General features: G+C 29.6%; 5 protein-coding genes across 5 annotated transcripts in view; 2 read left to right on the top strand and 3 right to left on the bottom strand.

The window, feature by feature from the left end:
- The window catches only part of LOC132924836 (Y-box-binding protein 1-like), a 3,087-nt gene extending 2,707 nt beyond the window's left edge, over positions 1–380 (bottom strand). Inside the window, exon 1 of the mRNA XM_060989279.1 lies at positions 30–380. Coding sequence (XP_060845262.1) covers positions 30–345 — 316 coding nt within the window. The 5' untranslated portion in view covers positions 346–380. The remainder of the gene's footprint in view (positions 1–29) is intronic.
- Positions 381–12,781: 12,401 nt separating this feature from the next.
- Positions 12,782–15,454, top strand: LOC132924835 (zinc finger MYM-type protein 1-like). The gene is made up of 3 exons (XM_060989278.1): positions 12,782–13,850; positions 13,980–15,130; positions 15,197–15,454. The coding sequence occupies exons 1-3, from the start codon at positions 12,782–12,784 to the stop codon at positions 15,452–15,454; spliced, it is 2,478 nt and encodes an 825-aa protein (XP_060845261.1).
- A 34,217-nt stretch (positions 15,455–49,671) lies between these two features.
- On the bottom strand, positions 49,672–52,856 carry LOC132923744 (uncharacterized). The gene is given in 10 exon segments (XM_060987699.1): positions 49,672–49,979; positions 50,063–50,125; positions 50,270–50,350; positions 50,710–50,747; positions 50,749–50,926; positions 51,730–51,869; positions 51,936–52,132; positions 52,209–52,406; positions 52,478–52,685; positions 52,756–52,856. Coding segments are annotated over 10 exon segments (1,497 nt in total). The 5' UTR covers positions 52,842–52,856.
- An 11,126-nt stretch (positions 52,857–63,982) lies between these two features.
- Positions 63,983–66,112, top strand: LOC132924834 (uncharacterized). The gene is made up of 2 exons (XM_060989277.1): positions 63,983–64,972; positions 65,963–66,112. The coding sequence occupies exons 1-2, from the start codon at positions 63,983–63,985 to the stop codon at positions 66,110–66,112; spliced, it is 1,140 nt and encodes a 379-aa protein (XP_060845260.1).
- A 48-nt stretch (positions 66,113–66,160) lies between these two features.
- LOC132924833 (E3 SUMO-protein ligase ZBED1-like) lies at positions 66,161–67,054 on the bottom strand. Its single transcript, XM_060989276.1, has 2 exons — positions 66,622–67,054; positions 66,161–66,564 (listed from the first exon to the last, which is right to left on the bottom strand). Exons 1-2 carry the CDS (start codon positions 67,052–67,054, stop codon positions 66,161–66,163), a joined length of 837 nt encoding a protein of 278 aa, XP_060845259.1.
- Between the last annotated feature and the right edge of the window lie 5,035 nt (positions 67,055–72,089).

Genomic DNA, 72,089 nt, shown 5'->3' with positions numbered 1-72,089 from the left:
AGAGAGCGTGCGCGCGGCAGATTACTCACATATGACCGGCTTTTGGGCCACAGGCTTCTTCGGCGGCCGTCTATTCCTCTTTTCACTGACTTGTTCCGCCATTTTATTGTTAAAACGAAGAAGACCCGAACTAAGATGGAAAAAAATTACTCCAACACAATCTTCTGCCTGACGTTCACCTTCTCTGCGTTGTACTCCACTGATGGCTGGATGGCGGTCGGCGGTGGCTACTGGTCCGCCGCGCCGAGCCGACGGTGCCGACCGCCACCGACAGCGCACGACGCGCAACAGGCACAGGTACGATCGACGGTCAGCGGATGCGCGCGTCACCGTCCGTAACGTCATAATCGCTATCGCGCGGCGAGTTGCTGGCGCGTGTGTGCGACGGCGGGGCAGGCCGTGTCAACTCGTAGATAATATAGTTTACATTTTTTTTAAATGTGTACCTATACATAATAATGTATTAATTTGTATGACTTAGGTAATAATATCATGTTTATTTAGTGATTCCATACATAGGTATTCAAAATTACAGTGTTATAAAGAATACATTTAACAATCGAATATTTATTTATTTCAACTATTTATTTCTAGGAATTTCTTGGATTATAAGTTGATCCGAAATGAATTTTTGTGTGTGACTTGAATACAGTTATAGTAGTTCAATAATTATTATTCACTAAAATGTTGATAATATTTAATAAGCAGCAATAATTATAACGATTAATTCGTATATTTTTATAAACGTATTTGAACAAATTTTTATAGCACCAACAAATCATTAATCTACTAGTCAAGTCAACTGTGGCAACTTATCACTCAATGATTCAATTTAATATCTAGATTTTACCTTCCGCTTCACCTTTATATAGCTTAAATCAAAAATTCTTAGCCATACAGTTGCCTCAACAATGAAGTTATTGTCAGATAATGGTATGTGTACACAGTAATATTTAAATTATTAACTATATTATATAATAATTTACATATTTTTAGCGCCATAAGAAAGTGAATTGTCAAATGCTATTGGCACTGCTATGTTTTGTTTATTTATGAGCTTGACTCTGTCAATTCAAGGACAATTAATCCAGAATCAGGAAAACTTTTACGAAGTGCAGTTAAAGGAAACTCTCCTCATCTTCATGATACACCAAATGTCGAGTTAAATCAACTGCAGATAGTATAATATGTCGGAACACTTCGATTGGGCATTATAATAATATACATAATAATATAAATGTATTATCATTAATATGTTGCTCTACGCATAAATGTAGTCAAATTGTCTATACAATGCGCCGGAAAAACCTAGTAATGCGATACACATAATGTATTAATTCGAGTATTGTAGATTTTATATTAATTTTATCTATTTAGTTTTACGTAATATACAGACGTTATCAGCTATAACTAGTTACTATAGAACAGGGGTCCCCAATTAATATTTTTGAAGGGCCACATTAAGGATCTAAAATTTTTTCACGGGCCATCAACATTCTAAGTACATATTTACATTATTTAAAAACCTATAATATTTAACAAAAATAATAATTTACAATAATAACACATATAATGTTGTCGTAATAATGTGTTATTTATTATTTGTTTCTATAGTATAGAATATCAATGATGTTAATAACCATTCATAATTTACCAAGTATGTAATAACTATTTCTCTTTTATCTTGTACAATTATTTTTAAACCATATTGATTTATTGATATAGATTTGATTTTTTAAATGAACTCACTAATTCAAAATTAAAGATTGATTAAGTTTACAGTATAAAAATAGGACAGATAGGTTATACGGAAAATTCATACGTTCATGTATTCTTCATGATTTCAAATTTTAAAACTTATATTTTATTACTTTAGTACTTTATAGTTAACATCATACTACATAAATAGGGTTAAAATAACTTATAGTCAGATTTTGATTAAACTAAATTGTTGCAATATGTATAATTTAAAAAAATATAATAATTAAAATCATTAGTATTCATTCTATTAGAAGTTTATTTGTATTTTGATGTTTTCTGCCAATGCGCAGCTAATTGAAACTAAGTTTAATAAATAAGAAAAAATATTGAAATAATTGTTTAAAATTGTTAATAAGAAAGACATTATATAGTGTTTAATAAGTAAGTTCTGTTGACTGTTGTACAATTTTTTTGGTTAGTAATAAACGGCGTTGTAATAATTCAACCCGGGACGATACAGTAGTAATTTATTATTTTGACGTGCATCGTGTTTGTGTAGTGCATCTATGCTGACATCCTCTTAAGGCGGTTCCAGTCGGACATTTTCTGTTTTTGTCTACTACACGCGCAAAATAGGATTATAAACGTGTTCTAAAATACACATTTATGTTTTTATTATTTTCAATTAATTTTATTTAATATGTATAAATAAATCATCTAATCATTTTATATTCAATTATTCTTTACAGGACCGTAGGGCATATATTTTATGCATGGCCGATGATGAATGCACGGCAAAAATGATAGACACCAAACTAGGTATGAAAACACATAAGACATGTGTAGAGCCATTCAAATTGCTACATGAAAGTGAAAAATCTATTTACAAAGCTGTAAAAAAATTGTATGAAGACGCTTTATCACCGACATCATGTTTTAAAATAGTTAAAGACGACCGAATAGGTGGTGCAAAAGTGATAGCAACTAAATTCATCCCCAAACAGTGACGGCGTGAATAGCTAATTTATGAGGCGGCCGCCTCATGCAAAATGGGGGTGGGTATTCCAATGGGCAATGACTCCAGTCTCTAGGACTTAGACACCTAGACTAACTTATAATTTATACTCACAGAGTCACATATGACATACCAACTAAGGTTATACCCTACGTTACATTATGGAGAAATTGTTTAAATATAGAATGAATGGATTATACTTTATACTGTGTAAAATCCATAAGATTATTATAAACATTAAACAGTAAACACTAATATTATATATTTTATATTTATTTAGAAATATTTTTTATAACATACGTATTAAAATATTTAGTGGATAAATAGGTGAAAAGTATGAAGTTATGTATAATGTATTATATTTTCTAATCCAAGTATTGACGTCTCACGTCTAGTTATTATATTATAATGTAATATAATATTTTAACGTACAAAGTGTTGAAGCTAAAAGCTGAAATACCTACGTACCATAAATACCTATGTAAAATAGATAATAATTATTAAATTATAAAATTAAAAATTAAATAATATTATGTAGGATGTAGGTAATACACTAATAATACGTAATCAACAAAGAATAATACCTATTATATTTTTATAGCATAGGCCATAGTCTGACACTCCGTTTCATACTTTCATATTATGAAGTTTCATAATATCTTTTCTTGTTTATCTGAATATGTTGAAAATGGTATAAAAATATAATATTATGAAAACTATTGATTTCCCTCGTAGACCGTACTATATGGCTTGATGGGGCAGTGCGCTCGGATCAACACAATGATGTCGATAACAAAACGAAATTAAAATTCTATTTTTAGAAAAGTATTATTTTGAATTTATTAAATTATTGAAATAGTCGACATTTCCACATCGACACTCGATAAACTGCATCTGCAGTTTAGCACTATGGCCTACGCTTCTAACCTGCGCGTTTTTATTGTTCATTCCTGTGTTATATCTTTTTGATTTGTAAAGTTTTATTTATAATATTTCAATACATTTACAAGTTTATTTTAATAGTTTAAACACAATTGTGTTAAATCATTTTTATAAATTTACGAATGGTAAGTAAACATTATTACTTATATAGTTATACGTAAATAACCAAAAATGTAATAAATTAGTAATTAAATTCATAAATTATTAACTTTGATTGATTAAGCTTGATCCCGATTCCCGAACATGAAAAGTTGCGAAATTTGTGGACGACAAAAACGTGACATGAATTCAACAAATTGGACTAGACATGTCAATTGTTGCAAGTCTAAAATTCCAACACCAAAAAGAAATTCAACAAATATTTCAATTAAAAGTTTTTTCGTTAAAAAGCAAAAATTAGAAAATATTGGTAAGACCATGTTTTATTTTATTATAGGTAGTTTAGTTTTTATATATTATATTAATATTATAAAGAATTAATATAAATTAATATTTTTTTATTGATATTGAAGAATTAATACAGTCGAGTCACGATAAGTTGAAGTTGAACTGGGATAAAAATTCACTTTGAGGTATGAATTATTCGAGTTACCTAACTTTAAACCTATTTCTAGAGGAATAAAAAAAATTGAATTTTCAAGTTTTTTGAGTTATTGCGTCTCGACTGTAAGAATTAATATTATTTAATGGTCTAAGCGTTAAATGTACCTAAGATTTAGTAAGTTACATTATACAATTTTTTGGAATTGTTAAGACATTAACTGGACTATACTTTATATGAATATATTATGACGTTAGACTGTTCGAGAGTTATTAATAATGTAGCAAAAACTTTGTTTTCAATTAGTTACTGATAATCATACAACAACTGAACAACTAAATATTGTAACTAATAAGTCCACATGCTCTGCAGTTCATATTTCTGTTCCTGAAGTAAATTGTGATTCCGCTGAGCAGTGTAAATCAATAGGTAAGAAGAATATCTAATAAATTATGTTTGTAGATTTTTTTTAATTGTTGTGTTTGTAATTAGGTGTTGGTGGCTATAGCATGGATATTGATAACTGTACTTTAACAAACAAAGTACTAGATCCAAATATAATATCCACTACAGTCCATGTTGAAGTAAAAGATGATTTGATTGAACAGACTCCATTAACAGGTAGATATTTTATGAATACATTTACACTTGTTTCTTATGCTGTTATAATATGCTCTTTTTATAGACATTTGATATGTCTCACACAAAATTCTATGGTACAAATAAAATTGTTTATGGTGTTGAGTAGTTTTATATACTTAATGAATATTATGCTAATACATTTTATAAGCTTATAAACTCATATGTAATTTTTCATTAAAAAACCATAAAAATATTCAATTGATTTATGTATTCCCTTAAAACATTTTAGAAACTAGTAAAAATATTATCTTAATCAAAATTTAAGAATTTTGTAAATGTATATTTAAAAAAAAAATTTATCTATTCTTATTACTTTCCAAGTCTATTTTCTAAATTAAGTATTTATAAATTATATGTTGATGACTCTAGTGAATCCAAATGTATCAGATCCTATGGAAATTGAATGTTTGAAATCAAATGATATTATTAGAGAACAGGAGGGACATAATTTACTAACTGAACTTAGTCCTTCTTATGAAACAGGTAGGTATAAACATTTATTATTTAACAATATTAAGTTTATATAATTTATCATTTATATATATATACCTTATTAGTAATAAGGTATTACCATCATATTTGGTAATTAGTTATTACCAAATAATTTAGTTTATTTGTCATGCATAGTAAACTTAGGTTGTTTATTTATAAACAAATTTTATATATTAATTGCTATTTAAAATATTATAAAAGTTTTTTAGCACAATTTAATCATGATAGTATAATAGCTTTTCTAAAAAAAAGAATAATATGTACATATAAATATAATAAAATACTAAAAATAAATAAAATAATACTCAATGTACATAATATTTATATAATTTATATAATCTATAAGCTTATTAACAAATATTTTTAATTATTTTGTTGCAGATATTTTAAACACACCACCAGTTAATTCTTTTTTAAATGATCCAGGGACCTGGCCTCTTCATATTCCATGTACCATGAAGTGCTATTATCTTGAGCTAGGAACATGTCAACCGACTGCTATTGAATCACTTAATAACACATTTCCAAAAATAGGAGATAAAAATCGTGCAATCAGATCATTCCATGAAAGTTATTATACCAAAACTTTGCCAGATGGAACATGTACAAGACGCTCTTGGTTATCGTACTCACCGAGTTTAAATCGTATTTTCTGTATTTCTTGTAAAATTTTTGGATTGCCGAAAGTAAAAAAAATGATTTTAGCTTCTTTAGGTTCAAATGATTTTAGAAATTTAAAATGAAATATCGAAGCTCATGAAACATGCATGGATCACTTGCAAGCAGAAATCAGCCGTACTTTGTTTGCCAGTAATTATAGGATTGATGTTGAAATAGTCCATTCAGCCAACCAAAAAATAGCAGATAACCGAGAGATATTAAAAGTTATAATTGATGTGCTTGTTTATATTGCTCGACAAAATATATCTTTAAGAAGGCACGATGAATCTCTTTCTTCAATGAACAAAGGTAATTTTTTGGAACTTCTTCAATTATTGGCCAAGTATCATCTAATCCTTCAAAATCATTTGAATAAGATTGGAAATAAAAAAAAAAATAGGCTAACTTTTTTGTCACACGATTCACAAAATAGACTTTTAGAAATATTAGCAGATAATGTTAGATTGTTTATTTTAAAGCAAGTACAAAAATCTGGATTATTTTCTGTTATTATCGATACAACAACTGATATTGCTAAGCTTGAACAATTTTGTCTTGTGATCCGTTATGTCGATGAATATAATAAAGTCCAAGAGCGATTAGTATCTCTAGAAACTGCTCCAGACTCATCTGGACTTGGGATGTTTCAACTTTTTTCCAAAATAACAGAAACACATAATATTGATTGGAAAACACAGCTCTGTGCACAAGCATATGATGGCGCATCTTGCATGCAAGATATTTATTCAGGTTTAAGAACACACATACAGAAAGAAAATCCCAGAGCTGTTTATATTTGGTGTTTTGCCCATGTGATTAATTTAGTTGCTGTTGATACGTGTGACTGTTTTGTGGATACAAAAGTATTTTTAGGAGACATTCAAGCAATAAATGAATTTATGCGGGCTCGTAAAAGAACAGCTAAGTTTATATATTATCAAAAAGAATGTTTTCCAAAGGAACGAATTCGCCGTCTAAAGCATTTTTCTACCACCAGATGGACATCTCATGGGAGAGCAATTACTGTCATTTATGAAAAATATGAAGTATTACTAAAAACATTAAATTATTTATCTACTGCTGACGATTTAGATCGTGACACTGCATCAAAAGCAAAGAGTTTAGCTAACACTATTAGTTCATTTAAGTTTATAATATCTATGGAATTAATGAAAACTATTTTTTCTATAACCACACCTTTATCAAAATGCCTACAATCAAAAAATTTAGATTTTATCCAAGCTTTAGTACTTATAGACGAAGCACAGAAAAATTTACAAAATATGCGAAGTGATGAAGAATTTATGAGTTTAGTTAATGCAGCCAGAACTTTTTCATCAAATCAGAATCTAATAGAAGTTGACTTTAGAGAAATCAGATCTATACGTAAAAAACAGCTGGTAGGAGAAATAACAATAGATGAAACAATAATAGTAGCAAGTGAACGTTACAAATCAACTGTGTACTTTGTAGTTTTGGACACAATAATACACGCGATTTCCACTAGATTTTGTGAAGCCAAGGAAATATTAAAGGACCTAAGTTTATTATCACCTCAGCGAATTTTATTTTATTCAAATAATGGTCCTAAATTGCCAGAAGATGCATTTGAAGATATTGGGAAGTGGCTACCAAGTATAGACACTAGTAATTTAAGAACTGAATATTTTATGTTTACTAAATCATTATCAGATTTATTAGATGGACTTGAGCCCATTAAATTACACCAGGTTGAAAATAACTCGTTGGACAATGATAGTTGTAACAGTACTGATACAGAATTAAGCTCAAGTGAAAATGATTGTACAAATTCTGAACAAACATTAACGACTGATCAATTGTTTCAAGTAATTTCAAATTTTGGAATCAGACATGCATTCCCTAACTTATACTTAGCGTATAAGGCACTCCTTACCATTCCAGTAGCTTCTGCCTCTGCAGAACGAGCTTTTTCCAAAGTAATTATTTTTCTTAATTTTAACTCATATTTATTTTATAATTAATCCTAATTTTTATTTTTGTTTGAAGGTAAAACTAATCAAAACAAGATTACGTTCAACAACTAAACAACGCAGATTAGAGAGCCTCATGATACTAAGTTGTGAAAAAGATATACCTATTGACTATAATGCAGCAATTAATCAATTTGCTTTATTATCTGATTTTTTAAAAGATAATTTAATTTTCAAATAAATAAAGTGTGACATAGACACATAATTATAAAAACTCAAGTATTTTATCATTTATTATAAATTATAAAACTAATCATAGAACAATACTTATAAGTTATAACTGTTATAAATAAATGATAACTTAGTACCTACCTACTTATAATATATTTTCTGGTACCTGTTTGAAGGCAGAATGTGTGAAATGTTTCAGTGAAAATGAACAAAAACAAAATAAGGCATTTTCTGATACTAAGTTAAAATATAAAAAAAATATATAAATTGTAAAACTAAAACTGATTACCTAATTGAAAGTTGAAGCTTTTTAAATTAGAAAAATTATTTTCTGAATTTATTTTTACCAAGAAAAGTACACCTAATTGCAGAATTCACTTCTTATAATTAGTATTTATTCCGTATTGGTAGTTTTTAAGTTCGTAGAACGGTCGCGGTGTACTTGTATTTGTGTTTTGCTCATATCGTGTCAGTTTAAGTGAGAAAAATTGGTGGGTGGGTACTGGGTACTCATTTAAGGTAGTAGCTTCATAGGAAAAAAAAATTCACGCCGCCACTGTCCCCAAAAGGTATAAAATAACTGGGTTAACTGGTAGGCATTATCCTATATCAAAACATTTTATAAAGCATGGTGTAAACGATTTCTCCATACTCACAAGCCAACTCAGTAAAAAAGATAAAATATTTCTTGGGCCCTGTTCATTTGTCAATCATGACTGTAAACCAAATACGGTGTGGATCTCAAGAAATAAAACAGAAACTTGTGTAGAAACTGTAAGAGATATTAACAAAGATAAAGAAATAACGGTGTATTTTTCACCATATTATTTTGGAGTCGATAACAATGAGTGCAAATGTAGAACATGTGAAAAGTCACATTTCGGATTTTTCAAACAAAAAGGTAAGCAACTTTATAAGGTTTTTTATAGTGCATACATAAAATATGTTGAATATATATTTAATTAGATTATTTTTTTATAGCATGTTCTAATGATACTGGATCTGCCTCAATGACTGATAGCAAACAGCCTTCCATTGAACTTGCTGAAATTATGAACGGTAATTTTCTAATATTATTTTTTCTTGCGAACCTACAACATGTATGGTAAATTTAACAATTTGTTTATAGTGTTCTTAGGTGAAACAGATACAAAAAGCGATGAGTCTCATACCCAAGAAAATGAATGTCTAGCGTCTACTTCTAACAACCTGTCTTCGAATAAATCAAATGAAGTCAAACAAAATAATTGTCTATTTAATTTATTGTTAAGTACCTACATAAAATATGTATTTAATTAGATTATTTGTTTTTATTTAATAAATCCAAACTCATAGAAGATAGTGATGATGTATATTATATACACCTAGCGAAAATATTTTGTAAAGATTCATATAAAATGAAGGTGTTCACTCTATGTTCTCGTAGAACGAAAAAAATTTGGAATCCTGTCCACCAATATAAACAGAATGAAATGAGTAAAAATTCAGTTTCCAAAGTGAATTATTTACGATTCAAGGATTTTTGCCGTAAGTATAAAGTCTTTGAATGACGCATGTAAATTTTTTTAACACATTGCTGGCATAATACCCTGTATGTTTTAGTTTCAGATGGAAGTACTTGCTTCATTTACGATGACTTAGGCCCAATTTTATGTTATAAAATAATAAAAAAAGTAAAGGGAAAAACTTCAAAACCAAGATTCAATTTCAAACCTGTGAGTAAAACTTATGTTGTAATGGAAGCTTCTAGATGGCGCATTAGTTAGAAATGACATATAATAGACTAAAGTAATTTTAATTTTAATTACAGATAACATCTAAAATTATTGCTTCAAATATAATATTTTGTTCTTTAAATCCAATGTTGAAAAAAAGATTGACAACAGGTTTATTGAAATCATCTTTGGAAAGTTTTGGTACATTTAATGTAGACATTGACAAATATATTCAAAATAACGCTTGCCAAATACAATATTTCATCAATATGAATGATATAGATGAACTAAACCACGCTGATGATACTGTTAAACTATTGACATTCTATTTAAACAATTATGATGGACAAGAAAGCATATACAAATTATCAAAAAATTTTGTGGATAATGATCCAAAATTCAAAAATAAAAATAAAATGTATGGCAAAACGATAAAAAAAATAAATAGCCAGAAATTTCAGACATTTTTTCTGAATACTCCGAAAACGTAAGTTTATCAGGAATGTGTTAAACCTTTTATACAGGTAACAGTGTATTTTAAATATTTACAGACTTACAGAAGATAGTGATAATGTACATCATATACACCTAGCGAACATATTTTATAAGGATTCAAATACAATGAAGTTATTTAAAGGTCAATTAAAAAATAACAACATACCATATGCTATATGGTTCAAACTTTTGAATTGCTCAGTTTGGAACAGAAACACCATTTTGAGAACATTGCAAAATATGTTCCATTTACAGTGGGATTCATTAAATATATATACAAATGATGAACTGTGAGTATTGAGTCTGTCAATAAATTAAACAAAACATTATATACGTAATACGTATATACTTTTAATGACCAAATGCATTAGACATTGGTTTGACCGGCATCTTCGTTGTAGTACAGAATAATAATTTTATTCATTAAAATCATGAATAATATTAATTTAAGTAAGTAACTAAATAAGTAACTATCGAAAATTTTTTTATCATAGAAATTTACCATCTTTAGCATTTTTACCATAATCTTGGTAGATATTATACCGATAAATTATCAAACAAATTTTTACATAAATTTCACATAATTTAACTCTAATAAAAATTAATAATGATTTAATATAATAATTTTTTAAAGTTGTGCATTACTTATTTATGAACAATTATTTTTTAATTTTCATGCAACTTAGATACAAATTTTGACATGTAAAATGATTTTTTATTGTCATATAATTGAATAAAAAGCTTGCTTATAAAATTTCTTATTGGTCAAAAATGTCGTTGAATTTAAATTGTATCAAAGAAAGTTTATGTCAAACAGAATCATAAAGGATCTATCTTAAATAAATCATTAAAAATTTAAATAAATATGTAGTTAAAATGTTAAATAATAAAAAAAATACTGCTATTATTACTAGAGCCCGAAAGTTACTGCACTAAAAAGCTTTGAAAATTGATTTGTTGATAGGTAAAATAAAATTTTAAAAATTAATTATTATGGCATAGTTATTATTATTTAAATTTTATAGTTATATTCTATTATTTAGTTACACCATAAGATATAGCATAATCTTTCGTACATTTCTACACAAATAAAATTCGTGTTTTTTTTTACTATACACTTTTCACAAAAATTTTAAAACTTTAAAATACTTTAATTAATTAAAAATTAGGGGCTTAGTCCCCCCAACACTCTTAGTTACATTTATGGTTGTTGTTTACAGGGCCGTTCAGAGGGGGGGGGGGCAATGGGACCATTTTGCCCCAGGCCCCATTGTTGTAATATTTTTAGGGGGCCCCCAAAAAGTCTTGATGTATAATAATTAAAAACAAAGAACTATCACCGACCACCGTTATTGAGACAAAAATAATCTGCTTTGCGTCATCCACATAATATTAATACTTAAAATTAAATTAAAATATAATTTATTACTGTCTTATACAGTCATGCGAGTAAGAGCATGACGTCCAGTCACGTAGTCAAAACAATCTCCTCCACCGCACCGCTCGTCTATGCCGTCGTTTCTACTTAATAATATTTTAATATATTAGTATAATGTGTATAGTATATGTGTGTAGTATAATGTGGATAGATCGCGATAACGATACTTGATTTGCTACGATAGGCGATGGTGCACGCAGCACTCGATATTTTTAGACAAAAACCTATAACCGATACATTGTAGAATTGACTATTCTGTATAGTAAACCACAACCTACACGGCCGCACCATTCGGTTGCTAATTACTCGACAGTCGATGTGTACCACACTACCACAGTGTCCCTGTATTTTTATAAATTTATTACTAGCACAGTAAATAGCGATTAGCAGAAACACCAATATTAGTAAGTAATAATTGATTGAAATATGTACATATTATTCTTTATTTTTATTAAAATGATTAATTTTTAATATTTCTATTAGTCTTTAAAGTAGTCTATCTTCATATTGGGACATTAAGCTATAGTCTGTATCATTATATCTACCTGTACTTATAGAATAATACTAAATTATACCCTAATACGGTTATACCTATTTACATTCATAATTACATGTTAAATTTATTGAAGATAAATGTTTTTAAATTTTTTTTTACTTGTTATCTAAATATTTCATAGCATTTTCCAGTGGCGGACTGGGAGAAAAAAACATATTATAAAATATTATAATAATATTATTTAAAAAATATAAAAATGTATTCATTTATATATGTGGTTTATAATTGAATAAAATATATCCTATTATATTATTTAAACGGGAGACTTTTTTTCCGTTTACCGCATTCGATTACTTAATTTAATTTCTAATAATTTATTTAAAACAATTAATTAAATTAATATAATTTACTTACACTACTTATGTTGTGTGACTTTAGAGTTGTTAATAATAAAAAAAATAATGAAGCGTGTGTATTTATCGGGTGCTGCGAAGAAGAAGGCAAAAAATGAAAAAAAACTTAAAGAAGATAAAGGAAAACGTAATTTACATGATTTCGGTTGGTGTACGTCAAGTAGGAACTTGGCTCAAAATGATATAAACGAGCAACAATGTGATATTGATGACCCTAAAGTATTAGAAAATGAAAAAACCGTAAATATTCATGTAGGAGAGTCCAAAAAAAGTAAAATTGATGATACTGTTGTTCCATATCCAAAAGAAATTAATGAAAACGTTATTAACACACAAAATAATGAGGTAGTTAAATGTATACCAATGAACGAGAATGAAAGTGTAAAGGAATTAGATAAAAATGTTATTGACAGTAATATATTTTGTTCCAAAGGCATTATTGAAGCCAATTATAACAAACAATCTGACGAAATGTTTAAATTAAGTAACGATCCAGCAACTTGGAAAAAACTTAGTTTGTCAGATCGCGACTATTTAGCTGCAGTTGGTCCATCTACTATGCCATCAAAGTTTCCCCATGATGAACATGAGAATCGCTCTTTTCCGATTTCACTTTTACAAAAAACCTTACCTAATAAAGAAACAGTAAAACGCGACTGGCTTGTATGGAGTACACTAAAAAATGCTTTATTTTGCTTTCCGTGTTGTCTTTTTTTAAGAGATGATGAATTTGAGCCATCGGGTTTATGTAGAAATGGTATTGAAAATAATTGGAGAAAACTGTATGACAAGATCGATAACCACGAAGGGAATACGAAGCACATAGAAAGATATTTATTATGGAAGGACTTGGTAGAAGCAATAAATGGTAGGAAAGGGATCGACAAAGATTTGCAAGTTTCTATTAACACAGAGAAAGAAAAATGGAGAAAACTCCTTCGGATAGTAGTAGATATCACATTGTTTTTAGCAGAAAATAATTTGCCATTTAGAGGCATACACTCAACGATCGATCATGATGACTGTGGACTTTTTATTTCAACTGCAAAATTAGTTAGTCATTACAGCGAAACAATGAAAAATCATTTGGACACTATTAAGGAATATAAAGACAGTGGTAAAAAAATGTCTGCTCACTATCTATCTCCACGAAGTCAAAATGAGTTTTTGGAAATTTGTGCCAAAAAAGTTCAACAAAAAATTATTGAAGAAATAAAAATATGTCAATATTATTCAATTATTGTAGACGGTACTCCAGATGTGTCACACAAGGAACAATTGGTATTCGTTATAAGATATGTTTTTGAAAATGCTGGAACTTGGGATATACAAGAACGATTTCTAACAATGGTTGACTATGAAAAAAAAACAGGAGCTGATAATGCAAACAAAATAGAAGAAATTTTAGTTGAATGCAATTTAGATTTAGCACTATGCAGGGGCCAAGGTTATGATAATGCAGCAAATATGTCTGGCAAATACAACGGCGTGAAAAGTAAAATAATAGAGAAGTATCCTCAAGCTTTGTTTTCACCATGTAGTGCTCACTCTTTAAATCTATGTGGAGTACATGCAATGGAAACCAGCCTAGAAGTAAAAACATTTTTTGGAAACATTCAAAAGCTATACAACTTTTTTTCTTGTAGTCCATCAAGATGGAAGATACTTCAAGAAACTGCTGGTCTTTCACTACATTCAATATCAGCTACTAGATGGAGTGCCAGAATTGATGCTGTTCGTCCATTATCTAAAAATTATTCCGGTATTCTAAATTCACTTGTTCGTGTTAAAAATGAAATTAATCTACCTGCAGATAATCATGCTGAAGCAGTTGGTCTGATTTCATGGTTACATTCCTTTGAATTTATATTGTTAACAACTATCTGGTACAAGGTTCTTCAGTGTATTGATGATCGAAATAAAATTCTTCAGAGCAAAAAAACTTCCATAGATGAAAGTTCAATGCATTTTCAACAATTAGCTACAGAAATTCAACAGATAAAAGACTCTTGGAATGATTTATTACTGGAGTCGAAATCAGTAGCTTCCACTTTGAATTTAACGACAGAATTTAAGATAACTTCAAGAGTTCGAAGAAAAAAACATTTTCACGATGATATTTCAGATGAACAGCCTTTCCATGATATTGAAAACAAATTTAAAGTTGAAGTGTTTGTAACCGCATTAGATAGGCTTTTATCAGATATTTATGGTATTCTAGCAACTATGGAGAAAATAACAAACACATTTTCTTCAATAATCAATCCACCAGATACAGAAGAACCAAGTGCTGAATATTTCAAAGCTCAAGCTAATATAATTTCAAGTGTATATCCTAATGACGTGTGTGCTAATGTATTAAAAGAGGAACTACGAATTTATTTCAAAATACACAAAGTATCAACAATTATTTTTAACGATAGCGAAATTGCATCGATTTCTATTCTTAATCAAATATATAAGAAAGGACTTCAAAATATACTACCTCAAATATGTATTTGTCTTCGAATACTTTCTACCATTCCCACGTCTGTGTCAACGGGAGAAAGATCTTTCAGTAAACTGAAATTAATAAAAAGTTATTTACGTTCAACTACAGCAGAAAACCGCTTAAATCATTTAATACTTCTCTCCATCGAACACAAGTTGGCAAAGACCCTAGATTATGATGATATTATTGACAGCTTTGCTGAAAAAAAAGCTAGGAAAAAGGTGTTCTGATATACATTTTAATATTTTATTTAAAATAATAAAATAATATACGTACATTTTTTTTAATTTTCTTAATCTACCTTATCTGTTGTTCTGATATACATTTTAATATTTTATTTAAAATAATAAAATAATATATGAACATTTTTTTTAATTTTCTTAATCTACCTTATCTATTTATTTAATCCTATAAACATCCAAGTTAATTTTTTCTTTGAATATTTATATCTAGGAATAAATTTTAGTTTTTTGTATACATGGTAATACATTGCTAATAATGTATTGAATAATATTGATATAAATAATATGAATAATATTAAATTCTATTATGTAAGTATGTAATGCTATAGGTACACGAATTTAAATGAGCTTGATTGGTTAAGGTTTGGAAAAATAACGTTTATAAACATTTTGTTATTCTCATTGAGTATTTTGTTTATCATATTTTATTATTATGGTCAAAGGGCCCCCAAATTAATTTGCCCCTGGCCCCGAAAAACCTTGGGACGGCCCTGGTTGTTTAACGGGTACGAGTAAATCATAACCGTTATTTTGGATTTAAATGTATTAAATCAGTCACCGTCCGCACCGCGTACGACGCACACGTCTTTATGATAGCTCCGCGTAATCGTTGCTGTTTCTACTTTTTTGTAAACCGATAAGGTTAAAATTTAGCTCTATTAATAGCTAACGCCGAGTGCAATCAATTGTCAATAATTGAATCCGCTGTTTTCCTTATTGTTTCCGTCGTACTTAAAAATGTAGTTTTTTAATATTTTCGACAAGTGCGATTACCTAATTATCGTTGCGCCGCGCAGGCAGCACGTTATCGCGTTCTCCGGGCAGCGACTCGTGACCTTCGCTCACTAATTATGCCACCCAAAACAAATATAAACCATTTATCAAATGTGAAAAATAATACTAATAAAAACACCAACCCTATACAGCCTGCTTGCCTAACAGAAACACAAAACTCTGAAATAAACAGCCCTGAAAATGAAAACTGGACTACTCAAACAGGTAAAAGAAATTTGTCAAGCTCATCATCCGGTTCCACCACCTCCATCCACTTCTACAAAAACTGCTCAACCAAAAATCAAAAAATTATTTTTCTCAACACGTAATCGCTACGAACCACTTACGATCACCGAACCTGCCGACACGGTTTTTGACTCAGTCATGGTATCTGAAGATCCCGACATCGCGGTCCGAGCCAAACCACCTCCCCCGATATTTATGAAAGGAATAAACGACTTTCCAGGCTTCTGTACATCTTTAATTTAGTTAATAGGAGTTGATAACTTCATTTGCAAAGCCACCACAGACTGCTTAAAAATACAGACCGCCAATCCCGAATCGTATAGACTTCTAATACATTATCTAAAAGAACATAATGCTAAATACCACACATATCAACTCGCTGAGGATAAACCCACGAGGATAGTTATCCGCAATCTACATCCTACTACGCCAACTGAACTAATAAAATCTGAACTCGAGACGCGCCTCTTCGAAGTCAGAAAAGTCACGAATGTACTGCACAAGACTAGCAAGCATCCACTCCCGCTGTTCTTCGTCGATTTCGAACCCACCGATCACTCTAATCAAATCTACCAATTATCTTCCCTTCTGCACACAAAAATTAAGGTTGAAGAACCATACAAGCCTAAGTTAATTAGCCAATGTCAAAATTGCCAAGATTACGGCCACACCCGGGCGTATTGTGGTTATTCAGCACGCTGCGTCCGATGCAGCGCCCATCACCCATCTTCCGAATGCACTAAGTCACCCGACTCCCCTGCCAAATGTGTACTATGCTCCGGAGATCATCCAGCCAACTACCGAGGTTGCAGCGTCTACAAAGAACTTCAGCGCCGAAAAAACGCCTACCACTAAAAGTAATTTCTTACAAGATACTATTAAACCCAATGTTAAACCTTATAATGTAAAAGAAAGCCACCCACTCGCTACCTTTTCAGAAAAAAATGAATCTAACCCACCAAAAACTTATGCACAGGCCACAGCTAGTCAACCACCTCAACCTTCTCCTCCCTCCGATCTAACTCAACTCATGCCCTCCTTTGTAGGTGAACTAAAATCTATTATCAACCCATTAATTGTTCTCCTGACACAAGTTATCACTTCACTCCTAAACAAAAGCAATGAATAACTCCTACACTAATAACTCATTATTTATCTTACTGTTTAATGCTAACGGCCTAAAAAATCATGTTAATGAGCTCCAGACTGTACTCTTTGACAAACGCATAGATATCGCTTTAATCTCAGAAACTCATTTTACCAAATATTCTCACATTTCCATCCCGGATTATTACTTACTTAAATCTAACCACCCTGATGGTACAGCACATGGTGGGGCAGCTATACTTATTAAAACTAGCTTAAAATTCCATCCTCTCATCAACTTCTCTCAAAATCATATCCAATCCTATGCCATCTCAATCACACTTAATAATATTCCTATTGTTATTGCAGCAGTTTACAGTCCTCCCAAGCACCTTATAACTGACACTAATCTCACCGAATATTTTGACACATTTTCTAACAACTTTATTGCTGGTGGTGACTTTAATGCTAAGCATCAAAGCTGGGGCTGCCGAGTTACAAACCCACGCAGATATCTACTGCATAATTTTACCAATATTAAAAAATTAAAAATACTCGCACCACCTGATCCTACATACTGGCCAACGTCGTGCAAGAAAAAACCTGATATTTTGGACATATTTATCTCAAAAATTCCGAGTAATTTATACTGTGCTGTACACAACATTTTAGACTTAAACTCAGATCACTCATCTGTGATACTAAATGTTGATGCGACCCCCCAAACAAATTCAGTTAGTCACTCTTTTCTCACCATCGACCAATCGTTATATTTCCATAACATAATTACCCAAAAAATTAATCTTTCAATAAAGTTAAAAACCGAGCATGATATTGACGAAGCAATCAATAACTTATCCAAACTCATCCATTCAGCAGCTTCCTTATCCAATACCGTAACCCCCTCCATGCTCTCAATGCAGAATATGACTCCCCTTCCTGAACAGATACGCTCACTAATAGTGGAAAAACGTAGAGCCAGAGCAGTTTATCAACGCACGCGACTACCATCACACAAAAGTGTTTATAATAAATTAGCCAACTCTCTAAAAAAAAACCCCTAGCTAAAAGCAAAGCGAATATACTTGAACAAAAACTAACCAATCTTTCATATTCTGACGGTAGCTTATGGAAGAAAACCAAAAAGATACTTGGTCTTAAAACTCCTTCTACCCCTTTAAAGAAATCTGACCATACACTTGCTTCTTCTGATACCGATAAAGCCGAAGTTCTCAAAACACACCTTCAGGAAACCTTTCAACCACATCATAATATAGTCATACCTCAATGTATTGATGAGGTTAAGGCTGGTTTAGACCTTCCACCAACCTCCAATAATTTTGAAAAATATTTCACGCCCAACGAAGTCAAACAGGCTATCCAAAAATACTCCTTAATAAAATCGCCGGGCTATGACCTAATAACGGCAGAAGTAGCTAGATGCCTTCCCAAAAAAGCAATAGTATTGGTAACATATATATTTAATGCAAGTCTAAGACTCTCGTACTTTCCAATCCTTTGGAAATTCTCAAAAATTGTACTATTTCCTAAACCTGATAAACCCTTGGACGACCCATCCTCATACAGGCCAATAAGTCTTTTGCCCTTCTTATCTAAAATTTATGAAAGACTTATTCTCAAACGAATGACTCCATAAATTGTCAGAAACATTCATCAAGCCCATAGGATTGTCGATGCAATATCGCTCTCGTTGGAAAAAAAACTTTACTGTACCTGCGTTTTTCTTGATGTATCCCAAGCATTCGACAGAGTTTGGCATGACGGATTACTGTACAAACTCAAAAGTTTTCTTCCCCACCCGTTCTTTCTCCTAATTAAATCCTACTTAACTGAGCGACACTTCCAAGTACATTATCGCTCTGCATATTCAGAAATAACTAAAATCAATGCTGGCGTCCCACAAGGGGGCATTCTATCTCCAACTCTATTTAACATCTATGTCGCTGATCAGTCCACCACGCCTCAAACCATGGTAGCTGATTATGCTGACGATAAAGTAATTTGGTCAATTAGTGACAATTTAAATATTGTTAAATATGTCTTTATTTGTTATCAGAGTCAGATTATCGGCAGTAAAGGTAGTATAGCTGATACAAAACATATCAAAATGAATAACATTGTTTCAGCCAACCTATACTGGTTAAGTCTTCCCTAAACCAAATCAGGTAAATTCATAAGTATTGAAAATACATTTTTTATAATATGTATTATATTATATTAATTATTATATATATATAAATTATATTATAATTATGAATCTATTTCACCACAAACAAAAAATATGAAACATTTTAAAACTGAACTACAGCCTGGCTGGTCACCGTCATCAAAAAAAATTAAAAGTACTATTTTATAATTTAAATTATATTTTTTATACTAAATAAAATTTACATGATATAATTTTTCATGTTTAATAATTTATGAGGAAACTATCGTCATTTGAATAACTCAAATCTCACACAAATTATATCCTCAAGCTTTATGTTCAAAACAACAAAAAAATAATAATTTTATATTTATTTAATGATTTATTATGTTATAAAATAAATATTGTATTATTGTATGTGATAAATTGCGAGTTTCAACAACATATGAACCGAAACATAGTGTTTTTAAAAGTTAAAATTAGGAATATTCAAAACGACCAATTAATTATTTTAGATCAACTTGAAACAATCCAATATAATTTAGAAAATCAATCAATAATTGATAAAACAAATTCCTCAATAAATGAAATAGCTAATTATCAGTTTTCTACGGATAATGTAGTAGACCTAAATATATTTGAAGATAATATAAGTGGAGACCAACACTTCATAACTCATTTGTTCATATATCAATATTAGAAATATAACAATAATATAATCAACAAGATGTTTATTCCAAATTAAAATTATAGGTTAAAGAATTGTCATACATCGGAGGAAAGCACACAAAAGCCATGGTAAAAAAAATAATGTCAAAAATATTAATATAATCATATAGCGGTAAAAAGGCAAAACTCCATTCTCTTCATTCGCGATTTGTTCAGTAAAATTTTGTAAGCCTAAGACCAATACAATTATTGCAAACACAAATGACAGGTGTACCTATGCAATGTCCACTATGCCACCTTGTCAGATGTCACCACGAGCTGCTGGTACTCCGCAGCGAAGGGCCCTTAGACTCTTGAACCAACACCTGTAGTGATTCATTAAACATTGAGCCTTAAACACAGTATTGCTCCACAGCAGGGGTTTCCAAAGACTAAACTTAAGCTCGCGGGTCGCGGGTCGCATCCACTCTACTAACAACTCAAAACCGGCACTCCCAAGCACAAAGATAAATTTATTTAAAATTATGTTTATCACAAATCGTTATTGCATGCATTACTCATTATTTATGATGTATCGTATGTCAAATATAGCAGGAATCCATGGGACATACTGTCATGTGTGATTGCGTCTATGAATGGACATTTGGAGTGTTAAAAATATTGTGTTGAAAACGGATGTAGGTGGGACGAAATTACGTGTGCATGGTCAGCATATTATGGGACATTTTAACTTTTTGCAATATGCGCATGAAAATTTATGTGCTCGAGATATGGGTACAACTTACAGAGTAGCAAAGGAAGGAGATTTGAATTGTTTGAAGTATGCTCATAATAATGGATGTCCATGGGATGAGGATGTAACCTATATTGCACATATATCAAAGATATATTTATTATATGTTTATTGATCATTTAAAGTTAATCAAAAACATTTAACAAATATGAAAATTAGATTTGGAATATGCTATTTAATGTTTGTCAAACCCCACAGAAAAAAAATGATTATATTTAATTTAAAAGACAATTTCTTATGAATATTTACCCCAAATGTTGATTTATTATTAATAATTTAAGTCTGTAAATATATTTATTTAACTTGATAAATATTAACCAAACTTTGCTAATAGATTAATAATTGTCTTATAATATACCTATTTATTAAAACCTCCCATTGCAATATTTGTATAAAATTGTAAATTGTTTGGCTATATGTAATATAATATCTTAAATATATAATATAATATAATATTTAATCTGAAATTCTAATTTTACATGATGACTTTTTAAACAACAATTATAAATTAAAATATTTATAAAGAAAACATGTATAGTTTGATTTAATATCTATTTTATTATACTCGTATGTTTTCTTAATGTATTCATATATACATATTTGATTAAAACAAAAAATATAAACAATATTATCTATGTTTTTTAATTTATTTTCCCAACAAAAGATGACTTCAGATTGCCTATTAACTATTGACAATATAATAGATCTCAATAACTTCTGTAATAATTAGTTTATACTTGTTAACAAAATTGATGAAAACATTAAATTCAAATGCAAATGAATTTAAAATGAGAAATAAGAATTTCCCAGCATTACCTGGGTCTCCAATACAAATGCAAACTGTCAGTAGTACTCAGTCTTCTATGGCAAATTCAAATGAACAGAGTACAACAAATATTGGTTCTGGGGTGTTGAATGATAATAATATGGATCAATACATTCATTTTAATTCAAGGCATTTTAGCAGAAGTCAATTAGATACAGACTTCCATATGAATGGCACTACTGTACCACCTACACCATGAGTTAAAATTGATGTCTCTTACATATAATTTTTATTTTTTTATTAATTAATAAATTAATTTTAATTATTTAGGTAAGGTTACCAATATACCTAGCAGTATGCTACGTAACCAATTTGGAATTATTGTTTATCTGATTTCTTTAAAAGCTAGAGAGGATGATCCTGTTTTGGTGACATAAGTTTATGTAGAAGTTTTGACATCCCTTGGTATGAACTTGAATTCCTTAGAAATCATATATCCAACATTAGCAGGTCTATTTAAAAATTCTCCATTAGAACCACATAATATTGATTTTGATTTACCATATCAGAATATAGGGTTCATGACAAAATCAAGTAAGAAAATAAAACGTAAATGTATAAAATGTAAATGTTTATTAACATTTATATATAAATTAATTATTCACATTATATACATTTTAGGAATAACTTTGCTTCAATCAAATTGTCTAAATATCAGGAAGATTTATTGTTGTATTTTTTTTATACTTATTATGGAGTCATGGAGATGAAAAACAGATGTCTTCTGCTAATGAATTGTTAGTAATGAATAATCATTTTTTTTTAATATACATAACATATTATAATAGAATATACAGTATAACAAGTATGGATTACTCATGTGCCTGGAACTAGTATATTAGAAACAGATAGTAACATTAGATATGGCACAGTTTATATATTTCATCCGCAGTTGTGGCGCAGTGTTAAGAGAATTAATGCTTGATGAATGCATACTATGTTCAATGTTATATGGATGTGTTGCATATTATGCTATTTTCATACTGCCTGGTACATGTTAATAAAAAATTTTTATTTTATTCCTGTGACCTTGCACAAAATCCGTCCAAATTTTAATAACAATGTTATTTCATAATCTTTTTTTTTTTAAAAAAAAACCATGTACATTTTATAATAAGTTTTATGGACATTTTATGATAAACATCCATATAAATAAACTGCCATTTCATAGTAACTTAATTTATATTATAATAGTACTACTTTAATTTGATTAGCTGTGATTTTATGAAAAAAATATTGTTTCATAATGTTATGATTTTAATAAATGTTTTTATAAGTACATTATAATATAAGGTATTTTGGTTTTGTAGTTTGTTAACACTAATAATTTAAAAACTGTGTTCAAACATAACCGAGTGTTAAGCACATAAAATAACAAAGTAAAATAATAGAAATAATGATAACAATTCTCTGAGATGTACACAAACCACACGTACAGACAGTCTTTAATATTTTCATGCATTAACTGTTCTACAGTGTTGTGGCGGTGAATAATGGAAATGGAAAGGTATTAGTTTAATCGAAGATCCACATATTGCGTTGTCTCTGTCTTACAAACGTACAATATAGTAAAATCCATTTAACGAAGGCAAAGACCCTCAGCTGTAGTTAATCAATCATATTTTCACACTAGAAAGAGAAGATTTTGGACTGTGCAATATCGTTTTATTTTTTGATGTCAAAACTACAAATAATGTTTTCAAGTTTGAAAACCACAAAATATAATGGGTTTTGAAACTATCAAAATTTTTTTTCGTATTAAATGACATAAAGAAAATTAAAAACCATGTTGCAAAGCAAAGATTCATTTTTTATAGTGTAAAAATTGAGTTTTTTCTTGAACTACAACCCTAGTGGCTCTTTCCGCGTTAAACGGTTTTTACCATGTTGTACGTCTGTAAAACGGAGACAACACATACAGATGTAGCAGCGTCCTCTTAAATAGTTCATTTAATCTGATAAATTCATAACAGTCTAATCTGGATGGAGATTAACTTCAAAGTTCTAGCAGTGGAGAATATTCGCACATCCGATAATGTCCACTGTCTTTGATCCAATTTAGTTAACAGTTACAAGCTTCCATTAGTCATGGCAGTGTTAAAGTATGGTGGAACGTATTCTACAGAAAGCGTCTGGAGCAAATGAACATTAAAGCAATATAGAATACATGGAATACAACTGAAACGAAAACCGACATCGAAATTTAACCGATTACAACGTTTTATTATGAGTGGATCGAGAGCAAAATTCATGATGAACCAATTGCGCTTCAAAATTAGTTATTTCTTATCAACTAGTAATGTTTTCAATACGTAGATCATAAATTTTATTTGAGAGTAAAATAAAGAGAAATAGGTTTTTCTAAAAAATAAATATAATATGCATATTTTATAGCCTATAAAGCAAGTTAACACCGGTCGACATTTTTTTTGGTATTTGGATTCTGTGAACATGAATTAGCTGGTCTAATAGCCAATAGAGAATTAAAATTTGAGCTATCCGACATCAATTTTCTTGTTGAACTCTATGGTTTATTTTACTTACACCTAAATAAGGTAAATATGTTCTGCAGATAATAAAAATGATATAAATTGATGTAATAAATACTTAACTAATGATATAAACCTTTATAGATTTTACATCGAGATTTAAAATCATCAAATTTATTGGTTACAAAAAAAGGAATTCTAAAATTAGTAGATTTTGGTTTATCTTGTGTATTTAGTATACCGATGGAAAATAAACCAAATAAGTAATTACATAATCTTTCAAATACTTACTATTTGTTTAATATATCATTATTAATTACATGCAGTTATGCTAAAGTTGTATTAGCAATCCACTTGAATTACTAATTACTACTGATTGGTAAACATAATTACGGACCAGCAATAGATATGTGGGGAATGGCAGAATTTTGGACTTGTTACCAATCCTGCAACATTCTTTGTAGATAGTGTTGATTTCATCTTTATTTGGGTCAATAACATAAGAAGTGTCAATTATGAGACTGTAGTAAACAAGTGTTTTTCAAATAAAAACGAGGTTCCAAAGTCCAAACTTACAACAACATCACGCCACCAGAATAGGCATTTCATTGGCTAGCACCGGAGCTAGTACCAAAATCACCTTCCCATTGACGTCATTCGTCCTCTCCTTATCATAGCATGTGCCATATAAATAGGGGCCCTGATCACCCAGAGCTCCAGAGACTGTATAGCCGTCGAGCTATAGTCATTCCCAGGTTTTGTACTTGTATGAGTCGCGGACTTTGTAACAGCCGCATCGCCGCTTATACGAGTACTCCCAGTTCTAGACGACTATTTTAAATACTTTCTCTCCGGTAGATTTACAAATAGTAAATCTGTCGAAACACTTGTTATATTAAGTATAAGTTAATTCTCAATAAACAGTTATTAATTATTATTTTACAAAGTATTAACTTTATTTATACAAATTACATTTAACCTCTATCTTCTACGCTGAAGCAGAACGACACGCGCCTCCGTCGCAAATGAAGTAATTGCAGTAACCGAGTGATGACAACACGCGTACACGGTTACTACATAAAATTTGGTGTCAGGTGTGGGGTCACACTTCATCAGCAGAAAAACATTTTGGCTTGATCAAAAGAGGTAAGCTGAGATCCACCGACGGAGCCACGTTCACGAAGCGCAACAGAGAAGGAAGAGAGTTCTACGGAGCATTCACGCACGCAGGTTCAATAATATTCTAGGAAGGAAGTTTCAATTCAAGGACCAAGTTTTCACTCAAGAAGCAAGCTCTGTTAGTCATTTGAACAATTATTTTGTATGTCTGAGGGGTTATCTTTTTCCCATTCTAACACAAATGCAAGGTAGCATCAGCGCGAAAAACGGGAATTTAACTGTTAGGTGCATAGAGTGATATCCCCGGAGACAACAATCGGAACCGGTGTTGGTCTTTTGGAACGGTAGCACAGACAATGAGATTGTCGAACGGCTAGGATTAGGCCGTTATAAAATACTCGAGTTAACTAGTTACGTTTTAAACAATAAAGTTTTTTATTTAAAATTAAAAAATATGCGGTCTAAACGAATAATCATTTTCGAAGAAATAGGCCATGTAGATAAAAATGGGCTACTATTAAAACTAGAAGAGACCCACAATATAATCTGTTCAAAGAAGCATCGTTTCGAGTACGCACACGGTCCATGTACGGACGTAGAGCTAACGAAATGCTTCTTCGATAAAATTATTCGAGCATGTAGAAATAGAAATATTAAAATTTATGAGTTTTTATAAAATAATTAGATAAGAAATATATTTTTATAACTGTAAACAAATGTGTTGTTACTAAATATTTAAATAAAATATATATTAATATTTTTGTATTTAGTATACCGATGGAAAATAAACCAAATAAGTAATTACATAATCTTTCAAATACTTACTATTTGTTTAATATATCATTATTAATTACATGCAGTTATGCTAAAGGTGTATTAGCAATCCACTTGAATTACTAATTACTACTGATTGGTAAACATAATTACGGACCAGCAATAGATATGTGGGGAAATGGCAGAATTTTGGACTTGTTATCGATCCTGCAACATTCTTTGTAGATAGTGTTGATTTCATCTTTATTTGGGTCAATAACATCAGAAGTGTCAATTATGAAACACATACAAATATTTCACTGCCAAAACATAATACACAAAAGGTAGGTAGGTATTTTAAATTTTTCAAACTTTATTTCTTAGACCTTAGCTTAACATTTATTTACAGGTAAATATGTTTCTTATGCATCATATTAACAACAAATCAGGATGTGATCTACTGATCCACTTAATAAATTATTAATACTTGACTTGGATAAGAGATAAGACGCTGACACGGCTTTGAACCATGGTTTTATTTTTTTTGGAAAGATCCAATGCCAAGTAATTTAACTAAAGCTATGTCTCAAATTAAAAATCATTGCCATGAGAATACTATGCTTCAACAGCAAATTTTTTAAAATAATCAACAATTCTCCATACGGGCAAAACCATAGCATTTTTGTTACAAACAATGAGCTTTGTCAAAGATTTTAAAACAGAGAGCAAACATGGATTTCACAATTGTATTATCAACAGAATCTCGTTTATACCTTTTACAGCTACCTTTTACATACCTAAGTTAATTGAATAATCAAAAAAAAGTCAAGTTACAACTAGGATCTAAGTATTGAAATATTTATGTTATTGGTAGGTACGGAAAATTAACAACAGACAATGTACACTATATATTATATAATGGTGTGAAACATCAAAAACCAATAGGTACCTATCAAATATTTCAACATTAAAATTAACATGTTAATTATACAAAATGTATAAAAAAAAAACAAAATGATATGCCTTGTCTAATATTATGAACATCGAAAACCTCTGATATCGCCTCGTTTAAACAGTTTAAACTGTTACTGATATATTGAACCAAAGATAGATAACGTTATAATTGACTTAACACTGGTTTTTCCGGAGTGCATCCCAAAATATGATCCTTATTTATTGTCTTTATCAGACATTAATAATTTTTAAACTTTTATTAATTATAGCACACCGTAGTACTATTCAAAACATTTCCACGGCAAATGCCTTTTCTTTATTTTTCTTTTTTGAAAATACGTTACATTATTGTCAATCAAATATGAATGATTTAAAGACAAATGACGTTTAAGTTTACTGGGCACCATTGCGCCATTATTTCGTTCGACAATTTTTCACAACATACGAGGCACTGTGATGATGATCATTCGTATCACAATTCACTAGTACAAGAAAATCCATTTTTAAGTTATCCTCGTGATACTGCTTACGACGAATATTACTACATTTTGGTTGGTTTTTTTTTTTTGGTGATTGACTAACTTACTGTAGTAGGTATCGTTAACACTTTAACAGAACGAGTTAAAAATGTATTTAAAGTAATAATTATGATTTTAAGTAAACGGTAAACGAATATCATAAATGTTTATTTTTTATATAGGTACTCGTACCTAAGATGTTACAATAGAACTACTCGTATGTGATAAACTACACTGCAAACACAGCGTAAACGTACAGGTCGGTGGCAGCAGATATACTGACTTATCACGCACAATATAGCCATATAGGACATTATACGATATATCTAATTTATAATAGGACTTTTAATAATAACATTATCTATACATTTTATTGTTATCTAAGGTAACTTATTTTTATTGCTTACTTCCCACTAGCTGTCGATTTATTAATACATAAATATAGCAGATGCACAACGACTGAACGCATCTATTTTCATATAATCATAGTCAATGCAATCTGTCATTTATGATATAACCTTTTTAAAACCACCCAGTTTGAAAACCAATATACTGTATATAAAATATAAAAATATAAAGAGAGAAAATGGATGAAATCGAAGTAGGTTAATTGCGGATTGATATACCTATAATAGGTAAAAATGCCCCGGGCGCCAAAATTCTATGGTCAGAAATGTGAATTAATAAAATTTCATAATTAAAAAAAAATATTATATTATATAATTTAGTATTAAGCTGTTTGAAATTTAAACAACCAACGTATTTATAACAATATAGAATATAGCTATCAGCGATCTAGAATTAGTAGAATTATTAATATAGCTAATAATAGTTCTCAAATTTGTTGTGGTTATGTCAATAGACATAAATTATTTATAATAATAAAGGAAATACAGGATATTTTGTTATTATGTGCGTGCGCTCTTTCGCAAAATGCAATATTAATTATTAGTTATTACTCAACAAACTTAAAACTCTAGCATTTGGACTCCAAACTTTTGATCCGCAGTATTTGTCAATGATGCCAAAGTGATTACGTATTATTTCTTTTACTATTCGGCGCTGTTGAGTGTTGATTATTTATTTATTATTATATTTGTTTTATACTTATATATTATTTTAATAATAACCAGTTAAAAAAAGTTGAGCGGTTGTCAAAATTGTATTTAAATTTTGTTAAAACACAAAAAAAACAACTGTGTTATTATCAAATGTAAATAAATTCAAGACTTGTTTCATAGTTCTCAACAGTTGAAAGTAAATACACACTAATACACTATATAACATAAATTACACTTACAAGTTAAATATAACTACCTATGTATTAATCAGAGCATTCAGAGCTCTTAATTTTACACTATAAAGCTTGAAATGTGCAAAAATAAATAGTTTAAAATATTTAAAAACCTTAAACTATAATACACCAACTACATACTAAAACTTGATAAAATGTGTGTAGATAAATTAAAATTGAATTTGTATTAGAATTGTGTTATCAATCGAGTAATTACTAGGTACATATGTGCAATATAATATTATAATGATATAAAGAAATAACTCGAATATTTTACTAATATATTTATTATTTATGAATTAATAATGTGACTTTGACATGTTTCATTTGTTTATTTCCCTATTAACCAAAAAATTGAGTAAGAATATAATTTTATTATTGAGTACTCCCGAATCCGTGTACCGCCAATTTTTTTTTGCACCGGGGCGCAAAATGCCTAAATACGACACTGCTAACATTATAATAGCTGGCTTTTATTTTTAAAAGGCAAAAATATTATAATTTTGATACGCGATTTTTATATAATATTATTAAATAACTAAAAAGGTTTATTTAATTTAAATATTTTTAGTTGCATTCTTAATGGTATTGGTATATTGTATATTTGTATTGTCTGTTGTAATGTGTAATCAAATATTAAATATGAATTAATATGTTATATTATGTATAATTTATGTGTATAATATACACTGCAAATTATATAATATTCAGTACCTACATTTGCGTATGATACATAACTCGTGTAAACTTAGAACTATAATACAATATTTACATTAACTTTAAGTGGTTACAAGGATTTTTGCTCGGATTTTTGATAAGTAATGTTGTATTTTAAATAAATTTTATGAATTCTAAATTGCCTGTAGGGCGTATGTCATAATTAATTATACAATAAATTATATATAAAGTAATAATTCATAACACAGTAGAAAATTCTAAAATACTAAGTTATACATTTTTAGCACTTCTGCAAACTTAACAAATAAATAATTATAAAAAAGAATTTGATTATTCGGTACAGCAATATTGCATATAAATACTAATAATATAATATTACTAATACTAATGAGAATAAAAATAAATAATAAAAACTCACAATTTACGGTGCTCTGCTGGTCATCTGTTACCAATACTATATAAAAAATAAAAATATACAAAGGCGATTCGCGCACTTCTTTTGCAATACTTAATAATTAAATAATTAAAACCAAAATATAATAATTCGCAGACACACGCGCGGAATAATAATAAAAAAAGGTAGCGATTCGTGCCTACGAAAAATAAAATAATATAACGTGACAGTAAAAAGTAAATAACTAAGCGTTCACATTTGCAACATAACAAGATAATCATATGATTCACACGACACACTAAATTTCAAAACTTGGTGTTCGAGACTAAGTCCTACTTTAAGTCTTTAAAGACTTAAGCACTTGCAAATCAAAACGATACTAACATAATAAATAATAACCGGGTTCACGGCGGAATCGTAATCTGGGCGAGAATAAAATAAATAGACTATAATACTAATTATAGTTAGTCGTAATCATTCAATCACTGCCTAGTTTGAACTGGTAGTAGTAGTGGGAGTCATCAACTACCAAAAATAGATCGGTCGTGAATCGTGATTACTCCGGCATGTTGGAGTGAACACGACCGGTTTATATCGTAGGTACTTTGGGTCGTGAACCTCTCGCCTACGTCATCAAATAAATTAATAAAATATTATATCCAGCTCCGTGTGAACTGGAGCCTGGAGCAGGCCCTGATTTATGCAAGTGCAGATGGAGCACTTGCACTTGGCCCCCAATTTCTGGGAGCCCCGGGCTCTGTAAGTTGTAGAAAATTATTTTTTTTTAATTAATTCCACAAAAATGTTTTTTCTAAAATGTAATACCAACTGTCTATAGTATATTCTGTACTACTCAGAGATTTTAAATTTAAAATTAAAATCTCTGGTACTACTAGTATATTCTTATCATTCAATTGTCAGTTGAATTTTGGTTATTTTTGTCATTCCATACCCCATTGCTAATAAATTACCATCACAAAATATTAAAATAATAATAATAGAAAATTGTTTGAAGATCAGAAATATTTAATACCTAATAAGTAATAACTAATTTAAACTCTTTTATGATAAAATGTAAATAGGAAATGGCATTTTTTATTTTATTTTAATTATATAGAATAAATTGTTAAATTAATAAGTTATTTTCTATTTTTATAATTTTATGGAAGACTGAAATTAATAAGTATTAATTATAATATAAGTATTTTTAATATTTTAATATAGTATAGTTTTGTTATGTTATTTAATTAGTATTGTCTTTTCATTGTCCTTAATTTACTAGGCCAAGTAACTAAATTGTATTGAAATAATTGTATAAATATTTTATGAGTTTGTGTTAGCTATTTTGGTATTTAACACTTTTGTCTTTTAATATATAAATATTTTTTATTATTATTAACATTTACCCCCCCCCCCCCCCTTCTATGTAGAATTTTTCTAGAATATTTTTTTGACTTGAGGGCCCCAAAAAAAATTTTGCCCTAATTTTATTAAATCAGGCCCTGCCTGGAGGTCGTATATTATTGATCGTGCACTCCATATATGTACCACTCTATAGTGCAAATCAAGCAGTCGTGAGCACGATTTAAGATAGTATACATTGCCGGATCGCATGAAACTGAATTTTAAATTTATTTAGTAAATAGTTTTATCGAACCGTTAAATATCTAAAATCATCGTCGTGAGACATGCGCAGAATGAGTAGTATTTTCGTCCAGTTTACGAATCCGTGTATTATGACGCATTAATTACTTAAACGTTTAAAAGATGCTTTACAGGATTGTTTTGAAGCCCTTCTCCCCCGCTACTTGCTGTAATAATAGTAGTGGGTGGGTACACGGGGTATTTGTAAATTGGCTCTGAAAAATTTTTAGTTCGCCACCTCACTGCTTACAGATAAAATTAAGCGTTATGTATTGGGTGTTGTGTATGTGTATGTGTGTGTGTGTGTGTGTGCGTGTGTGTAAGAGAGAGAAATTCGGCTCGTATACGACAAATAATAATAATATGTAGTACAGCCGGTCGCTGACCTATGTGAACCATGTGTTTGCTGTTTGGCACTGTGATAATCGTATGCGCACACTACAAACATTTATCTGTGACAACTCGTTTGTTTACAACGAAAACGTGAAAACCCGCTAATACGAATTATGGCAAGAAAAATGACGACTTGTTTTCGTACAGCTATATAATCTCATTCTCGATTTAGACTAATTACTAATATCGTAACTTGCAGTGTCTAATCTAATGCAACATAATGATACAATTTCTTATTTATCTTAAACATTTCGATAAGATAAACATATTAATTGTATCGAGTATAATCAAGTAACAATTTTTCCCTGTAATAACTCGGCTACATTTAGAGTTATATATTTCTATATACGCCTAATTTTAATTGAACGTGTAATGTTAACGAGACATGAGCTTCCCGTGCTCTCTGTAAGTTTGATTTTCGAACGAAATGTACTAAGAAGAATTTTCCGGCCATGTTTAGACGAAATCACGGGGGATTGGAGAATTCGCAAAAATTAAAAGCTTGGACACTAGTAGGAAAACTAGTTACAATAAACAATCGCCTGATATTAATGGGTGGAGGTAATAATTTTTACCAAAAAAATAATAGTCCGTTTGGACGAGTGAAATTGTTTTTACCTATGCGAGGTATAATATTATTGTATTATTCTTAAAGATATTAATTTTATTTACACTGCAATTTAATACAAACATTTTTTAATTTTTAAAATAAATATTAATTATACAAAATATTTTATATTTTCGGACTTTTTGTCCAACACTAAATGTTCTCGGACTTTTCGCCCGACTATAAAAACTGAATCCGGACTTTTAGTATTTCATATATTAATTAATTTTAATATTTTGGTAAAAAAAATATTTTTAAAACCATTTTGTTTTCTGAAAATTTTGATTTTTTAACTTTATTTTCATTAGAATCGTGATTTTTAATATTTTTTTTTAGTTTTGAGAATATTTTTGTATTGTTATACGGGTAGTACGAGCCAGCGGGCCATATGTTTGTTGACATTGTCACTTATATGGTAGGTATTCATTATTTTTCCCAAAATTAAAAAAAAAATATTAAAAATCACAGTGTTATAAAAAAACAGAATTATGATATTTCCATTATTTCAAGAGATATCGCAATAGGTAAATCCTCCAGGACACTGTATATATTTAGTATTTCTTAATATTTTGACTGAAAATATATTTACATAACGTCATAATTTATAATTTCAATACCAAGTAATTACTTTATACATAAAAATATAGAATTACGTGATATGTGAACCAGTCGCACAGAAACAGAGCGCTATATAATCTTGTGATAATGCTAGTTTTATCCACTTCAACAATCATATTATATAATATATATATATACCTAGGTAATACATTTTTTTTAAATAAATAATAAACAATAAGCAATAATATTGCTTGTTATGTTTATATATTAACTAATGAAATTATTAATTTATTGAAATATTATGTATCAAAAATGATGAAAAGCTGAAGATGGAAGAATTAATGTTTTAAAAAAAATGTTTAATGTAAAATACAATTACATTGCAGGTCTCTAGCTTTTTCTTAACATAAAACGTATTTGTTTTTTTCTTTGCGATTGTATGAAACAAATATTTAAATGCTTATATTTACAAGTCCTTTGCCTTAAATCCATAAAAATAAATATAAGACGATGCATTGCACCGTATAGCTTTTAATCAATGCAAACGACTCACAATTCGAATATTTTTCACGGACGACAAAATAATATGCTTCATTTGTAAATCTACGGGACACACCTCCTTGACTTTCAAAAAAGCAATTCTAAACAACATGGAAATCTCCTCCACACTTCACTAGACAAATGTAACGGAGATAAATTCTACGACAGAAAACCAAAAAATCGACCTAATTAAAAACTCCCAACTTCCTAACAATTTCCCAATGCTCATTACCTCAGATACCACTCCCACAAATTGAAACAACATCACCGAATTTTCAGCGCACAAATGACAGGCCCAACCAACAACAACCTTTTCAGCCCCCACCAGCCCACTAAACACTACTTCCCAGGAGTCACTCCTCCTAGAGACAAAAATATTAAAACGACAGATCAAACCACAGTTTCTGAATACACTCCAATAAATTAAGAAAGATTTTTTACTCAACCAGAATCATCGAAAAAGCCAGAAAATCGATTACGCTAAAATTCGCGCAAACGTTTTTCAGTGAATTTGGACACCCACTTGGATCCCATCAGTCATATTTTTGAACAACATAATCAATCCAGCTTAAATTTCTCACAATTTAAACATATAATAGAAATTGTCATCACACATGAACAACCTCTAGACACAATCCACGAATATGGAATAGAAGGAAACCACATATTCGAATTACTCGAAAAAATCAAACCCTCCCATTTAACCAGCAAAGCTAAGAACAATATACCCGGATAACCAGTAAACTTATCAAAGCACTAGAAGATGAAGCTTCCATGGAACTCAACACACAACCATTGCAAAAAAGCCAGAACAAGACAAATCAACAAGAACCGATATCACATAACAAAAATAGTTAGTATTATTCAGTGGAAGAACAAGAAGAGCTGAAACTTATCATACATAATCACAACCCTCAAATCATATGCCCCCAAAAAACAAACTTCAAAGACAACTTCATCGCTGTTCTCAAAAACTACGAAGGATTCAGCAAAAATAGAACAACATCAGATAGAGCCAGTGGATGAGTAACTACATTCATTAAATCTTACATCCCAAGTAAAGAAATAAAAATAAACAGTAACCTCGAAACAATAGCTATATCCGCTGACCACAGCGAAACATTCACAATGTGTAACATTTACCTACCAAATCAAATTGATTTTTCATTACCAGGTCTGGAAAATATTATACAACAACTTCCTAAACCCTTTATACTAGTAGGAGACTTCAATTCACACAATATAATTTGGGACTCAAACAACTCTAATCCTAGGGGAAAATTAATAGAAAAACTTTAACAAAACGAAGACCTTGTACTGCTCAATGACTCAACTCTTACGCATTTAAACCTAGGAAATGGTAATTTTTCTAACATTGACCTATCTCTAAGCACACAATCCATTGCACAGAGGCTTAAATGGTTAGTACTACCAGAAATTTACAGCAGTGACCACATTCCAATCAAAATTAAAATATTACCTTGACAAGTTAATAATAAATACTCAAATAAACAAAGATGGAATTTAAAAAACCCAAATTGGAACTTTATACCGATCTACTAAAAGAAGAAATCAAACATCAACATCATTGATATAGAAGAAACTACCCAAACTTTTACAAACCTTATAATTGACAGCGCAAAAAAGTCAATAGGCCAACTAATCAAACAAAAAAACCCAGAGTGCCCTGGTGGAACGATAAAATAAAAGAAACAGTATCCAACAAAAATAAAGCACTAATAAACTACTAAAAAAAATAAAACCCCCGAAAATTTTATTGAACTCAAAAGACTCAGAGCTAAAAGCAAGTTCCTTATAAAAAATAGTAAAAAAGAATCGTGGAACACATTCACATCCACCATCAATGGAAAAACGAATCTATCAGAAGTATGAAGAAAAATAAAATCATTAAAAGGCTTAATCCAAAACAACGACATATTTATAAAAACCAACCAGAGCACCATAACCGATCAAACAGTAGCAGCAGATACAATAGGAAACTTCTTACACAAAAACTTCAGCGACAAAGTATACGAAAAAAAATTTACAAATGAATAAAGGTCCTCAACGAAAAAATACAAATTAAGTCAACCATCGATCTAAACAACCTAGACCAGATAAACCTAAATCTCAAAATCACTATGGATGAGTAAGAACATACTCTGAGAGAGTGCAACAGTAAAAGTCCGGGCCCGGACACAATTTCCTATAGCTTCTTACACACTTCAGGCATATCAACAAATCAACACCTATTCAAAATATATAACCATATATGGAAAAGGGTGAGATCCCAATAGGATGAAAAACGAGCAACATAATACTAATCTTAAAGCCAGGAAAGATAAACATTTACCCGAAGACACAATGGCCATAATACTCGAAAAAATAGTAAATACTCGTCTGATTTGGCTTTTGGAAAAAACAAAAATATTTTCTGACCTTCAAAGTGGCTTTCGCAACCGCAGATCCACAATCGACAACCTTACCATCATTAAGTCAGAAGTAAACATTTCACTCAACTCTAATCAATACCTCGGTTTAATAATCATAGACATCTCCAAAGCCTACGATTCGGTATGTACACACAGAATGTTATAAATACTTTCAAAAATACTGACAGATGGCTACATGTTTAACTACATCAAATGCTTTCTCAACTCGAGAAGGTTCATAGTCTCACTCACAAATGCCCAATCAAAAAATTACACCCAGAAAAATGGAATCCCTCAAGGTTCGTCATCAGTCACCCTCTTTCTTCTAGCAATAAATGACATAACTAACCATACAATTTCCCGTCAAAGCAAATCTTTTCATAGACGATTTTAATTTCTGGCGCAAAAGCCCAAATCTCAAGACAATACAATACTTCTCACAAGATACAACCAACAACATCGCAAAATGGTCAACTCTAACCAGTTTCAAATCCTCTAGCCAAAAATCTCAATGCATTTTATTCACCAACAAGAAAGGTCAAAATATTCGGAGTTTACTTTGAAAAAAAATCAACTAAATACAACACCTAAAGCAGCTCCAAATATCATTGACTAGAAGCCTCAACATCATGAAAATGATAAGTCACACCACATGAGGAGGCGACGAAGATACGCTCATAAAAATTAATAGACCTCATCAGAGTAAAAATGGACTACGGTGCAACAATTTATCAATCAGCCAAACCAAACCACCTGAAGATAGTAGACACCAACTACAACACAAGCATAAGACTCTCCTTAGGAGCTTTTCGTTCAAGACCAATTGAAAGCATCCGAAACCTGGCTTTTGAACTTCCCCCGCCCCGAGCTAAGAAAAATCGAAAGAAGCTTATGTACGCCGCAAGTATCACCAGAAACCCAGATAACCCAGCATACAGCACATTGGCGATCTCACAGAATGCGCCAATGAACATGAAATAAATTTCAGTTTAATAATCAAAGTCCAGCCATATACTTTCCCCCCATGGAACATCAACATCGATATCAATCTCGAGTTAACAAAATTCAAGAAAGAAAACATCCCACCAATTATATTTAAAAATCACCTAAACGAAATACTGCAGAGACATAAAAATGCCAACTTATTTTTCACAGACGCCTCCAAATCAGAAGAAGGAGAGGGTATTGCAATCATTAGAGAAAACTTCACATCCATTTTAAGAATTCCAGAAAGTTGTTCCATCTACACCGCATAGGCCATAGCTATCCTTAGAAAGTCGAAATCATACTTGACCACGAGCTCCTTTTCAGAAACAATACTATACTCTCAGACGCAGACTCTGAGCACACTCTTAAGTCTTAAAAATAAAACAAACACAACTGACATAGCAACACTCACACAACAAAACATCTACCTGTTTTGTTATGTTTTAATTTGTAATTGTCTTATAATTTTCTTATCATATTAACCATAGATATTAAATTGTTTATTGTTGAGCTATAATAGTTTATAATAATAACTATTGAATAACAAAAATTAAATACATATTTATGTATTATAAATTATAATGATTGAAATTAGTGAATTAAATATTTAAAATTAAGAGTTTTGATTGCGCTCTTTTACCCCACCATGTGCGCAATCTCACCCCACTCACGGGGTAAGATGATGCATATGACTTATGTTTAGTTTTCTGTGTTTAAAACTAAACTATTATTAAAACTGTGATTGAAAAAATGAAATTAATTCAACATTTGCTATTCAAAAATAACATTTTTTTATATCAACAATATAATATTTTATTATTTAAATGCATTTTATAAAAAAGTGCGTAATGACCCCAGGTTACTCTAATACTGTAATATATCCTACTAATTATCCTACACTGACAAATCATCTCCGTTCAGAATCGTTTTTCGTATACAATAATACATATCATTGCATTCAAATTTAACACATTCATTATAGTAACTAACTCAACTCTACTATACAGTAGAGCGTTACCCACTTGCCCACTATTTTTTTAAATTATTATTTTATGAGTATTTAAATAAATTGTATTGTTTATATAATATTGCAAAAATATTTTTTTTGTTTATTATTAAATATATAATATATTTAAGACATTTTAAATGTTTAAATTTATATAAAATTAACAGTGCAATTAACTTTGTTGAATAAATCATTTATAATTTTTTCAGTGAAGTGTTGTTCTATTATATCTTTTTTGTTACTATAGGTTTTCTTAAGTAATACATTTTGTATACATGTCTATTAAATAAGTTTCTTTTGTTATGAAGAAGAAATTAGCAATTGGTTATTATATAATTATTAAGTACTACTTAATGTCCTATATATAAAACATAGAAAACTATAGAAGTTAAGAAAATTTTAATTAATAGTAACAATAATATAGAATTATAGGTATATGAAATTTTGTAAAAAGCGCTATCTTCTGTTACTTGTTAGTTGGGGTAGATATCCACCGGGAGCGCTATTACGTCAAAAAAGTATTTGCTGAGTGCTTTCTATTTTATTAGTTTTCAATCTCCCAATGCTCCCGTACGTTTTCGCCGCATGACAATCTAATTGATCATCTTTTTCTAAATCCAAATATTGCCAAACATATATTACATTTTGTAAATTTTATTTATTTTTACCGCGTTTGTCCTTTCGCAAACTCATGCATCAAAATATATGCTAAAATATTTTGTGTTCTCGCGTCGCACATAGAAGTGTTCTTATTTTACCTTTCTACCCGGAGTGTCTCAACTTGGCGTTTCGTGGGTTGGTGACGTAAAGGAAATTAGTTTATAAATTGTTTCTGCACCACACGCACAAGGTTTAACGCGCTAAAATTGTGACCTAAATATTTTCTTCGCCTATACGATACCGATCGTTATGACTGCTACCGCTCACGTGTTGTAGTTCGTCAGCAGTGTTCACACGCAAACTAGCGTTTTCATCCATTAACATCCCGCAAACGTCACTACAATTCAGTGCAGTGAATGTATAAAATGTAAATGCAATGTAAACGACGCATTGGCGTAGTTCGGTGGTTCGTAGTCAGTTCAATTTAAATCATGTGTATCGTATTTTCAGTCAAAATGAAAACCGAAGTTTTACATGGGTTGTGCTGTGCCTCAGTTGCCATTGTCGGTTCACACACCATGTGACATACTATTTTATTACAGTTAAATGATGAAATAAACAACTGTGCGAACACTGAATATTGTGTTGAAATAAAAAAAAAAAACCTGTAAGCTTGTACCATGTTATAACCGTGTATATGCGGAATTTTGCACAGTGTTATAACCATATACACACGAAATTCTGTATGGTGTTACAATGATGGAAATATACAAATTTAAATACTATGCAAACAAAAATTTGATTATTAACATCCTGACATAAGTTTTACAAATATTAAGCTAAACAAATGTAGATAATTATTCTTATTTGATATATTATGTCCAATAAGCTTAGAGATATTAAGCCTAACATTAAAAGTGGAATTATGTCCCTGAATTAAAAAAAGATATAATCTTTACTTTAACGATAATAGGGCTTACTACAAGCCTAACACAATATCGCAATTTATTACTATGGACACGGCATCTACTTGTGACATAATATGCAAGGAAGTCCTAACTGTCTACTGCTTCAGATACCTATACCAAAACATGCAAATTATTTAAATTATTATTTACTCCATACCAGCCTATTTCTTCTTTTATCCTTTTATCCTATTTTTAAGACAATTATTTAGGCTATAGATATAGTCATGTAGAAGCTATATTACAACTATTAAGTCAATTTAAACTTATTTCAATTAACAAACTAGGTACTTAATGATTTATAATGTACAAATATTAAAGAAAAAATGCAAAAAGCATTTATCAAATTTTAATATGAATGTAAATTATATTAGTAGTAGTGCACATTTAAAATGTTGCAATTTTTAAAAACATTAAATGAATTAATTTCCTTATGGCTTATGCATTATGCTTATGAATAATAAGCATAGCATACTAATGAGTAATTATTAATAACCATACCGTAAAATGGGGTGAATAGGAACGGTTTTAACGATTTTTTTAAGATTGTGCACACAATTTTTATAGTTTTCGTATTCTGAAAACGGTTTTAGAAAACCCACACACACATGAATATATTTAGAACTATTTATAAAATTTAAGTTCAATATTTATTTTTATATATTTTTCCAAAAACGTGTTCCTATTGACCCAGCAATGGGGTGAATAGGAACATACGTTAAAAATGATTAATATTCCTTTTATAAATTACGAATGGTGAATAGGAACTTAATTTATATTTTAAAAAAAAACTTATGAACATAATACAATATAATAGGTGTTATAATAAAATAAAAACAAAATATGAAATGGTCATTCCTTTGACAAATCAGTCTTGATTTTAATTCGAGATTCAAAAGTTATTCTATTAACAGTATATTAAATAACAAAATATAAAACTATTAATTATAGTATAAAATAAAAACAAAATATAATAGTCATACCTTTGACAAATCAGTCTTGATTTTAATTCGAGATTCAAAAGTTATTCTATTAACAGTATATTAAATAACAAAATATAAAACTATTAATTATAGTATAAAATAAAAACAAAATATAATAGTCATACCTTTGACAAATCAGTCTTGATTTTAATTCGAGTTTTAAAACTTATTTTAATAAGAACATATTAATTTTTAGGGTAGGTAACAAATTATAAAACATTAAATAAAACTAATTTAAACCTTAATACTTTTACCATTCGTTATAATCAACCATAAACTTCATGTCACCCCTTCTTTGAAGTTGCGGATGCTTTACAGTGCCTATAATATGTTCAAATTCTAGCCAACACAGGTCTTCTTTTTCAGGAAATACAAAAATCTTTCCAGAATCTATTTTTGTAGGACGATATTTTAAAAATGATCCGTATACTTTTTTTCCTTTTACCTTTAAAACATTTCCAATAAATTTTGTATTTTTTGATGAACATTGTTTTGCTTCTGAACAATTTTTAAAGTCACCAACAATACAATCGTTAACTTTAAGATTACTAAATGAATAAACACCTATTAGGTTTGTAATATTGCTTAATAACTCGGTCGTTGGTGATTCATCGTCTTCATCCGATCCATTCCAATCTGATTCTATACGTATAACATCGTCTTCATCTTTTGAATAATTATTTTCGTCATTACTTAAAACAACTTCGTCTTCGTCCATTTCACTTTCATCACTGCTCTCTTTTAATTTGACACTCTTACCAGGTTCAACATCAAGTCGCTTACGTTTTTTTCTTGTTGTTTGTTGTTGAGTGGATGGGTATCGCATTTCTTTAAGAATTGATACCAACGAATCATTAATTATTTCACTATCAGAATTACTACAGTCAGGTCCATCTTCAGGTAACATATTTAAAACAGAATCCCTATTCATGGGTATAATTCCGCACTTTTTAAATCCAGATTGTATATTTACAATTTGTTTTTCTTTAATTGCATCCATTAAATTGTTCAATAGTTTCGGAAATTGTTCTTTAGGGACACTTGACTCCTTACTACCAGCTCCATACTTCCATATTGTTAAAATTTTACGCCAAGCTATTTTTAACGGACGGAAAAAAGCGACATCCAGTGGTTGTGTTAGATGGGTTGAATTAGGTGGTAAAAATACTAACTCTACATTATATTTAGAACACATTCTTATTCCTTCTATTGTCAAGTGAGTCGAAAGGTTGTCACCTATTAAGATTTTTTTCCCTGGTTTATTTTTTACAAACGGTATTACCACTTTTATGAGCCAATCTTCGAAACATTGTGAATCAAACCACCCCGATTTACTACGGTTATATCTCGATTTCGGGGGACCACCGACAATCCACGAGTCATACAAATACAATGCTTTGTACACAGTGTATGGTGGGAGGAGTTCCCCGTAACCAGTGCAAGCAAACATTATGGAAGTTGATGCTTTGCTCGAGTTCATAACTCTTTCCGGATACTTACAGCCTCTTTTAGTAATGACTTTTGCTCTACCAGGATCATCTGTAAGATTTGTTTCATCATAGTTTATGATGTTTTCTGGCGGCACATTATTTAACGATTTTTCTAAATTATCGAAATACGAATTTATACATTGTTTTGAAACTTGAGTTCGGGCCCGTTTAATATTCTGACATAATCTTTGACTTAACATTTGTCTGTGACGCTTGATAAAAGAAAGAGCAAAATCGGGTCCAGGCATATTATTTTTAAATTTTTTGACAGTCTTACCTTTCCTATCTAAATACGATTTTACAATAAATCTTAAGTCTATAACGCTTAGAGGATATCCCCACGAAGAACAAGTTATTAGTTGTTCGACTATTAATGTTTCTACCGACTCAGACAAAGCACATTGACCACCTTGTTTCTTTAAATGTTTACCTATATTAGCTTTTCTAAATGTATTGTGTCTATGTAACACAGTAACGGGAATATTATGTTTATCAGAACACTTACGATACGTCAGTCCGGCATCGATATCACCTAATGCAGCATCAATTTGTTCTGGTGTATACTTGGCTAATGGCTTTTGACGTACAGTTCTAATATATTTTCGAGGCATGTTGATAAATTATAAAATCAAAACATAAAATAATGTGTGTTCCTATTCACCCCAATTCATACTAAAAACGTAGTCAACATGTTTTAGATAACAATAAGTACCAAAAAAAACGTTTTTATTCGTTTTGAATGTTGCAGATCTATATTAATATATCATAACTATACAAATAATGTGTTTTCAAGTACTTACATTGAGTGTGTAAATGAAAATCTGATAATGTTTTTCATAAAAACAAAAATGATAACATTTGTCACATGTATGATAATGCGTAATTGTTGGAGGTAAAATAAATCTTATCAATAACGAGTACGATCAAAGTGATCCAAACGACATTTGTAACAAACTAAAATTGTTACAATCACAAAAAGTTGAAAATTCAAGTTATTATCATGGATAACAACATTTTTTTCTAAATTTGTTCCTATTCGCCTCTATGTTCCTATTCACCCCCATTTTACGGTAGCAATTTTTAATTTAATTTACAACAATTTGTAATATATTTTACACAACATACGATACATATTATGTGGCGTACGGTCGTCGGTCACTAAAAACAATAAAATAATAAATAATGATGGCCACATTTACGAATTATATGTAAAAAAAATAGAATAATATTAATGTCGTTGTCGCCAACACGAACAAAAAGTTAAAATTATATTTTATATAAAATGTTAAACATAAGAAAAATTTTACTAATGGAGGAAATTGGATTTTTATTGTTTTCTGAACGCAGCGCGTCGATATGGTTCAGCTAATTGTGGTATTCGCAAAAATAGTCATAGTTTCGTAAAACAGGAAAATACCGAATTTTAATATATTCTACAACCAATAAATAGAGGTCAGATTTTCATGATTATATATATGTTGATAGTGCATGCCGTTTAATGGGAGTAAGATATACTTAGAATTCATAGAAACAACTTTTATTTGCATAAAAATCTTGGTTAGAGAAAATTCAATATGTTAGGAAATATTTGACAATAATATTTTTCTAAAGAAAATAATAATTAATAATATTACTATTGTAGTATGAACATTCCTCGGCCATTATCAAAAGTAAAACAATGATTTTTGTTAAAGAGTGATAACCATTTCCTCATTGATATTAATTTCTTTACTAGAAACAGTATTCTTATTATAATCAATTTATCCGTAGCTTCCTTCCACTAGAAGACCGCTTGCTAGTGTCCGGAGCACCGGCTATTGTACCACTCATCAGCCCCAGTACAGCCGTAAAGTGGTGAGGTTTACGGACCCATGCGGGCACCCGCGATAATGAGCGGTGATTTTTTAATGAATGGAGAGGAAAAATCTTTATGGAAATTTAAACAAATGATTTTCGAAAAAATAATAACGTTTAACTGCTTGGACTTCCAGATCAACAGTCTTGTAGGGTGACAACAACATCGTTGTAACTGCAGTGAACCGTTTGTCCAGACACTCCGTGGTGGTTAGGTTGAATGATGGCGAGATACAAGCAGTTGCCAAGCACGCCAAAGATTCATTGGTCAATCTTCTTCCCATTTCCTTTATAATATTTATGAGCATCGTCAGATGTATTTTTTTTATTAAATGGCAACAACAAAGACTAATTAGTGCGTTGCGATCAAATATTTTCCCTTGATACATGAGTTCATAACATTTATTTAAATACTCTACGACCTCATTACTTTGATTAAATGCTCTCACAAACCCTTTTAGTATTGCTGTTGAAAAGTCACCGACAAAGTGTGCCATGAACTTTGTATTACACTGTCGTTCTTAGGAGTTTCGAAACTGCTTTAGCCAATTTGTTATCGCTCCAGCAGTTTGTGTAGTCGTCAAATATTCTGCTATTCGAATTATCCTCTTATTGCACGTCATGGTTATGAGTTATTTACCGTTTCAAATTTTTCACGTGACAAATCATTTATTTCATTTGAAATATCTTGATTTTTTTGCATTGTACTATCAACTATTTGTTTCAATTTTCTTCGTCTTGTAAAATAATGATTCCTTTCACAACAGTACACTTTTTATAACATATTATATTTTTCATTTTATTGCCTTTACTAAAGGACCTTATCTTTAAGGAATATACATTCTTTGAGTTCAAAGGCAACGCTTTCCGATATGCTTCTGGCGTGTTACAAACAGATATAGATTTAAATCTCTTTTCCTAGGTAAACAAATCTCCAGTAAGTAGGTTACATTTAGGTGTGGTTAGTATTTCCTCGGCAACATTAAACTCTTAATAGAAACTGTATTGTTATTATGACCAATTCCTTCTGGTTTGTTACAAACAATTCTATAGTCACGCATCTTTTCTGGGGTATACAAGAGATCTCCAGTAGAGGAATTATTGAATTTACATTTAGGGGTAGTTAACTTTTCTTCATTGACATTAATTTCTTCTGTTTCATAACATCCACTATCCTCGATTGGTATAGAAGTGTCAAAATTATGTCTATCAATTTCAAATTCATTTTATTTTATCAAATCTATGTCTATATTGTCAACTGTTACCGATTCATAATCATTTTCTTTTTTTGTACAACCATAAATGACAATAACTGATTTTTGTTAACCATCTTGTATTGCTACAAGTTTTTCAAAGTATTGCCATTTTATTGGGTTTCCATTTTCATCATATAACTGTTTCCAGTCTCCAAGAGTATTTCTTCGTGGTTGAGCCATTTTCGCGTGCGTGCCGCCTTTTTGTGCCGCCTTTTAACCGTACTGTTTTCTTCCGTTGGGTCGGTATCCCCTCGCGCGCGTGCCGTCCTCCCTAAATCGGTACCAGCATCAATTAACAATGGCATATCACCTACAAAACAAAGATTTAAAGTAACAGCAGCCGGAATGGTTATGAAGTAACGAGTAGCGACGTTTCTTCCTAAGTAGTCAGCTGTAACAGCTTGTTGAGGAGCACCACCATCCATTCCGTGCACAAAAGCTGTAGAACTAGAAATTAATAGTCCACAAGGTCTATTATACATAAATACCATGTTAACTGGCCCGACATTATTATTATGAACTGTTACTAATAGCGGCTTACCACCAACCAACTGTATGTTTAACTCATCATTATGCACAAATCTCACACAAGTCGCAAAAATATGGTCTGAACGCGCAATCGATGAGCTTGACTGTATCCTAGATCCAAGCGTACTCAATTCATTCTGTCCATCGTTAGCCGGCACTTGAGGGTTACAGGTGCAAAGTATCACTAGCCTGAGCACATCAGCCCTCAGTCCACCATCATTAATCCCAACACTGGTTGCCTGCTGACCAGAATACTGCAAATATGCATTGGAGAAATCTGTCTCGTTACCCGTCCTTAAAGCTTCTTTAGTTCCATCAAGCAACATCTTGGCGGCAGTCCTAGTGGTACGCGCGAATCGTCTTCCGACGTCATTGTTTAATACACCATTCAAAGCAACCACATTGGTCAGGTAAGAAGGGGCTACTAACTCATCCATAATTTTAAACTCGTTGTCAAAACTCGCCTTAAATCATCAATATAAACTGCATAGATACTAATTCACTAGTTTTTTTTGTTGCTTATATATTTTATGCCAAGTGCCTTATTAGGTGTACACCTTGTATTTTTTTTTATTATTTTATATGTAAACCTCTTGTTTATGATTTATTTATTTCTTTATATATATATATATATATATATATATTGTTATGTTCTGGGGCGCCCTCTAGTTTTATCTGTATTATTTGTTATCAGTGTGTTTCGCATCACAATATATTCTGTATTATTTATTATCAGTGTGTTTCGCATCACAATGTATAATTTTTGGTGTTTAGTACACCGTCTGTGAAACTGCTCTTTCTGAGTTTTAACTTAATTTTGTATATGCCTTTGGGTAACCTCAGTCCTCGACACCTCGCGAATATATGTAAACAACCGCTATTCGTAGGATTTACATAGGCGCAAACATACTCGTAGGCTGCAAGAGAATAAAAATTTAATGTCAAAGCAAATGAACGAATTTCTGGGGGAATAGTTCATGAAGTTTTCATTTTTAATTGTCTCATTAAAATTTGAAACTCTACATTAGGAACTGTTTCCTAAAAATAAATAAACAAAACCAGACTCAAGTATAATATTATATTTATATTTAACGCAAAATAATATAGTATAATATATAATAGATATTTATTTAATAAATCGTTCTCTATCGTTTATTTAGGTTATAAATATCGAACATATATCGACAATAGATTAAGTTTAATAATTGGTATTATTTTGTTACTATTTTGTACTTTTGGAAACATGGGGAAGTCTATATTAATAAATAATAAATCGTAAATGAACAAATTATCGAAATATGAAGTAAAAATAGAATTATTGAGAAATTCGAAAAACATGTACTTATGGCAAAGTATGTAAAATAAAGTATAATCCATTTCATTGGAAATCTCTTGAAACGAATGTATCACTTACTATATAATCATAAAATCATCTTTCAAGAGATCATCGTTTTTTTCGCAACCTTGCATTTTAAAATATAAAACAGGTGAGTCCTCTCCGAGTGCCATCTGTTCTTGAACTCACATCTCAGTGCTAAATGCCTCATTTTTATGTACTACATCCCTATCCAATTCATAGTCTCTAACAATATTATATAAATCTCTATTATCGACAATATGCAGTCGGTGAATATTCTCATTCGACACTACTGATTCACGAATGTCATCTAGGATTCGATCAAAAGTCACTCCAATTTTTATTTTGCCAGCCAGTTCATCACGTTCCTCTTTAGTCAAATGTAAAAATTTAATTGACTTGGAATGGCCCACATGAAAATATTTACCGTCAACAGATTCTAAGACCTTAGACACAATCTCCAAGTGTACATCATGGTCTATTTCTATGTGTTCATGAAGCTTTGATTAAATGTTGACTCACATAAAGGACATTTCAACGACGCAAAGCTTTTATAATCATTTTCAGCCGAATGAACTTGGCGCATATGTTTGATTAAATTGCTTTTATTGCTAAATTTAACATCACATAGCTTGCAACACTCCCTCAATAAATCGTCCCTTTGACTATGTTCAGTTCGAATATGCTGGTTAAGAGACTTTAGGTCCAGAAATGTTTTATTGCACCTAAAGAATAAAATTAATGTGAAAATAGAAAGATCATTCAATTTTTATGGGTCCTGATCAACAGTGATTAAAGGTAAAACCACCAGTAAGTATTCTACTCGATGTTCGAGATGGTTTCCTAGTTTTTTGTTAATAATTTACTCTGAACAAGTTCCAGGTGTTCTATGTTTACCGTCAAAATGTCTGCGTAACGTTGAATGTTGTGGATCTAGCGAAATTGTTGTTATATTTTTGGCAACAATTTTCAACATTTTGTTTTGACAATACAAATACACATAAAATGACAAAAAATACCATGAAAAATCAAAAAATGTAAAACACAAATTTTTAGTTAATTGAGTTCATATTTGCAAAATACCACTACCAGTAAGTATTCTACTCAATGTTCGAGATAGTTCCCTAGTTTTTATTAATAACTTTTATTAATATCTTCTTCTAAGGCTTTTGCCTTCCTCAGACAATTTCTCTGTCTGTTTCTCTTTTGCGGGGCCTTCCTACGGATCGCCATGCGTGCCGCGGTACCGCCGACCAAAGTAGCGGTAAAAAAACCAAAAACACTGTCAGCACTGAGCTGACGGCTGGAGTCTGGCCGATCTCCCCGCAATCACCCGGTCGTTGTGCAAATTTTGATTTAAAAAATTAATTAAAAATCGAATATTAGTTCCATCAACTCGAATCCTACGGCCAGACTCCAGCCGTCAGCTCAGTGCATACAGGGTTTTTGGTTTTTTTACACGAAACTAGCAGGGATGGTAGCTGGGTACTTGTGTAATCTAATGGTGTAGGATTCGAGTTGATCGAACTATTATTCGATTTTTAATTAATTTTTAAAACAATGGAATCCGTAAAAATCAGCAATACCGGGTTGATGTACCTACACTCCGTTGGCATAGTCTTCGTATTTAATATCTAACAGTTTTTGAACATATTTACATATGCATATCTCGTTAAATACTGGTCTTACAGATTTCGGACCTATGTACAATTGTGATTTATGAACGTCTTTAGTCCGATTTCTAAGTACCTAAGTGATCACACTAGTACTTGTGTAGACAAGTTGCACAACCACCCGGGTGATTGCAGGGCGATCAACAATATCATCTTCATCATCATCTTCATCTCCATCTTCATCTTCATCATCATCATCTTCATCACCAACATAACTGGTACTGTCTGAGTAATCTAAAATGTAGAAACAAACCGGTATTAATTATTTAGTTGTCAAAATTACCAATATTACTATTTACTTTACTTAATTATATTATAACCGTAATTAGTATGATTTATTTAGTCCGTTTTGGTGTTTTGGTTATTGGTCAAAACATTTTTTTTTTTTGATGAAGAAAAGTTAAATTTACTTGAAGACATTTAAGTTGAGGTAAGAAACAGTTAATAACAATAAATTAACTATTATTTATGTATCTTATTAAACAAAACCAATAAATAATTTATAACAATTTATTTTCTTAAATAAATTATATTTAAATAAACTTTATAAAATTATAGGACTTATTTAAATTTTACCATATTCTTATGGCACCTGTAAAGTTTGAATTGCATAGTGGACAATTCTCTCTTTCTAACCTTGGCACACAATCGGCACACAGAACTCTATGCCCACATGGTATTAGTGCGTGTGTTCTTACACCATTTCTACATACAACACATAAATCCTCTTCATTTCTTTGAGGAAACATGGTTGCAATATTTTGAGGAACAGGAGCATATGGTATTTCTTGTTCTTCATCATCACCATATTGCTCCTGCCAAATTTCTAAGGCCAAATCTTCAGGTACAAAAAAGTCTGCCTCGTTATATTCTTCTGGATCTAATAACCATGTAATGATGAGACGTTATATTAAATTAAATTTGAAAATAATAATAATATGTAGGAACTAGGAAGTTAATTACCCTGTATATTATTGACAGCTTGATTTTCAATCTCTGCTGGATTTTCTTGTTCAGGATTAATTACTGGAATATCAAGTAATATGTTATATATAAATTATGGTAAGATAAATACCTAGGTCATTATTAATTACAGAAGTTAAGTTTAAATTTTTAAATTTTAGGTATGTAGTATAAATGGAAAATTAGAAATATTACATTATAACTTACTTTCTGGATTATCAACAAACCCGTTATTCAATAACATATCAGGTGCATTGATCACATTAATGTCAGCCTCTTCTTCAGAATCTATTGATAAGTTAAAGATCAAAACTATTTATATGCAGGTAAGTTACTTTAAGTTATTATAATGTATATAATATTATTAATATTAGTTATTTATGGATAAAATAGGTGCCTAAGTTTTAGTTTTTTTTTTTAAGTTTTTATGTCAACTAGAATAATAATTTAAATTTGAAACCTAAATAATTATTTTTTAAAGCAATAATTGTGTATAATTTTGTTAGGACCATTATATATCTATATTATCTATATTAATAGATCATGTAAAATTTACATACTATATAATATTTAAATATAGCTACTTGGATAATTGATTTTGCTCTATATTATATTTACATTATATTATTTATTATATTATAAGGTACCTTCACTTCCATCTTGCCAATTCAACTCTCTTGTGAGGTGAACACTGTATCAAAAACTCTTTAATGGTTATTGCTCCTGTGCTAAGTAGAGCTGTTGAGTGTTTAATACGCAGGCTATTTAAAATGAATTTAACTTTGGTGTTGCGTGTTGTAACCATTCCTGCTGCCAATTGATTCACCACAATATGCTGCTTCATTGATAAGTTTTTCAGATGTTCTAGGTAGGTATAATAAACGTTTAATTTCAATTATTTATTTCCATGAGACATTAATTTTAATTTCATAATATTCATTAATCTAATTTACATACATTATTTAGAATTTTAGGCATTGGCTTATAACTATCAATTGCTATTTATAAGGTGTTGGATTTATATGCTCTATAGGTAATCCTTCTAAATATTATGCGCAAAAATATAATAACTAAATTATTAATTAAAGCAACATTTATTTTAATACAAATTCTATACAATAAGTGACTACCTACTATTGATATAATGAAAAATAATAATTTTTTATCAATGTTAATTTAATTAGTTATAAATTAAGTGTTATATTGTAAATTTGATTAATTACAAATTCTTCATACGTGTATTAAAAAAATCTTAGTTTAAATAAAAAATAACAAACGTATGCTAAATATCAATATGCATAAAATATTAATAATATGCATTAAAGATTTATATATTACACTATCTCAATTTAAAATAAAAAAAAGACAGAAATAGTATGTATACAAAGAAATTTAAAAGAGTAAAAAATAAATCAAATTCTATGATTTTGGTAGTTCTTTCTTCAGATTTATAACTAAAATATCTAATACCTAATTACATATTATTATTTGTCACTTTATTGAAATACATATAATTCTAAGAATTAATTATTATTAACAAAAGCTAATTATTGTTTATTATTAAAATTATTTTATTTATTTTCAGCTTTTAACAGAAGAAGATACTATTCATACCCACATTAAACACTATTTTTTTCATTTGAAAAATTAGTAAAAAAAAAACTTACCCAACATTCTCCACAAATTTGGGTGCGTCACTTGAAAAGTCTGTTTAAGACTGGAATGAAAACTTTCAATGTTGTTATTGGTGCGCCGTGGTTGATTATACACTGAAAAGCACTCTGGACGTTTTCGAGTGAGCCAAAAACTGTAGAAATTATTGTTTTGAGAATTTTTTTTTCCATCAACAATAATTAACTTATTAAAAATTTACCTGGTAAAGTATGTGAAAAATCTTGGCATCAAAACACCATTATTTTGGGCATGAATTTTAATTTCTTGGAATCCCTGCTCAATTTGATGATGAGGCAATAGAGCTAATACTGCGCACATCCTCAAGCACATTTTAGCCACTCTCTCTTGCTGTACATAATTTGAGTAGCCCATCTTTTTAATATTTTTCTGCAAACTCTAAAATAAATTACTTTAATAATATTTAAAATGTAAAGGCTTAAGTATAATAAATTATACAAAAATAATTTCAAACCTGTACAAAATTGAACCAACAAGAATATATCATTGCTTCATGATATATATCAGTAAAGACATTGTGGAGTGCAGTTTCGAAGTCAATCATAATTGACAATGGTCTTACTTCGGGAAATTTGGTGCGGAATCTTTCCAACACTTTCCTGTATGAAGCTTCTGTCTTCACTTCCATTAAAACGAAGCATACAGGTATAGACTAAACAAATGCATGTATATAGTTTTATTTGTATAATTAATTGAAATGATTGGTTAATAGTTATATTTTACGTGATTTTGCAGGATCAAATGCAACATAAATAATTGTCTACAATGGGGCATTGACGGAACTACTTTGAAAGTAGCATCAGCGTGTAGTTCTGTGGCACCCTGATGAACTACAGAACTAATAATTTCTTGGCACGCAAACATTACACTATACTTCCCATCATTATCAACTATCCATTCTTGGTAGAATGTAGAGTTATTACATTGATACCTATAAATAAGATATTCCAATTACAACAATCAATAGTTTTAAATTTTATTAATTGGGTATATAATCTTACTTGTTAGCATTTAAATCTAAATATTCACCCAACTCCCGTAATGTGGATGGTAATGCTGGACAAACACTACGTCGTGACTGCCGCATTGAAGATTCTGCTGTAGGCCAACTATACTTTAAAGCGGCTTCCTGATTTCTATCAAATTTGCATTTTATAAAAATATTGTTTATATTTAACAATTTTTAAGTGCATTATAAGTTACCCTTACCTTACGGATTCCTCATCATATATAATTTTAAGAGCTGTAGTCTCTGTTTTTGCCCTTTCAATTAAAGTTGTCCTAAAACGTTTTTCTAGTTGTTGCATGTTAAATAATGGACCATAAGATAAATGTGTATGATCTTTATTTTTTATTATGGTGCCATTTTCCAGCTGGATCACTGTGCCTTTACAATATATATTAGGTGTTGCACATACATAGTAACTGTAATAATTAAGTTAATTTCAAGCATTTTATATGTATTTCTATAATTTTTTAATAATAAAAAATTGAATGTGACTTACCGTTTACCACCACGAGTTTTGTTAATTTTATAATAAAATCCTTCATGTTCCATTTTTTTTTTACTGAACAAGAAAGTAATGGTAAAATAATTTTTACAGAATAAAAATATGTAACAAAAACTGATCAAATTAAATAGGACTGCGTTTTAATGACCAAATAACACGTACAAAAATGTAGAGCTAAATGACAATAAATCGAGAATCAGGTTATAATACATTCGTAAATATTCTGCATTTTACGCATAGAAAAAAAACAATGAACTAAAAATAGTTATGGTTTTTATTTATAGTATGAGTCATAATTAACTCCAGAAAAAAATAATGTCTATTTTTGTTACGCATTGGCAATTGCTATAATATATTGATATATTTGTCGGCTAAAATATCCAAGATTTTACGAGCTCCCATTATAACCAACAAGTTTGACATAACTTTATTAGAAGTATAGCATTAGGGGTTCGTTCTAACTCTTTTTTTTTGTGAAATATAAAATAGATATAAATATATTTTGTAATCGAATAACAAAAATTAATTTTGCGTCTTATAATATTGGTGACTTCGACGCCCCAAAGACTGGAATACGTGTTCTGCGTATATCTCATCATCTCTTAAACTGGCACTGATTTTAGACATATAATTATACAGCTCGAATGGTATACCACTTTATAACAGTACCTAATATTTTGTTATATATTGGCACATTGTATATATGCATGTTGTGGATGCTTTATGCTTATAATATTAATATTAATTATTACTATAAAAATAACAACTCGTGATTTGATACACTTTTGTGCATTGAATTGTCAGTTGAAAGTCAGCACATCAATATATTTATAACAACATATATATATGTAATATGTATATTTTTTTATCAATTCTAAACAGCGATTGAAAAACAAAATATATATAATATATTTTTCAATTAATTGATTCATATTGACTATTGATTAAAAAAAACCCCCGTTTACTATACTATAGTGCGGTATTACCACAAGTACTCATTGTATAGTCATAACATACGTCATACAGTATAACAGAAAGATCTGTCAAATGAAATAACTTTTGTTCTAATCAATATTTTTATTATTTTTTTGTTTTTATATCACTTACATATGCTTATTGCACACATATATAGTATAATATTTTTTCGTTTTGTTTTCAGTATTAAAAATTTAAAAAAAAGTTCTATGATACATGCAGACTGCAACGTCGATAAATTATACATGTAGAATATAAAAATAAAATATTGACTAGCACAAAATCTTTTTATTACACTCTGTTTAGACTATAGTCCATGAGGTAAATCTTTAATGATCCTTGGATGATGTACTGATGTGATATAAATTTATTATATGAGTCGCCACCACTATACTCGCTAGAGCAGCAGCACTCTTTTGTACTAAAACATAGGTACTACTATGTAAATTATGATTTATGGTATTAGCTACATCAAGATATAGTAGGTATACAATGAGGTAGGTACGTATCAGGGCGTATCTGGCTTCGCCAGTTGTGGAAACACGATTTTGGTATCAAAATGAAGTCGAAAAGTTGTAGTTAACAAAATCTTTGAACTCGATATATTATATTATTTCAATTAAAAAACCCGGATGACTATCGAATAAGTGGTTCTCATTTTCACATTTATACATAAATATTAAATATACACAATAGTTATATCTTACATGCATTACCTACATCATGCCTACCTCTAGGTACCTACTTATTTTGATAAATACATTGTTCTATTAACATATTTTTAGCTGATATAAAATAATATATAGTCGTAAAAAATGTATAGAAATTAAAAACATTTTATAGAAGTGAGGAAAATGGCTAATTTTGAAGGTCGGAAGAAGCTCACTCAGTCTTATATTATATTCCCGGACCTAATAATGAATTTTATTATCTGGACTTATCCATACAACAACAAATTATTAATTAGTTTATTTCAAATTATTTAATTTTACTTATGTGCTTATAATCAAATAGCCAATAGGTACCTTTGACCTATCTTTTAATTAAATGCAAGTTCAACAAAGTTATAAATATAGGCATATAGCCATATACTATGAGTATAGCCTATAGGTAAACCTCATTAATCATTACTGATTAGTGTAAATATGTAATGTACCTATTGTTGATAATAAATATTAATATTTCTTTGATTAGCCATTATAAACATTATGCTAATATGCTTTACGAATGCTATTTCTGTAATAATTAGGCAGATTTTCTACTGCTAAAATACTAATTTAACACTCATAATTTTGGGGACCCATTGGCTATTAACAAATACATTAGGTAATGGGGATTAATACATTTAAATTATTACAAATTCAATACCAATATAGAATATCTACCTATATATTATATTAAACCGTGTCACTGACACAGTGACACGTCAATAATTTAGAAAGAATTGTTTTTGAAAATTTTAATATTTACATACTAACTACTAAGAGACAAAAGCTAATAAAAATCATATAATTAATATGTATGCCTAATATAAAGTTTTTAAGAGGCCGTTCTGGTAAAAGTGAAACGTATACAACGCTCAAGAGATGGCGTTGAATTTCATATCGCCGCGGCGGCGGTCACCCGTAACCACGCCCACTTTTACCAAAGAGGGGCTACGCGCAATAGTCTCAGGAGCGGCACATTATTATTTCTCGGACCGCCGTCTAGAACGTTTCGCGTCAATGCTATTTTGTATTTATATTACTGGGGTAATTTGAAATTTGAATTTGATAAGCGCGCGCTCGCTTGCGCGTTCATAAACTAATTTTACGATATTATTTATCGTATTATTGATTGAAGTTTCTGTTCCCTAAATATGTATGGAAATACTTAAACTAAATTATAAAAGCTATTTTACAACATATAGTTATTATTTAAAAAACTATCAGTAACAATTTAATAATACTAATAATTTATAAATTATTGCCATCGATTAATATAACGTTATGAATAAAATATAATTACAATTTAATTTATAGTTATAAATATAATAAATGTACATACAAATTAAACAAATCAATATATTAATCACTACATTCATTCATATAAATAAATACATACATTATTAATTTTGATGGTTTTAAACCATTTCATGCTACAAATTCGGATAATTATTGTTTTTTTTTTTATGACACTGAAAGTTTATTATTTCCAACGCATCAAACTCTTGATTTTTAATGTACAAGTACCTATAGCTGTGTTTATGAGACCGAAGTATTAAATTATATGGGTAGGTAATGCTAGAAAAAAGTCTTGCCAAAAAGTTTGATACATAAATGTGTCCACAAGTATAGTTAATATAACTATTGCAACGAAGAATATCCCCATCATTAGCCCCAACACGCCGTAAATCAACCCCATAATTTAAAAAATTTGTCTTCCACCATTTTTCCAAAAATGTTTTTGTCTATCAAATATTTAAATTGAATACCTTGGTACTCTCTGATACTAAACCTAAGAAAATACATTTTATTTATAAATATATGACCCGGAAATTCATGTATTAAAAATTAGTTAAAAAAGCATGCACTAATACACACTTAAAATCGTCAAAACATGTAGATAATATGTCTTTAATAAATATAGATATCGAATCGAATTAAAAAAAAAAATACCTTTTAAATAATACGATTTTACTTTCAATTTATGTTTATTTAAAATGTAATATAATAATATAAACATTTGACAATTTTATACTTTTTACCTCGTACATTTAAAAAAAAAACTAAACATATTATAGTTGAATAAAAAATGTATAAAATAATATAAATGAATGTACTATATGTATTCATAAATTTATCTCAAATATTAGATACCAATAGACGAAATTGGTGTGTATTTAAAATATATCAAATCCTATTTAAAAAAAAATATTTATTTTTTCATTATCTATCGAAATTTGGTAACAAAAATTTATTGTAATTGCTGAAAAATAGATTACCTATTATATACACTAAACGATAAAATTATTGAAAAATATGCAAAAAATTCAAAATAAAATGTCGTATTACGATTATGTTTGTCGTTTTATTTATTTACAGTTCGAGTATCTAAGTAGGTATGTACGTGTAAGCAAGTAAACATGAATCACTGTTAGGTATACTAATTTAATTTTGTCACACTTATTTTCTCATTAAATTTTTATTTTATTATGTTTACGTACGTATATGAATGTTTTTATTATTTTTATTTTTGTGTCTGTCATCACGTTTTAGAGTAGTAATAGTGCTTTGATTTTTGACTTCAGTCCCTCTTTGAAAAGGAAATTGAATCTAGTTGGTACTTTGTGGTCAAAAGTAAAATATGCTGTGTAGTAGTTTTCAAAAGCGTCAGGAAAAACCTTGAAAAAGTAACGGAAAAACGGGAATTTTTTTCTTGAAATATCGATAAAACAAATTCGGCTTTCAAAAAATCTTTAAAATTTAATATAATGTTTATTATAAGTTGTTCTTATGGTAGTAAAAAAAAAAAATCAAAAATCGTTAGTCACATTTTTTGCTTATAACTTATAAGCATTAGAAGTTCAAATGTTTACAAAATATATCAAAATTGCGAACATTTGCAAGGCATTTTGAAGTTGAAAATTCATAAAATTTTTGTAATAATTTATATCTAAGGTTAAAAAAACACAACAAAAGGTTATCCATAACTTTTTCTTCAAATGACTATAAAAAAATTCCAGCATCAATATAGAAAAATTTTTATGAGCATATGAAATTAATTTGTTTACGAAATCAAGTAAAATATTGTACATCACAATTATTTAAATATAAGTTATCATATAATATATCCTATACTAATTATCCTATAGACTGACAAATCATCTCCGTACGTAAAATGAATATATTAAAAACAAAAACCGATATCAAAAAAAAAAAATCAGAGTTCTTGAATGAGGACATTTTAGCAATTCGTATCCAAAACAATATTTTTATAAAACACGAATATTTTTTTTAATAATTAAATAAGGATTATATAATTTAATTCGTTTTTATTTTAATTCAATCCTCAAGGCACAATTCCAAGGTATAATCACAGAATAGATAAAAGAATTTTCTGTGGTATAATCAAACCTGTTGTAGAACCTTTTTCTTAGGTGCTGATCAGCCCTTATCTTTGTGTGCAATAACAAATGACAAATAGACGAAAAAAAGTTTATCTTTACTAGTGATAACCCTGATATTGTCTAGATATGCAAATAAAAAAAAAAAGTGTGTAGTAGCAAAATTTACAAAAAAATAGTGACTGGTGCTAATAATTAATTATCGTGCGTTCATCATGGGAAACAATTAGGTAAACTTTAAATATTTTTGGGATTATTTAGTATTTAAGTCGATTAAATGCATAAACACAATTAAAGGGACTAAAATGAAGCTTAAACTTCAAATGCATTTATAAAAAATTGCGCTTATGTATTTTATATTTTTATACACATAAAAAATTAAGTTATTTAGGATCTTGTATTAAATGTTTAAAAATGTTGAACCATTTATGGAAGAAAAAAAATTAAATAGATGAATATTTGTCACGCCTATATAAGTAGTTCAAAAAGAGTTAAAGAATTTTGAAAATTGTATTTTATAATAAAAATAATAATATAAACATTTGCTGAAAATTTCAAGTATACATATATAGATACCTACTGTTATTTTATTTATTTACGAGTATTATTTATTTTAAAAAATGAGTATTACAAAATATCAAAATTGTTTGTGAAGACATTTTTATAAATTTCTTATTATATAGTTTATATATTTTTGAGATTTTAATGAATTATATCAAAATACTAACTTAAAACACTAGTAAAAAAATTCTGAAGATACATTTTTCGATATTTCGTAATTGAGAAATAAATAACTTATAAAGAGCATTGTTTTAAATTGTTTAAGCATTTTTACTTTGCGAATAAATTAAATTAAATAAATTCACTGACCAGGGCCTCAAAAAGGCTGAAAACGGCCCTGTGTAGAGCTTAACTTCAAATACATATTAAAAAAAAAAATTGTGTCTAAGTATTTTTTTATAATAAATTGTATGATTATTAATATTTTGTAAAAAGTAATTCAATTTTAATTTAATCAATTTATATTGATTGCACAGTTAAATATGCCAAATTAACTTGTTTATATTTTCTATGAAGTTTAATTTGTATATTGTATTTGGTTTTCGAAAAATTTATAGTTTGTACCTAACTAAATTTTCATATGTGATACCTATTATTACTCTAAAAAAAAATTACCAAAAGCCAATAAAATAAGTCAATGTGAATTACAATATGACATTGTGTTTCTTTTTATAAGTCCAGTGACTTCAGATTGGTATGGAGTTTTTGGGAGGAGATAGGTAATATCTAAATACACATTTTTTGGTAATTTTCAAAATTTTAGATCCTCAACATATTTTGGAAAATATAAAAACAAAAAAAGCGAAAATTAAAAAATGAAAGTAATAAATGAAAAATAAATAAAACCGTTTCTAATATTTAAAAAAAAAATATATTATAACAATAATTAGTAATTACTACTATATATTATCATATTATGATATACATATAATATTCTGATATGTTATAACTACATAGCTTTATTATTTTAATATTTTATACGATTTGACGATTTATTTTGTACTCGAGTGCTTCTCATTCTCGTATCAAATGTACTTATAGTATATTATATTGGTTGTAAATATAATTATTTAATTAATAATTTAAAAAAAAAAAAGTATATTGGTGTCAACTAGTTTTGTCATATTTTGAATTGGCTTAAATTTGTTTATTTGTTATTATTAAATTTAATAAATAAATAATCTGTAATAGACGTACCTACTAATTAAAAATAATTACAGTATTTGACTGATTTATGTAAATAATTAATATAATTAGGGATTTAAATCACTTATTATTTAGACTATTATAAGTTATCGAGTTATATCGTAAGTACATTAATTACATTTGTCACTTTATTCAACAGGCTATTATTTATTCATATGTAACCGTGCAGATTGTAGGTACCTAAGGTGTTTTTTTGTTATATCGATTTAAATTTCATATTTTTTTTTTCATATATGGTTCAGCGTAAATAAAATTAACTAAATCATCAAATTCTCTTCAAGATTAAAAAAATAATTATTCAAATCGTACTTTTATTAAACAAATTATAATAATTTTATGATAACGTGAGATCTTTAATACGGCGTGCAGAATAATACACGAAATATAAAATTCAATATCGGTTAAAATATTATTCGGTCACCAACATAATTGTTATCGTAATTGACAATATTTATTTATAAACTGCGATATGAAAACCAGTTTAAACCTATGGTGCGGTACGGCTGCAGTCGCGCGCGGGGTGGTGGCATGAACACTGTTCTCGAACGCTGCCGCTATACTTAGCAGAGCAGCACATGACGACTGTAAATTTATGATTTTTTAACCAAAAACATGTTTTCGTACTTCCCATTTTCCTCAGCTCTCAGTAGTCGTAGAAACATGATTTATACACCAAAATAAACTTGAGAAGTTCCTCTAGATGATCTCGTTCCAGATTTTTGATATCTTTTTTTTTCTATTTTATATGATTTTTTAAAAATGTTAAAAATTTTGAAAATTTCAAATGCAAATATCTCCGGTTTGAAAAAAAAATTCAAAAATCTGGAACGAGATCATCTAGAGGAACTTCTCAAGTTTATTTTGGTGTATAAATCATGTTTCTACGACTATTGAGAGCTGAGGAAAATGGGAAGTACGAAAGCATGTTTTTACGGTCGATTTTTCGCTACCAGAACGGCCTCTTAATACTAAATTCTAAACGGTTTTCAGCTCTTTTAAAAATTGTTAATTCCTATTCTTGAATTTACTGTGGAATGTATCTAAAATTTCGGTTTAAAAATAATTACCATTAGTTTTTACAACTTGAAGGTTTAGCTTATTTTCGTGCCATCGTATTATTATAATATGTTAACCTAGATATTAATGAGGTGGTATCATGTCTTTACGCCGACGGTATTAACGCCGATAGTAAATACGCCGATGGTATGTTTTTTTACAAAACGAATGTATTTCTATGGGACTAATATAAGAATAAAAATTAACTAATATGAGACTGAAAATTATGGAAAATTAATTATGTTATTAAATAATTAAAAATAAAATACCTAACTCGTTGTTGCCTAGTTTTTTTTAATAATAAATATTTTTTGGCTCTGAAAAGAGCCTTTTTATGCCCTAAAAAGGACATTTTTTAAAACGACGAGTGCCCCCTAAACTTGGCCATTTAGCAAGATTGGAATTGAAAATTATGAGCAATTCCTTGCAAATAATCGGAGGTGTCGCGATTCCCATAGTCTTCAACGATTTCTTTAATTCGCAATGCTGTGTCTCAATAACACCGTCGTCCCTGTGCTGGTGGTAATCCAGCAATGTATTGGTTGATTTGGAATTCATTTAGGTACACTAGGTACAGTGGGCGAATTTAAGTTCCTATGTAAGTTTTATACGGTTAAAACTGGTGTATCATGTTAACTCATAAATACGTTGATCTGTGGTTATTGGAATGTATAGTCTATAGTATAGGTGTTTATAAGTATTATTTTTTTAATAAAGTACCTATAGATATTAGATAATATTATAATATTTTATATAAACAGCAGTGGATTTTCAAAATTTATTTTTTTTGTAGAGGATGGGTCTTGAAAAATAATAGGATGTAAAAATGATATTTTATAATATGTATTATTATAAATTGTATAGCATTACATAAGCGTCTGGAGTTCCCATAAAATGTAGTTAAACGGATGCTAATGTGTGGAAATTAACATATGTCATTGTCATTTTTCCTGTGTAGAAAGTTACAATAATAATTTTTTATTGCATATATCATTTGTTGGAATTAAATATGTACATTTTTACCCACTACTCATGCAGAAACTTACCCCTTTAAATATGATACGTATTAATAGTTGGTAGTATACATAATATTAATGTCGAACTATTTAAAATTCGGGGTACACGTTCTTCTATGGCAGTCTAAGACCCAAGAGGTCGAGTGTACCTTATGTCATTGTAATGGATGTGTTAAATTTGAATTTAATGTTAAATTATGTTATTTCCCCCATTTTTTATTTTTTATTATTTCATTATTATTAGTTTATTGATGAACGAGCATAAACATAAAAAATTGTCTATTACCAAGGTTTAAAGTTGCTCAAAATGGAAAAGGGTACCTATTGTCGGTGTACCCATTTTTTTATTTTAGCGTTTGTCACATTCGTACAATAAACCATCAAGGAAAAGGTTGTTGAATTTAGTTTGAGAAACCAGCATTTTTTTTTCGATTTGCTAGAAAAATAAGTTGCTTTCTTTAATATCAATGATACAAATATAATCAAAAACTTAAATTGCCTATACTTTATTTTATCGATTTGTTTATCAAACTAAATAATATATACTATAATAAATACTCTATTTCAATGATTCGTACCTACTAGCTTATTTTTTTAAGATTCAGTTATAAAGGGAGTTGCATTTTAACAAGCATAGACAGACTAAGAGTCTAAGACATAGTCCCCTTGCGGCTTGCGTCCCTACATTTTAATACCAGCAGATTTAGGCCTGGAATAAAATGTTGCATATAAATATATAATTGCATATCGAGGTTTTTGTCAAATGTCAATACATTAGTATAGAATTATTTATAAATTATTTTTACATTTTATTTTAATAATATTGCCATCTGATTATAAAAAGAGTTATTGTTTTAATTGTTATACCTACTGTTGATATTATGTAATATTATGTATTAGGAATTTCGTTTGGTTGATTTTATATAGATTACTTTATACTTATTATTATTTGTATACTAATTATTAGGTTATTATAATTATAATAATTAAATAAAAATAAAAAATTGTCTATACATCGATTTTGTTTTATATCATACATAAATTATATTATTAATTGTTATTGTTATTTGTTTTACAACAATATTCAATATAATATACTAATATTTAATTCTAAATATTTTAGAAGGAGGCTAATATAGGCAATTAAATATACGAATCAATAATCAACGTAAAATTTCAAATAATCGAAGGTTTTACCAACCATTATTTATAAACAATGTTACCAACTGTCAAATTTCAAGCCAAATTTTAGTTGGCTAAAATACGTTCGGCTGTAATATTTGTCGGCTAAAATACGTTCGGCTGTAATATTTGTCGGCTAAAATACGTTCGGCTAAAATACTTTCGGCTGTAATATTTTTCGGCTAGAATATTGTCTGCTGAAATATTTGTCGGCTAAAATATTGTCGGCTGAAATATTTGTCGGCTATAATATTGTCGGCTAAAATACTGTCGGCTTTAATATTTTCGGCTAAAATATAGCCCCTCCTCGCAATCATGGTTGACATATGCTGCTGGACTTAAGAATATCATTTGGGAATTTTTCCTACTACTATATATCATTGAAAAGTCATTTATTCCTTCTCGAATATCGTCTTCATGAATGAAAAAACATTGCCCGGCCAATGTTTTCAGATGTTCTTGTGGTTGAATTTTTTTGGCACTGACGCGTACCTACGGTTGTCACTATGTGATGGTGAGGTCGCGTCGGATGCAGTGGCGTATTTAGGGGGGGGGGCGAGAGGGGGCAATCGCCCCAGGCATCAAATTTCAAGGGGCATCATTTTTTTTATTTAAAATGCTAATAATAATAGTGTTTCATGATAAGTTATTTGTGCTTACTGCCTCAATTATTATAATTTATAAAGATAATAATGATAATACTCGACCGAACACGCGGAATGATACTCGATGGGCAGCTAGACACGAAGCTTGTTCAAGTCTTTCTCAAAACTGGACAGAACTTCTTAAAGCATTGAACAGTTTTGTTGAAAATCCAATAGAAAATTCTAAGACAAAATGTGAATCAACTGGGTTAATAAAAAAAATGAATAGATTGGAAATGTGTATTCTTGTGTCATTTTGGAATGATATTTTAAAGAGGTTTAATAGTACAAGCAAGAAATTACAGACTATTGAAATTGATCTGACAATTGTTATAAACCTATACACATCTTTAATTAATTATGTAACAGATTTAAGAAATACTTTTTCACACTATGAAAAACTAGCTATGGAAAAATCTGAAATTGAAGAGTATAAAGTTGTCAGGAAGAAGAAAAGAAAAATTCCATACGATGAATCATGTCAAGGCGACACATCATTTGAAGCTAGAGAATCATTTAAAATAAACACATATTTTGTCATAATAGATTCATTACTTTCAGAGTTAAGGAAGCGTAAAAGCTGTTATGATGATATTAATACTATGTTCGGATTTTTTTCAAACATGATTGATTTACCAGTAATTGAAGTGAGAAAGAAAGCTACCAAATTACAGAGTCAGTATCCTGAAGATCTCGATGGATCATTTATAAATGAATGTATTCATTTTCATGGATACTTAAAAAGTTTACCAGGAATTGTATCACCAAAATCTTTTTTAGAGTTGTGCAAAATCATCGAAGATCACAATATAGCAGATGTCTACCCATATGTAGATATTGCGTTACGTATGTATTTATGCTGTCCGGTTTCTAATACTTCAGCTGAACGGTCATTTAGTGTTCTGAAAAGAGTGAAATCATACTTGAGATCTTCAATGAATGACAACCGTTTAAACAATTTGGCAATTTTAAATATAGAATGTGAGATAACTAAATCAATTAGTTATAATGAGGTCATTGAAGATTTTGCTGCCCAAAAATCTCATCGTAAAATATAAAATATGTTAATGTTTCTTTTGTTTAATTAATATCCAACTCGGATGGTGGTTGAACGGCACACAGGGAGCACGGGGAAAAATAAATAAAGAAGCACAAGTCTTTGGGTACGAAGGGGGCTTTATTTGTAGGCAAAAATACAAACAAAACAACAAAAAAAACACCAATGTGAAAAAAAAGAGAAAATGGTATATTTACGGTGGGCACGGTACGGCGAAAAGGTGGTGTGTCGCGTACAGTGCGGTGTAGAGATGTTAAGTTCGTGAACGAATAGTTCATTTGAACTATTCACTTTGATGAACTATTCCGAACTATTTCAGTACATGTAACCTAACAGTTCACAGTTCATAAAATAAATTGGTCACATTGTGTTCACTGTTCACTGTAAATTGTAAAATAGTTCGTGATCGTGATATCGTGATATCGTGAACTTCAGATAATAATATTTAGTTCACGTCCAAAATCTCAAAAACAGCTGTACATGACTGCTATAGCTACTGATTAGGTGATTTTGATAATATTAAAAAAAAAAATAGTTGATACTTGATACTTGATAATTTGATATGATATTTGAAAATTGTGCTTGTTAACTACACATTGTTATTTGAACAAACAGTAATAATTTGAACTTAATGTAATTTATTTCTCAAAATATTATATTAACTTGTGATACCGTGACCAATGGTCATCAGATGAAATACTTTTAGTACCTTCTTAAATAATCCGTAATGGAAGTTATTTTTGTCAAAGAAAAATAAAACATCAACTAGATAGTTTATTTAGTAAGTTAGTGGTTACTAGTTACATATTACAGAAATAAAAATAATAACTATAAATAATTGCTTTTTTTTCACCTTAAATACAGTTTTGATAATACAACTTTAACCGACACTAAGAGGCCTCGAGGACGCCCCAGACAAAGATGGGTGGATAGAGTAAAGGAAGACTTAAAACTCCTGAACGTAAGAAACGCAGAAGAAAGTGCAAATGATAGAGAAGAATGGAAACAATATGTTGTTGCGGCGATGGGCCTTAAGGGCCTGTAAAAGCCCAGAAAGAAAGAAGAAGAATACAACTTTTTTATAATAAAAGGTTTAAGAAAGATTATTGTGTAAAAATATTAACTGTGAAGCTTTTTTTGTGTTCAAGCGATTTCTTTTTTGCGTAATAATTTGTCCAGCTTCTGAAAATATTCTCTCGCAAGGAACACTAGTTGCTGTCACACAGAGGCGCTTCATAGCAAATTCATATAGATGAGGATAAATATGTTTTCGTTCATACCACCATTTTAACGGATCATCTTTACGGTCAATTAATGTTTCTCCGAGGTATTTATCTAACTCTATTATTCCTGCTGCAGTTGATGACACTGTGGATTTGAATTTCTCAACTTTATCTTCATAAATTTTCCATAACAGAGATACTGGAGGTTGTGATGTTGAAGTTGTTGGTGCTTGTTCGAGGTTGTTAGATGGTGTTGACGGTAATCGAATGTTTCCTATTCGTGTTCTTAAATTTGTATAGGCGTTTTTATATTTTACTTCATCAGTGAAACCATATTTTTTAAATCGAGGGTCCAAGATTGATGCTTGTGCCACAATTTCAGTCTCTTCAATGTCTTTAAACCGTTTTTGTAGTTCATTTTTCAGTGAAACTGCCATTTGATGAACTGCATGAGGCAAAGATATATCGTCAACATAAGTATTTACAGTTGCTGTCATGGAACTAACTAAAACTATTTTTTTTGATAAAGATACAGTTTTTTCTGAGCTAACTTCTATTGTAACCTCATTAAAAATTTGTAATATAAGAATGGCTTTATCAACTATATCCCATTCTTCTGGAGTCAAAGTATCAATACTACTTTGTAATAGGGCTAATGTTGAAATTACAGCATCTTTTATACAAATAATTCTCTTCAACATATCAAATGTCGAGTTCCATCTCGTCACACAATCTTGCTTCAATTTTAATAAAGGTAAACCCATTTGAGCTTGTGTTGATTGGAGTTTTGTTAATGCGGTACTGCTGCGTTTGAAAAATTCGACTATTTTTTTTACTTTTGAAACTATTTCTGAAATGTTTTCTAGTGAATTTTGAACAACAAGATTGATGGAATGAGCAAAACATCATATGTGTCGAAAATGTAACTGACGTACTGCTGAAACCATATTTGCTGCATTGTCCGTTACAACAGCCACAACTTTATTATTGATTTTCCATTCAATTGTTATATTTTTTAAATACTCTGCTAGATTAATTGCTGTGTGCTGTAGAGGAAATGTTCACAACCAAGGCAAACAGACACCATTTTATCTTTATCAATAAAATGAGCTGTTACTGCAACATAACTTTTATTATTTACACAAGTCCAACCATCTGTTGTCAACGAAACTGCTTTTGCAGTTTCAACTTTTTTTTAAATTTTCTAAAGTTAAATTGTATAATTTTGGGATCAAATTCTTAGATATAGTTTGTCGGCAAGGAATCTCATATCGAGGGTTCAACATTTTTAATAGTTTTCTAAATTCTTTGTCATCCACCATAGAAAATGGATAAAATCTAGATCATAAAATAAAAAAATAAGTATGTATTTTTGACTTTCATTAAATTGCTTAGTTCACTGATAATTAATAAATATTGTAATAGTTATTGGTATTTTAATGTGAATTTATTATAGTTACATATTAATGTAAAATGTCAAGATAATAAAAATAATGTAGCCAGGGTCAATCATTACCTACTTGTAATCTACTGTACAGCAGAGCGACATTATTTTTTTTTTTTGAACATGTTAAAGAGGTTGTTGTTCAAAAACGACACTATGCATTCTAGGGTTAGGATAAAAGACTTTTAATAATTCTGTTGTTTTCACCATATAGCGCTGCGTCTGATAACATCAAAATTACATTTTAATCGTGTCCTCCTTATGGCCACAATAATTTTAAACCATCGTTAATAGGGTCATAGTGGCTTAATAGTTCTAAAATCCCTAAAAAGTTTTCATTATTTGATTCTCCTACCACATGACTTTTTCTTTAAGCCTCTTACACTTAAAGATAAAATTGTATCAAATGTCTTTCCATTTTTGGCTTCGTGTGCAATTTGTTTGCACATTAGCTTGTCAATCGAACTATCATTTTTTATTCGTGTTTCTACTTCACGTCACTTCATAAAACATTGAATGTGGTCTTTATTGTTTTCATGTGATGGTAATCTTTCATATAATTTTCTGACTATAATACAATATGATATACATTTAACAATTAGTCTGTTCGACGTATCTACGATATATACTTATTTGGTATTATTTTATCATTTGGCTAACATACCGTCAGCTAAAATTTGTAAATAATCAAAAAAAAAATTGTTCGAATTGTATAATTAATTACGGCGCATCTTTTTTTGGGCCCCTTAAAACGTTCGGGCCTAGGAGGAATCCTACCTCTTCCATCCCCCCCCCCTATCGACAGGCCTGTCACTTCGATAACTTAAACGGAAATCAAATGGCTCGGATCCTTCATTAGATAGATCCTCGGTGTGCATTTTTGTAACTATAGGGTAATAAAATATAACAAAATCAATATTATTTTTTAATCCATCGGATAGTCATTCCGCATACATCGGCGGTTGTTTAAAAAATGAAAGATAATACAATTTAATTAAATATAAAAAAAAAAAATTTCAACATACCTTTATATTTGACGTAAAATAAATGAATGAGTTGTAGAGAACGCTCGCTCAAGACCGACTGCAATGCGTTGTCAGCGATAACTAATTTAATATTAAATTCAAAATCCGTGCGAATCACTGAATCAGTACTGCATTGACGCTTGATAAAAATTAAACATCATTCATTTGGTCTTAACAGTACAATAGTACAACTATTGTAGTGGTGTGGTTGTACAGTTGCACTGTTCAAAACGGTAATAGTTAAAACAAAAAATTAAATTTCGATAAATCGTTTTCACTTCTTCTCGATTGAATGTTCGTCGTTCGTTCATCAACTAATTGTACATTGAACTAGGTCGTTCGTGAACGACACATCCCTAATACTTACATCACAATATTATTGATACTTCAGCTCTCCTCCTCTTTGGAAGACGACTGTGCTTCCAGTTCAACAGGTTTCTGTAAAACATAATGTTTAAGTATTTATATTGATTTTTATAAACATTTTATATCTAACTGATAAATATCTAGTTTCAATAAACTTACGTCAGAGTTGAAATTTTCTTTATTGTTATTATCGGAGCTCGAGTATGTTAATGCAGTGCCTAATTTGGATGCATTTTTCGAAATGACCACCAAAAAATAAATTTTCTGAACTATTTTTAATCGAAAGGAAGACCAACGTAGATTCAAAATTTGTATATTTTGGAGGGGGCACGTGGTGAACTTGGGCTATTAAATATATATGTTGTATGGATCTACTATAAATTATTTTCAATCATATCAAAAAATTACTTTAAATTTAATTTTATACGTTGTACCTAAATCAAAATGTTCATTCTTAAACAAACATAGTGGAACCAACATGGATTTTTTTCTGCATCTCCATAAAATATCTTTTTTTTTTCATATATAGACTAAGGCCTTTACCAAAGTCTTTTTCACTTGGGAGGGGTAGAGTGCAACATGGCACTTGTACCCCCTTCTCTAAGAAGATAATTTACACGTGTGTGGACTTCACTCCTATTGGAGTGGGTCCGGGGGGGAGGCAGTGTAGAGCAACCAGAACGGTGGCGGGGGGAGAGAGACTACAGAATTATTCTGTAGAATTTTTTTTGCACTAAGCCACTAAGAGTTCGAATTGGTAACTGCGCGTGTCGTAGCCAACTGTGTGGCCACTGCATCACACTGCCCCTTAAAATATAATGCTGTTTCATAATCAGTCATTATTTGCTTTGGAGCCAAATATAGAAATAATGTCTTACACTTATTTAGCAGAACAGTGTAAGATGCTTCAGTTTTTGATTCCAGCATAGCCTACATTATAACTACAATGTAGTTTTTGTCATAGACCGTTGAGCCGTTCAATAACCATTCTTTACTCAAGATTACAACAAATATGGGAAATTGTATATTCTATAACGACTTTAACCCTGGGGTCAATAACCTTTCCGTGTAAATCGGCAATTTTTAAAAAAAAATTGGAAAACCACGAACAAGACTATGTTATTTTACTAATCAATTTCATTGAAAATTGGTAGGCATTAAAATCATAATAATAATAGGTCTTTTTATGTTAACCTGCAATGTAATTAATCTTTTCATAAAATAATTGTTTTTGAAAAAGCTTTCATTTTTTCAAAAACATAATTTTAATTGATAGGTATGATGAAACATTCTTCAATGTTTTTAATTATAATATTTAAATAACTATTAGGATAAGTAAAAATATATTATGTGTGTGAAGCCCGGTGATCAATGCTAGGGGATTATTTTCTACAAGAAACTACTTAACTATCTACCATAAAAGTTGATGATACAAGCACTTTGTCTATTATAAAAAGTGTCTACAGACACGGATAATTCTAAAATCAATACATTCATCACAACGCTCAAAATGCAATACTATCTTTTGAAAATATAATTGATATTCAAATTACACGAATTGCAATATTTATTTTAAATATTTTTTTATTATGTTTTGTGTCGATAACACATAAATGCGTCACTTACAATTTTATATAGCCAAATAATTATTGCCAATAACGATAAGCGGTGAATTGTCGTGAGATTTATATGAAATTACCACGGCGAAATGACAGTAGATACACTACACCTATATTATTATATAATATTATTTTGTAATCATTAGAATTCATTTTTAATTCAATTCAATTCATCATTGAAAATTTTCGATTATTTACTGATGTAAAAAAATTCATTAGAATTTTGCACCTTATTTATTCCTTCAATGTGATGATGATAAATAAGTATATAAAATGAAAAATATTCGCGTCAACCATTTCGGCATTATATGTTATTAAACTCCTTGATCAACATCGCCGAAAAATGTCCAATCACACCTAACACAAAAAAAAATTGGGCGGGACCATTTTCCTCCAAAAATGAGATACCTATTTCCTCCACTGTCCATTTTCCTCCAAAAAAAAAATGGTTGGTTTTCATTTTCCTCCAACATTTTTAATCTCTGATTATAGAATATTCTATTATATAACCAGTAAGTATTTAAAGAGAAACAGAAACCTTTATATAATTTTTAAATTAATCTTTACAACACAGACATATATTCTTATTTCTTAAACTTGAGTACTTGACTTACTTCAGCAACTACAAGAACATAGCTATCTACCACAGTCCATTTGACATTTGAAATCCAACCACTAACAAAAAAAAATATATGCATCTAGACTTTTGTACGCTTTAAATTCTTCCAATGTGTAAGCACTTTTAGTCAATACTATAAATAATAACATAATACATAAAACAATATAATATTACATTTATAGACAATTTAAAAAAAAAAAATTAAAAAGTAATAAAATAACGTGTGCTCACTAATGATGTTGGATGGTAAATTAATTTAATACAGAAAACGATTATGATGGATGTCGCAGTTTAGACATTTCAATAACGATTTTCAGATATTATATATATACTAGCTGTCCCACGGAAAAAAATAATTTACAAAAATATTCTGTTGAACGATATTTAGTAGTAGTAACCTATTGATATCTGAATCTACCAATTTTTTGGTTATAATTGCAGAGCTTTTTTTGTATAGTTACTTTATTAGATCTGTAAAAGTTATATGGTGGGTACAAATAAATTTTTGTTAAATTAGTACTCAATGTGTAAACACAACAAAATTGTTTTGCTAAATTTGTATGTAATCTACGTGTAACTGAGACTATTATTGTTTGGTAATGTCTACAATATGATTAGTTGTAATTAAATTGAATTACGTAAAAAAAACTAATATTCTGTAAAAATAACAAAACGTTTTGTACAATGGTTTTTGTGGGTATTGCCCATGCGTATAGTAAAGATAAA

Source organism: Rhopalosiphum padi, chromosome 3 (assembly GCF_020882245.1).
Source record: "Rhopalosiphum padi isolate XX-2018 chromosome 3, ASM2088224v1, whole genome shotgun sequence".
Classification (NCBI taxonomy): Eukaryota; Metazoa; Arthropoda; class Insecta; order Hemiptera; family Aphididae; genus Rhopalosiphum; species Rhopalosiphum padi.
Note: the sequence above shows the minus strand (reverse complement) of the source record. Positions and strands in the feature narration are given on the sequence as shown.

Bases quoted from the DNA above. Each gene is read 5' to 3' on its own strand.
- LOC132924834 (XM_060989277.1), top strand. From the start codon at position 63,983: ATGCTAATAATAATAGTGTTTCATGATAAGTTATTTGTGCTTACTGCC. The intron at 64,973-65,962 runs GCAATTTTAAAT...ACCGACACTAAG, and splicing joins ACAACCGTTTAAACAATTTG to AGGCCTCGAGGACGCCCCAG.
- LOC132924833 (XM_060989276.1), bottom strand. From the start codon at position 67,054: ATGGGTTTACCTTTATTAAAATTGAAGCAAGATTGTGTGACGAGATGG. The intron at 66,565-66,621 runs GTTTCACTGATG...GAACACGAATAG, and splicing joins CCCTCGATTTAAAAAATATG to GAAACATTCGATTACCGTCA.
- LOC132924835 (XM_060989278.1), top strand. From the start codon at position 12,782: ATGAAGCGTGTGTATTTATCGGGTGCTGCGAAGAAGAAGGCAAAAAAT. The intron at 13,851-13,979 runs GTAAAAAAATGT...CAATTATTGTAG, and splicing joins TAAGGAATATAAAGACAGTG to ACGGTACTCCAGATGTGTCA. The intron at 15,131-15,196 runs GTATCAACAATT...CAAATATATAAG, and splicing joins TTTATTTCAAAATACACAAA to AAAGGACTTCAAAATATACT.